Below are 70,470 nucleotides of genomic sequence, written 5' to 3'. Positions count from 1 at the left end.
GCCTTCCAGGGTCGATGCCTTCCAGTTTCACCAGCAGCTTGTCTAGGCCTTCTCTAGGCTTTCCGGCATCAGCATGCACACAGTCCTCTGCAACTTCCCTGTCAAACATCCATAGCAACAGCTGATCTGTAATTAATCATAATGCCAAGTCAGCCCTGAACTTTTTCCACTCTTTCCATGTTAATTTCTTTAATTTATTTCCGTAATATTGCTAGTCTCATGACTTAACTTTTCTCCATGCGACTGTAAAGGGGAAAGATCCGGCAATAATTGCACAGCCATATAAGACAGGAAATCATTTCACGCATCAAGTCCCAAAGCCCACTTTGATCTGGGGCTGCTCATGTAAATGAACACAAATCAATTGGCTGTGGTATTGACACCATAGATGGGCCATACGTGTTCTCCTCCTGTTTCAGGCAACATCAGGACCCACAGCCACAGTTCCTGGAGCCCCAGTACTGGGAAACATGTTCCTTGTCCTCGCTGACTTTGACAGAGGTATGCCAGCTGGCATCAGGAGAAGATTTATCCCTTGTCACACAAACCCATCCTGTGCAGAACTCAGCAGCAGCGCTGGGAACACTAACACCCAGGAGCAGAGTTACCTTAAGTGGATTTAGCAGACCTGGGCTCAGTTCTCAGATTTAATAGCCTCTGGCCTGGGGTGGCCTGGCCCAAAACGTGACACAAGCCAGTCTGACTAGATTTAGTTCAGGGCTCCACACTAGCACCCTCTGCAATGCTGCTTTCTCCCTCTGAGCTCTTCCAGCCAATGTTTGTTAAGCCTTATCACAAACTGTAAACCTCAACCCAGAGTTCCCATCACTGCCTCAAGCACAACACCACAGCGTTTTTACATGCACGACTCAAGCAAATCATTTAATCTCAGTACCTTGTTTCCTCTAAGGGATCGTTCCTCCTCTGTTTCTTCATCTCTGGGATAAAGACTAGCCCCAGGTTTAGATACAGTGTCTAGCACCGAGGGTCCCTGGCTGTGCAGATGGGGTCTAGCTGCAATAGTGCTGCAAATGCTCTCCTTGATCTCAAGCCCAGACAAGCCAAGATGCAACAGCCATCTCCCCACAGGAGCTGAACCAGCAAACAATTCATTCTCAAGTGACTTTTACACAAGATACAGCTTCCAAAGGCTAATGACAGCACACGTGCTCCCGCAGCATGTGGAGCTGACCGAATAGCTTATCGCCTTCCCCTCAGCTTATTACACCTCAGCAGCTTTGTATCTGGGAAAAAGGAGCACTGAGAAACCATTTCCCTCTGAGCTCTCTAGCAGGGCCTGGCATAGCTTTGAAAGCAAAAAAGCAGGCAGATAGACACAGGCATGGTTTCCTCTGGGTCAGGTGGCTGCTTTATCTCCCCTAGAGGTCTGCACAGGCAGCAGCAGTACAGGAGCCCCACACACATCTTGCCAGTGCAGTCACTGGTCCATTCAGTTCAGCTTTTCACGGGGAGAACATGGTGCCTTTGAAAGATTTCCGATTACCAGCAAAAAGGTCAGGCAGCACGTCAATACTCTAAGCAGGCACGATCCAGGGAGCCACGCAGATACTCCCCTGCACACCCTAGGAAAAGAGCCAGTATCCCCACTCACACAGAGTGGATGTGGACAAAGAGTCTGACTTTACCTATCAACTGCTGCTGATTTCCCCAAAGTACCATCACCCGGTTTTGGGGAAGTGTAGGCACAAGGGGAGACTCTTTGCCCTGTGAGGGATAACTGGATGACAAAGCTGGGGCACAGCAGCTTGGCTCAGGACACTGAGCAGGTGAGTCAGAAGCAGGACCAGGTCCCTCCATCACCCACAGGGCACCACGCAGGGAGCAAAGCTTGGCCTGTCGCATCCAGAGCGGCTCCTCTGTGCAGCGGAGCTGTGCTCTCTCAGGCAGAAGAGACTGCAGCTCCCCTCCACACACCGAAACCAGCTCTGTTGCCAGTTCCTTCCAGTACGTAAAACAAAGAGATGTCAGCTCCTGGTGACAATGAAATTACAGTTTAGGGGAGCCTTGTACCTGTCAGGAAACAAAGCCCTGACCCTCCAGGCTGTCTCCAGAGCTCTGCAGATTGTTCAAGCACCATTGTTACAGGTTTTGTTTCTTCTTGCAAATGTGGGAAGAGAGAATCACCGTCAGCCCCCAGCAGCAGTAAATACAGACGTGGTGGAAACAGCCTGTGAAATTAATGGAAATGTCTTCTTTCCTCTGCAAGGAAAAGAGGAGCCTTTGGCAGAAGGGCTGGAAACTCAGAGAGTCTCCTGCCTTCAGCGATAGCACCGTGACCTCCAGCATGTTGGGAGAGGAGACAAAAGGCTCAGCTGACGCAACATCAGCCCCACATCCTGACCTCCAGCTCTGCAGGTCCCCACGGGACGCGGCGCACACCCCAAAGGAAAGAAAGGTGAGAAATGCAGTGCGGTAGCAGGCACGGCCAAGAGCCCTCCCTCATCCAGAGAAACCATCTGGGTCTGGTGCAGCAGCAGGGATGGCCAGGAAAGTGAGCTGGGGAGGAAAAATGACTCAGATTTAACTCAGGTGAGCAGCAAAAGTTCAGCCCTGTTCTGTCCTCAGTGGGGGTGAACTCCAGTTGCCAGCTCAAGTTAAGCCCAGGGTGCCTGGCTTTCCTCTTCTTTTAGCTCAAACTCAGTACAGACTTTTTTTTTTTTTCATCCTCTAGTGCAGATCAATCTATGGAAATGAGCTCCAAGACAGGATTGTGTTGTTTGTGTATGCTTTAGAGATGCAATATAAGGCAACTAACGGCATTCTGGAGCCTCAGGCAAACTCCCTGCAGAGAAAACACCAACGTTTTTGTAAAGCAGCTTATTCATTGTGCAGTGCAGACCCCCGCCCCTCGGGCTGAAGGAAAGCAATGAAGACAGGCTGGGCAGCGGCTGCTGGTGGCACCACACGGGTGGGCTCCGCTGCTCCACGCTAGCAAAATGGCTGCGGCGTCAGCGTGCAGGTAGGCTTCCCTGCACGGACAGCAAGAAGCTGGGCTGCTGTGGAGCACACAGAGGGAGACTTTCTAATTAAAATCCCCCAGGAAACTGCTGGGGAAAAGAAAAAAAAAAAAAAAAAAGTCACAACTGCAAAATTTCTGACTGAACCATTTCATTTTCGTTTTATACTACAATAGGAGGAATGCAAACAATAGCTGAAAGGAAACACTCTGATTGTCATGAAGCAAAGTGCCACATTCGTTTTTCATCAAACATGGATGAACCCTATTAAAAAAAATTTAAAAATCCATTTCCTCACTTCATTATCTTCCCCCCACAGAAAAACTGTCCCCTCAGGAAAGTTCATTGTCGGCTCCATTCCCAGCCGCTCACAGCCCTGTCACCCTTATCTGTGACCCCCAAGGTGCTCTGGCTGCTTTTCTACCCTGAGGAATCTGTGAGGGAAAGGCACAGGAACGGGCAGGTCGCCACCCCGAGGAGCACAACAGGCCGCCATTCCCTCACCTCAGTGCCAGCACCACCACAAAATGGCCGCCTCCCCTCATGAGGCCCACACGGCGCCACAGCTTCTCCCCATCAGGCCCGCCACGTTCAGCTACCAACAAAGTGCTCATCCTCCTCCACAGTGGCGAAGAGGAGGAAAATGAAGAAAATTTGGCTGGCATCACTGCCATGAGGCCTAGGAGGGACTTGCTTCCCACCATGGCACCTGCCTGGGGCAGCCCCTCACCAGGTGACAGGGCCGGTGACACCCGTTCGAGGTGGGATTCACCCGGCCGTGCTCGCTTACACTGTTACCGTGGTAACGTCCGCCCGGTACAGCGCGTGAAACACTCCATTCGCTTATTGATTGAGCCGCCGTCAAATTCAATCACAAGTGAAAATGGATTTTTTAATGCGACTATTAGCTGCTTTTGAAAGGCAAATTGAGTTCAGTTATACCGAGTCAGCCATCAAAAAACAATTTGCCGTCAGCCAGACGGTCCGGTGAGGCACGCAGCCCGGGGAGAGCCGCGGAGGGGAGGAGAGGCCGCTCACCCACGCTTCAGAAGGCCTGAGCCAGGAATGGAGGGGAAAAAAGGCTTATTTTCCTCCTCAATAATGCACTGGGTGAGGAAGATGAGGTGCAAGGTTGGGCTTTGAGGAGCTGGCATGGACACTGTGCCATGTCTCTGCAACGTAACAGGGCTGGAAAGCCATCACCTGCCCTGGGGGGTCAAAGATGGCAATATCAATGATGGGGTTTGTCTTAAAAACCCAAGCTGGGCTTCAGGATGAGCAAGATGGAGGCTGTCCCCAAACATCAGGGTGCACGAGAGAAGCCAAGATCCACAGGATACACAACACAAGCAGTTACGACAGGCTCCTGTCCACATCGAGGAGACCAAAGTGAAGCCAAGCCAGCATCACCCACCTCCATACCACCCCACATCCAACACGACTCAACAAAGCTCATTTCCTTCCAGCAGCTGGAAAATAAGATTTTTCCCCTCTTTGATTAGGGAAGCAGATTCCCATTACTACGTTAAGTGAGGATCAATACTGCAGTCAAGTCTGAAATCAGCCCTGTCTGGCGAGGTGCTGAGCACACCAGTTTGCCCAGTTCAGGGCTGAGCACCATCCCTGGGGGGCACAGACACTGTTGCTCCAAGATGGCTTCAGAGGGGCCAAGATGTGGTGATGGAGGAAGGTGGTAGGACAGGACAGAGCAGCTCTTTTGCTAAAACTTGAAGTTCAGATGAAACTACACTAGAAGTGGCTGGATTTGCCTGTATACACATATCTATATATTAAAAACTCTATCTGTAAAAAACACTTAAAAATACATACTTTTTTTTTTCCCCCTACAGACCTCAAGAACTATAATATAGTTCATTAATTATAAACACAATTTTTCAGAAGCCCCAAGAGCCTGAAGCAGCAGAACTCAAATAAATAAATAAAAATCCAGCTTAATTTCAGGATGCCGGCCTTTCCCATTGTCTTCTCAATCCTGCGAGCATACTTACTCACAGGCATTATTAAAAACTTGCAAAAGCAGTCCAGGAATTTCTGTAGTGGCATAATGCAAAGAGATCTGCTTTCAAAGAGTCTGCGCTTCCTGCAAAGCTCATAGTCTCAGCTAATGAGAGCTTAACCACATGTTTGTGGCAGATGAAATAGTATCATTTAGCAATTATTATCATTCAAACATTATTTATTTAACCTGCAGCTACATTATATTGACTGCAGAATTGCTGTCATTTTTACTTCTGATGGCTCTCTTATCGAGCCAAGGTTGAGAAATTGTGCTCGGTGTTCCCAGCACAGGAGACGTTTTCTCCCTGCACACTCGCCCTCCCGGCAGCCAAACCCAAGTCTCTGCTCCAAGGCTGGTATTTGGTGTTGTCGTTACATACATACCATCTAACACCTTTTCCTCTGCCCCATCTTCCTCTACTAGGAATCTATGTGGGGAATTAATCCTTTCTTACCATCAATACAAAGCACCACGTACCAAAGCGTCCCAGATGCTGAAGGACAAGCGGACTTTATGACAACTTTGCAACCTCCCCAGCTGCTCTAAAAGTTCATATATAAGAGCTGTAGAGGCGTAGCAGCAGCTGAGGGGCTCTGTGCGCCCCAGAAAATCAAAATGTGGAGCCAACAGCCTGCCTTGTGCTGAAAACCCTTCTCCAAGGCAGGCTGCAAGGAAGCAGCAAGGTGGGTCACAGGCACCATCCCTGGTTTTTGCAGCAAAATAAGTACTGAGGGGTGCATTTCTCAAGATCTGAATGCCAGCAGGGTAAAAATCTGTCCTCCATCCCTCTCTTGGTTCCTCTCTCCCACATCCCTCCCCTGAAGCCTAGCGAGATGTATTCACACAACAGGAAATCCAGCATTCTCCTTCGCCTTTTTCTTTTTTCCTCTCTTTTAATTTTCCCCAGATGTAAAGGATGAAGTCATCTCTCCTCCGGTGATGAAACATCTGCCTGGAGAGGCTTGCAGCACAAGACAACATATTTTGATCACCGCTACGTCTAATTACAGAGAAGAGAAGAAAGAAAAAAAAAAATCACAAAGCAGGGTTTGGAATTTTTTTCGCCCCAAAACACAAGGCATCTGAAAAATAATAGAAAAGCAGCAGCACTGACAATCAGACCGGAGGCAACTTCCCCATCAGCCTTGTAAAACAGCACCAGAATAGAGAGCCCACTTGGAAAGAGAGGGATTTCAAAGAGTGAAATCAAGGAAAGATTAATTACTCATGCCAAGGTCACATGGGAACCAAATCAGAACCTCGGTATCCTCAAAGCCAAAGATCACTCCAGTCAGGACACGGCAGTAGTCCTACACATCCATCCTTTTGGGTTCACCAACATTTATTCAAGGTCAAGTTCTATGCTGATCGCTCACACCTAGTCCAATGCACAAGGAAAGGAGGGATGGTGGTGGAGGAAAGACATCTGCAAGAACAGCGTTAACCCTTAATGACTGACTCATGTTCACAAGTTTCAAGACCAATCAAATACTTGATCCTCGGTAGCCAACATGCAGAGGGAGCAAAGGCTTGCTCTCAAAACGGAGAAACACTGCCTTACCCTAGACAAAGCCAGTGACATTGCTCCAAAAAGAAGTCGAGGTTGTTGTAGGGAAGGTTTGAAGGCATTCAGGTACAGCTTAAAGCAGGCAACAGCAGCGGCAGAGCCCTCACATTGGCCTCGGTTCCTGAAGAAAGCATGCTGGCAACTGGAGAGGTCTCAAAGGCACGGCAGGCGTCACCACCCACATCCCCTTGATATTCAGGAGGGGCTGATTGCTTCCCTTGTTTATCTCTTTGAAAATTTCACTGTGAAATATTAGTGGGGTGCAGCCTCCAGCCACTCTAGGATGTTGTTCACCGCAGGAAATAGAGGTTTTAGAAGTTCAAAATAAAGCCCTAATCACAGTTGTTGCCATTTCCCTGTCTTGCTCTTCAAGCTCAAAGGGAGTCCATGGCTAACCAGAAACAAATACCACCTCTAACAAGACCTTGCATGGCAAGGAACCAAACGCAGACACCTGGGGAGCCTACTCAACTGCTTCACTGGAGATGTGATGACAGGCTGTTTATAGCAGCTTACAGAAAGGCAGTGCAAAATAAACAGAAAGCTACCTTCCTTCCACCCCTCTCCCCACTGAATTTCAAGGGAAAACTTGATTTCTTTCTAAATGTTTCAAGTTTCCAGAAGAGGAAAACAAAACACTGTCTGTGATGAATGGAGTTTGGCAGCTGTTTGGGACAGGTATGGCACTTAAAGCCATGGGAAACTGGCTCAAAACCTTCAGATGCTGCAAGGAAACAAACAGTTGATGGGAAAGATGCCTGCAGACAGGCAGGGGGGTCCCAAGTCCCCATTTTCCTTCACAGATATTTGTCGCCAGCGTTCTGCTGGCAAAGCGTCCCCTATCCATTTTGCCAGCAAGCTCTCTTCTAAAACAATTGCTCAAAGGATCACATTCTCCGCTTCTTATCCTGCTTGAGTGTAAAGATACACAAGTGAGCAGCAGGTGCCTGTCTCAAGCAAACAACATACACTGATTTAATCCAAGTCCATCTACACACAAAGAATTGGTTGAAATAGCTGGAGCATACAGACCTCATCACCACCGTGAGAAAAACACTAAGGATACACTTAGAAATCATGCCTGCCATAGATGTTCTGGGCTGTTCCTGAAAGGCCACATCCCTCTATGTTGTAGGTTTCCACCAAGTCGTGTCTGTTCAGGAAAAGCGAAAAATATGACCCTGAGGCTTTTCAAAATGGAATTAGTCCTCCAGATTCTCCCCTTTGAGCATGGAGGGAGGGCGCAGTCATCTCTGCAGAGCACCACGTGCTTCCATTCCTCAAGCAGCCCGGATATAGTGTTGACAAGGTCAAATGCAAGAAGAAAGCTCACCCAGGGCTAATGGGAGGCAGAGATTTGGAAGATTAGTCACCATCCAGATGTCTGCGTTTGCAAGGAAATAGAGAAGTGCTGAAAAAAAACACCAGCTGATGAGGGGTGGAGGACACGAGAGATGCAAGATGGTGTGGGAACTCAGACTCTGGTGCTCAGTCCCTGGCTCTGCCCCCAATCCACACAGCATCTGCTTTCCTCTCTGCATGCCCCCAACTCACCTCTTGGTCTCTGTCTCCTCTCGGGGCACTGGAAGCTCTCTGGGGCTTGCAAGGGCAAGTTCTTCCAAGCACAACCAAAATCCCCAAGCCCCAAGGAAGCAGGGTCAAAGGGAGGACTGGTCCTGACCCTTAGCAGGGCAGCCCTGAGAGTAAGAGAGGTTTCTTCTCAGCTATTTCTGCTGTCTTGCAGGACACAGGAGAGTGTTCCCAAGCTGATCTGCCAGTCTATTTGGAGCATCAATGTTTGCCTAAGCAAATAGCTCGGAAAGCTCCACAAATAGCAGGAGAGTTGGCTAATTGGAAAGAAGTTGGAGAATCACAGAGAAAAAACACATGTGGGCAGCACCAAAGGCAGCAAAGAGTATGGCTGAAGGGGTCTGGATACCCCAAGGGTGCATTTGCCCTCCATAAAGTGTTATTCGTGGTCCCAATGCCTCTGTCAACAACACTTTCTGCATATGCAAATAGGACCATACTCCTGCAATTACATGGCAATCAGAGGCAAATTACATTCTTGCTGTTTACTTTCAGTGTCCTTAATTAATCCGGTTATTAAACGATTAATGAAGCTTGTTTGGTGAAAAACTCATAGCATTTACAGCAAGAGCTCACACATGCACCCGGCTGGCATCTGGCTCCGCAAAACTGGCACGCTGGGCTGGAGGCAACAAGTCCAACCTCAACCCCCGCAGCCAGCAGAGCCGGGGTGACCTGCCCCACAGCTGAGGGGCTCAGGGCTTGGGTTTTCCAGCCAGCCCTCCACTCCACCCCTGCCCCACATCCAGGCAAGGAGCTCGGTCCTCCTGCTCAAGCGAACCACGCAACCTCAGCCTGCTGCCCACCCGAGCAACGCCGCTGCGACCCCAGCGTCTGGACAGCCCTCTCAGAAAGGCTGGCATAGTCTGGAGACACAGACCCACCCTCGCTTGCCGCTCCTCTCCAAAGGCCACCGAAACCGCAGCAGCAGCCCCCACCAGTGCGAAAGCTGCTAGAGTAGATTCCCAGCTCCGTGCAGCCGCTGGCCTCCCTTTTCCCTCCGCTGCCAGCCAGCTCCCAAGACACCCTGCCCTCCCCAAAGGTCACCCCAGCTTGTGTTTGGTTAAGCTGCCGATAATTAAGTGGCATGTTCATCTAATGATCAAGTTGCTGCACCAGGAGCATGAAAGACTGAGGAGAACTAATTAAGAAGCTCATTTGCATACTCCAGCATTTCCGGTGCATGTATGGGGTTCCCATAGCAACCAGTACAAAAGCTGATGATGGTGTGTGGGTTTTATTGGGTTTTAAGTGCTGTTCCTTCCTTTTGTTATCCCTAGCAGATAACAAAGGCTCTGCAAGGAAGGTGGTGTGACACCTGGCTAGGGAGGGGGATTTCTGCACAGTGAGGAGGAGTGCGAACGTGCTGCCAGTGTAGCGGGGGACTGATCCTACTCAGTGCCATTCAATTCACATACCTGGAGAGGTATTTTGGGGGTGGAGGCACAGCCTGAGGACACACGCTTGAACATAAATCCCTGACCTGATACTGCTCTATCAAAGAGACTTGCATGAGTCACTTTGGCCCCAGCTCCATAGAGAAGTTTTGTAGGAGACTCGCACCAAATTTCACAGCATCCCAGCATACAAATACCCTGTGTTAGGGGCTGGCTGTAGGGACCCCAGATTGCTACTTGCAGCATCCAGGATGTGTCCAGCACCATGGGACTGGGCCTGAGCCCCTAAAGACTGCACCCCAGTACAGGCAAGAAGAAAACTGGGCACATGCCAGTGAGCACGTCAGCTCAAGTCACAGCAGGTTCCCAGCACTGGATCGCAGTCCAGCACCATCCTCCTTTCATCACGTCACTTTTCCTAAGCACCACGATTTTTTTCCTGCTTTGTATTTCTGGCAAAAAACCTTTTGCATTTAGATAAGGAATAAAGCCTGGGATCAGATCTGAACTCTGCAGCAGAGAAGATCAACGTTTTAATGAATTAAATATATTCTAAACTAAATGTAACCTCTTAGCGCTCAAAAATTTGAGCGAGACTAACTTAAAGAAAAAGCCAACAATCCAACTCATTTCAGCTCTCTCTGGCTGTGAACTGGCCACAGGCCAATCAATTATCTTGAATTTATTCGTTATTCAACTTCCCTCCAAAAGCCAATTTCCAGGCTGTGAATTGTAGGTGAGCAGTTCCTCTCATTTCAGACCAGTTTGCGGGGGAAGCAGCTTCACTGGGCTGCCCAGAGCAGCACTTGGCCGAGGGCCATGCACAGCGTTACATGGGCTGGAGCGAGGCAGGACACTAGCTGGCACGTTCGGTGTTAGACACTGCCGGGGGGATTTGGAGGGACATAGGTTGTTTGACATCCAGCAGCAGCATTTACAGATGCAAATACAGCCCAAGCTGCAAGGAGCATCCCCCAAAGGCTGCACAGTCCCGCCAGGCCTGGGAAGAGACGTTTAATTCCTCCCTATTAATTTGTTATTGTGCAGGGAGGACATACAGTGTGAGCTACGTAGCCCTGCATCAGCAAAGCATGTTTTGTCACGGACACCAGATGCCTGCGACTGAAACACGAAGACCCAGCGCACACGCAGATGTTTGCTCGGCTTGGCAGGGTGGTCTTGGGGGTGGGAAGCTGCAGGGTGAGACCTCAGCAGTTCTGCTCCAGGCTAAGCCCACCCTGGGCTGCCCCCGAGACTGCAGGTAGGGGTGCAGGCAGAGCAGGGCTCCCCCTCACCTCTCCCAGGGCGGCTGGAAGGAGAACGATGCTGAAGAGGAAGCAGCTTTGGTACTTTCTGCAGCGCGCAAACCCCCTACAGTTACACTGCAGCTAAAAGGCACCATCAGGGCTCATGGACACCCACAGCTCTCACACCTCCACTTGAAACACTGCACCTTGCTGTTACCCACGCTAACACAGAAGGAACCCTTCCTCTGTCTCCAGTCTACCCAGCACCCTGGGAAGATCTCCTAAGCCTTCAAACTGGAAGAAATCCCCCTTGCCCATCCAAAGCTGTCTCCTCCCCTAACATTGTTTTCATTTCCCCCTCCCCCCCCCCTTTTTTTATTCTCAATAAAAACATAATTACAGGCTTTTAAAAAAAGCAAATTATAGTGACATACTTTAATTATCTCCAAGCAATGGAGGACTAAATTACACAGTCAGGGAATCGGAGGTTACCTAAAAATAAAAGCAAGAAGCTTCATTAAATGCTAATTGCAGCTTTCGCCACAGAAGTGAGATTTCAACACAATCTGCCATTGACTCGCTCGGCCATACAAGAGAACACTGGCGCTGGGGAGAGACCCTCTCACACACCACACACACGCCTCCATCCATGGCTGCGGGCTCCAGCCGCAGGGGCTGCTTCACCAAGGGGAAACCAGGCAGCCAGCACGTCCTTCTGCTGGTCCTTCCCCAACTGCAGGGCTGGGGTGCTTCCACCTCCCTCTGCAGCACTCACTGTCCCCCTGAGACCACTCAGAGGCATCGCTCATCTTCTCAGCAGCACTGATGTGCTTATCACAGCTCTCCATCCTCCATGCCGCATTCCCACAGCCCAGGAAAATTAAGTTCAAGATCTCCATTTGTATCTTCAAAGCTCCCAGTGGCCCAACAAGGGCCTGATGCTCCAGGCCAGAGGTTTCGGCTGGCAGCGGGTCTCATTGGGAGAAACGCTTCATAGCGCAGAAATTAGCTTGACTTGCTTGCTGCAGAGCTGGTCCCCCACTGCGTAATGAACCACAACATCTGTCACAGGCTTTGCTGCCTTCTGCTCTAAATGCAAGTCACACCTTGCTCTGAGCAGCACTCAGCTCTCCTGGGGCCAGAATGACACTCTGTGGCTCTCCCTGTGGGAGAGGAGCTGGATGGAGACCTGTCTCAAGACAAAAGGAAAAAAAAAAAACCAAACCAAAACACTTTCTACTCCAGCATACTCTTTCCATCCCCCTCTTCCAGATCTGCTTACTAAGGAGCTTTGCCAGGACTTCAACAGGAGGTCTGCAGAGCCAGGTGGCAGGGGAGTGATTTTTTTCCCAAGTCAATGCTGTGAAGGAGCAAGGGATGAGGTGGCAGGCAGACTGAGAAATTCGCAGAGAAATTATTTTGTTTTTCCATTTCCTATCAAGTTGGCCTAATTGTGCTGCTAAAGTCTGTAATTTGCCTCTCACAGACGAGAGTTAATGACAGGTTCGACGCTGCTGCTGCTCCGCACGGGGCTGGGGAGATGAGCCCACACACAGCTTTCCACAGCCCAGCCAGGGGCTGGAGAGGGAAGGGCAGCAGGACCCCAAAAGTTCCCGCTTGTCCCTGGAAAGGGGAGCTCAGGAGATGAGCTGGGGGTTGGGAACAGCAGCCAAGGCCAACAGAAAGTTCAAGGAGGGAGGAGATACGAACATGCGATGGAGGAGATGGTACCAGCTCTCGTTTCTCCCCCCATTTCTCAGATTCCCAGAAAAAGTTAAAAACACGCAGGTCAACTACTCAGGGAACTCAGGCAATTATTGCTATTTAAATTCAACAACTCTTCACAGAAATAAAGGGAAAATCAGACAAGTGCTTTTAAGCTGTAAAGGAGGCAAGGAGGAGAAACAGCAGCAAAAATTTCAGGACAAGCATCTTATTTTAGAAAAAAAAAAAAAAAAAAACCACACATAAAGTACCAAAAACTAGGAATATAGTATCTAGGAATCAGTATCTACTCTGCTTTTCTTCTTCCCAGCCACAAGCAGCAGAACTTCCCTCAAAAATATTAAGGAAAGCAGAAACCTGTTCCTAACAGAAACCAGTTATCTTCCCCCAACTGCCCCAGCAGCAGCTATCACCTCTCTGCAGATACCAGCACCAGAGTCTGCCTAGATCCACGTCACTCTACATCCATCTCAATTGCTTATAGACTGTTCCCTTTTAATTAGCTTTCATAATCAAATAAGAGTCTAGAATTAAACAGCACTGTATCATGAAATGCTGTATAAAATTAACCAGCCATGTTCAGAGGTCACTGCATCTCCCGCTGAAACTCACCCAGCCCTGGGAGGGATACAGGTCTGTTTAGCAGCACACGGTAACGGTGCCAGTAAGTGTAGGTTTTAGCTGATAAAAAATGGGGCCAATTAAAATCCTGTTTCAAGACCGGCGAGGTTGGATTTGTGCAAATATTTTGCATATCTGTTTAAGAATATCTTTATATCATTTAAGCTAAAATCTGAAAGGAGTAAGGCTGAATCACTACAAAGCACACTTGCACCAAAATAAGTACCCACATGAGGACTCTTTTGATTTAACACCTCACCACATCCATCAAGGAATCGAGGTAGCTATTGTGTTTCAATAGGAGGGGAATATGAATCTACTTGAAACCACATTCAAAGTTCAGCCAAGCGACTTCTTCCCCAGGCACCAAGCAAGCATCAAAACCACCCCCTTTGGGATGTGCTGTCCCAGCCACTGAAGCCCAGAGCCCGCTGCCCAAAGCGACAAACAGCCCCAGGAGCCGCTGTGCATCGCTGGCTGCCAACGCCGTCCCAGAGCTCTCCCTTCTCCACACCTTTCTGCTCCAACACCCCGCAGCAGCACCACCCGAGCAGGGCCGGGGGACACGCTCCAGGGCTGGCTGCGTTTCCTCGAGGAAGCAGTTTGAGGGCAGAAATGTTTGAGAACAAGAAAAGCACAGAGCAACACCTTGAAGAAGTATTTGTACTTTAAAAAAAAGCTTATTCAGCAGAACAGAGCTGTTCGACAGCACAGCTGTTTGCATCTCCCCTGGGTAGAAAGCATCAACCTGGGCAGACCACCTCGCTAGCACAGGTCTCCTCTTTCCCACTGCCTGTCCAGCTCTGCACCGTGCCCCGCAGAGCTCCCCAGACCATGGGGACAGACGAGTCTGGAAGATCTGCTTGGTGGCAGCATGGTCAGTCCCCAGCCACAGCCTCTCCAGAGGACTCAATGCAAGGGAAGGAAAGGAGATGCTGCAACTAGAGTAGAATCAGCCTTTCCAGTCATTATCAGGCAGAATTCAGGGTGGAAAGCTGCTTGTAAAGACAGTAGAGCAGCATCTCAGAGCTGGAAACAGCAGCAGAGACAGCAGCTCGGGTTCTCTGGGAGCCCTCTGAACCGGGCGGCATTTCACATCCCATCCGACAGTGATGGATGCGGAGGGAACGGAGCAGTTGTTTTCTCCTGAGAAGCTCTTTTGACAAGTGTGATCTTATCAAAGTTTCGAGCTTTTCATTACATTTCTTTTTTCTTTTTTTAACTCCTGCCTTCAAGCCACGCTCTGTCCTCTCCATGCCGGCAGGGAACAGTCACGTTTGCCTTCGGGCACTGATCAGTGGCTGAAGCTCCCCGCGGTGCTCAGAGCAGCACCGAGGCCTCCCCTCCCCGGGGCACGCCGCCTGTGTGACCCCCCAGAGCAAGACCTGAGCTATGAGTAACACACAAATAGGCCTAGAGACATGCAAAACGCTGCGGGTAGCTTCACTCAGGCTCAGAGAAGGGAACATATGGGCATCTTTGGGCCAGGAGAAACACACGCACAGGGAGACATCCCAGAACCTTTGTTGCCTCTGCGAGGTCAGGACACCCCTGTCAGCTCCAGGGCTTTTGCTGGGCACCTAAGGCAACAACCTGCCCAAAAGCTGGAGGCAGCCCACCCCTCTGGGGCAGGCAGCAGCACCTTCCTCCGCCTCCTTTCCCCACCTTCCATTTGCTCTCCAGACGGACCACCTTCTCCTCACCCAGCAGCAACCAAGCACAGCCCCCCCCTTTCCAAGGGCCTTTCCCAGAGCACGGGGACAGACACCACCAGCAAATAGAACAAACCTCCCCAGAAGGGGCAAAACCAAAACTCTTTGAGCAGCCACATACCTTGTGCTCCAGGCTGTGCTATCCCAAGGCCAGGCTGGAGCCAGGCTGGGCAGAGCTGCTTTCGTTAGCTGGAAACTCCCTAATTAGCCCAGGTTGGTGCTGATGGGGAGGGTGGACCTGGCCCTGCCTCTGAAGGGGGAGGGGGGTGAAGCCCTGGAAAATCCCTCTGCTCCATCCCTCCAACCTCAGCCTATAATTTAGGGAAGAGCAACAGAGGAGAAATCAGCCCTTTGCGCCCCAGATCCTGCCCCAACCCCTGAGCACTGGTGCAGCACAGGTTACAGCGTGTACCCCAGGGCACTGCGCCAGGGTGCGCTGAGCTCTCCTCTCCCTGTCCCAGCCCCTCTCGCAAGGACCCCGGTCGCAGCAGGATGGCCTGGGGAGGAAGGACACCGAGCCCCATGCTGTCCTGGAGCACTTGGCCACCCAAAACCTTCCCCATCAGCCAAACCCAAGGCACCTCCTGGAGCGAAGAGTCACCAAGAGACAGCAAACGCCGAGTGCAAAACCATGTTTTTTTTATTAGAAATCTCCTTGTATAAAAATGATCATGCTCTACACAGTCATCGAATAATTCATAAACATCCAGGCACTGAACTTCGTTTTTTTTGTGTGTTTTTGTTTTTTGACTGGTCAGTACATAAAGCAGACATATTTCAATCCATATGGTCATCACATACATTAATTAACCACCTATAGAAATCAGCACTTTGAACACAGTCTAGGTTTTATTTTACTTTATTTTGTCGTCTGTTTTTTATTTAAATTTTATGTATTTTTATTTACTTTTCCTTTTTGCAACATATAGAATTTGGTAGGATATGGGAGAGAGAGTGAAAAGGGACAGAGGAAGACAGGAACAAAAGAAAATGGAGGATTAAAAAAAAAAAAAAAAGAGAAAACAGAAAGTTCTGCACAATCACAAACAATCTCACAAATTCCAGAAAAGGGAATATGTTGGGTATCTTTTTTTTTTTTGCCAAGATACAGAAAAAAAATAACCCAAAGATTTGCTGAAGTCCGTCACCTCTTCCCCGTGCTATGTCCCCCCCTGTTCAACTGTTCTTCCTCCATGGGGAGGCATGCATTGTCACGGTGGTCGGTGGTTTATTTTTATTGTTTCTTTATTTTTTTTTTTTTTGCTGCTGTTGATCACCATCTTCCCCAGGAGCTCTGCCCAGCGGACCCACCAGGAGCGTGTGTCCCCCCCCCGCTGCCACCTCCCCGTCCCGTCTGGGTCCCCCTCCAGCGTCCTGCGACGAGTGATGTGACTCAGCTCCCTCCCGCGTCGTGGCATCCACAGCCTCCCTCTACGCCAGGCAGATGCGATCGCTGGAGCTAAATCGCGTGGTTGCTATAGCTGACGTAGGTCTGTTTGGTAGCCAGTGCTGGAAAGAAAGACAAACCTCACATGTATCATTAATGAAGCCCACCCTCCCTTTCTGGCTCCTGTCCCATCACCCTGACCCGACCGTCATGCCAGGAGATGCTGGCGGGGATGCGACGTGGGGTTTGCTCATGGATCCAGCCAGCTCCAGCACTGGGGATCGTTCCCTGTGAGGGCACCGAGCTGTGGCAGAGGGGCTGAGCCCCACGGCAGCCCTTGGGGGGTCCCTAAAGACAGCTCACCCCGAAGAGAGACCCCAGGATGTGACACAGGGGATGTGTGCTCAGGTTCCCATTCACTTCCCTCAGCAACCTCTTACAGACAAACCCGCGGGTGCTCCGCATTCCCAAAAGCTCAGCTTGCCCCAGTCCTGCAAGAGCATGATTTGGGGTCCAAACTGGGCGCCCCACACCCCTGGACGTGGCTCCATGGCAGCTGGGAGCTGAGCAGCAGGGCACTGCCAGTGCCAGCAGCGGGCGGCACGAAGCCAACCAGCCTGGCTGCATCCCTCAGCCAAGGATCCCTGCGCCTGTGCTCGGGTGCTGGAGGAGCAGAGCACATACACAAACCTGCTGCCCCCTTCCAGCTCCCCCAGCCCTCGGGATGGGGTTAAACACCCCAGGAGAGGAGGCAGCAATGGCTACAAAGCCACCACGAGTCCCAGAGGGACACCGGGGGAGCCGCAGCAAGGCCCAGCGCCAGGAAAACACCAGATAGCAATAAATCCTCCTGCTCCCCGCAGGGCTGCACCGCTGCCTTCAGGCTCGGAGGCTGCAGCACGTCGCTTGCTTTTAGCAGCGGCCACAGCTCCAGGAGAGGTGGAAGCAGCAGCTCGCAATGCCCTGGCTTGCCTCAGCACTTCAGCCAGGCACGATGTTCTGTGAGGATCCCACCGTGGGGTCCCCAGGTACCGCGGGGCTCAGCAGACACACCGACACCCTCCAGCCAAGGACAGGGATGAGCGCTGGGACACAGAGCAAAGCTCAAAACACCACAAGCAGCACAAACGTTTCTCCTCTGCAGAGACCGGCACCATGCAGAGGGGACACCCAGCAGCTCTCCCTCCGTCTCGGTGCCTCGCTGACAGATGAACTTTGCTGCAGATTTCAGACTGGTATTCCCAGATAACAATTAGATAGGCCATAAGAAATTAGAGCTGACAGAGCTATTTGTTAGCCGCAATGTTTTCATAGCCAATCTGCCCATATCAAAGCCCTGCGAATTATTTATTCTGTTGTTTAGTTAAGGATACGTGACCTGCCAGTGACAGAGTGAAAAATGGCCCTTCAGCCCTGTGCTGACAACCCCACCGTACCTCCTGCCCCAGCACTGATGCTGTGCCTGGCTCCCCACCTCAGCACACCTCGGGAGCACGCTGCCAGCCCCGCTCACACCGAGCTCCCACATTCCCCATGCGAGACACATCAGAGCCGGAGATGCGGCAGACGGGAGGCTCAGGTCTCCCTGCTCCTGGCACACACAATCCTCAGAGCCTCCTGCTGCGAGTCCCGCGGGGGAGAAGGATGCTCACTGCAACAGGGAGCATATGGGAATGTCTGGGTTCAGGTCCCAGATGAGGTTTCGCTGCATCTGGGCCTCCAAGCCCTGCTGCAAAGTGGGCATTGGCCCTTTGTGCCAGCAGAGCCCCAGCCAGGAGCCAGTTGTGGCTGGAGGGAGACCAGGTCACGCATGCACAGCGTCACAGCCTGTGACACCAATGCCATGGGGAGCCTGGCACCAGGACAGGGCTGACATGGTCCCAGCGAGCCCTTACTGCGGGGAGCCCACAGACACCCCCGGTCTGGCGCGGAGCACAGACGAAATGGGGGCAGATCCCACTGCCACGTTGGTGTAGGACCTCAGATCACACAGATCTGTGACAGCAGCTGACAAAAGCCACCTCCAGCACGGGCAGCGAGGGCGGTCTGACCATGTAGCTGCCCTTCACAATGCAGATAGGTAGATGAAAGAGTCGATTATGCAGAGACATTGCGTACAGAGCCGCCGCCAGTGACAGCCATTACACAGGGCGATGTGGATATGGAGGTTATTCAGAGATGCCAAAGGATATTAAATAGCTCAGGCTGGAAAGAGAGCGAGCATGGGATTACAAAGGCAATCATGGCTTTCCAGGGAAATGTTTGGTCTCCATTCCACTGATGCTGGAATCCAGAAACTCTGCTGGTACATGAGGAACATTTGTATTTCCCTGGGGGTTTCTTCAGATTTAGCCCAAATGGGATTTCCCTTCTCAAAAGACCCCAGCAGCATTAGATCCAACCTTTCCTTCTTCCTGCAAGACTCTGTTTTTGGAAACCCAAACACACAACAGGCATGCACCCACTTTCCCAGGGTTTCCTGAGCCCCTGGTCTCTCTTCCCAGCGGGAGACTGGTGGCTGTTCCTGTGTCAGCCTTAGCTCCAGCCTGGCCCCCCGAAACAGCCCACGGGCAGACCCCTCAGCCACACCAGAGTCTTCCCAGAAGCAGCTCTGGGCACCCAGGGTGGGCTGACATTAGGATCTTCTCCAGGAGTTTGGGCAAATTTCTGTGTGCCCCAGCCAGCAACTCGCCCAGCAGCAGCATGAGCATGCCTCCAGCGTTATTTCCCCTGCCACCCACCCCGCAGCATTTCCCACGGGATAATGCAAACAGGTGGAGGGATGGGAGTGCCAGGAGTGATCCTGATCAGAGGGAGGCAGGACACATCTGCCTCAGCAATGTAGCTGTGGTGATGGAAAACAGTGTTTCTTGGGTGGGAATAAATTAACGAAGGGTAATCTCCCTTGCCTACAGTCAGATGACGCTGTCCCCTCGCCAAAAGCCTGGAATCAGAGCGCAGATAACCACAGCACACCTCCCTCCTGGGCACGGCGGGGAATAGAGTGGCCCCCAGCCCACGAGACGCATCCCTGCCCAGGCTGCCCTCGCTCCTGGGGGATGGCAGGAGGGAGCTGAGATGTCCCTTTGCCAAGGAGCAGCGCTGCCAGCACTGCTTGCGCCCATGGAGGACAGCACGGCCACAGCCCGCCGGCGAGCCAAGGCTTTGGGCTTTCTGGCATCACACCAACCTCCAGCAAGGCCAGCTCCCCAACCCTGCGGGGAACCACGTTACCTTGTGTTTCCAGATTTTCGCAGAGCTCTGATTTGGCCTCTCCGTTGGGGCGGAAACCTCCTTTCTGAGAGAACTTGTTGGACATGGTGGCTGCTGTCACCACTGCCTTGAGGCTCCGCTTGCGCTTGGGGACGTTCTGCTCCGGGTGGAAGAGGATGATGTACACCTTGGGCATGTAGAGCATGCCCAGGGACACCGAGGCACTCAGACTCACCGAGATGGTGAGCGTCGTGGTCTGGATGTACATCTGCAAGACACAAGGGCACATGCTGAGACCCACCACGACTCTGTAGGATCCAGAAAGGGTCAGCTGGGAAAGGACAGGAAACAGGGGAAGTGAAAATGTTGTGGCTAAATAAATAAAGGGGTGGGGAGCCAGGGTTGGAAATGTTGGCAGTTTTGGACCTTAAACATCAGTCTCAACTTGCTGCATGGATCAAGCTGCACCTGGAGAGGCCTCCAGCTCACTTTTGCTGTCTCCTCACCTGCAAGCACGGGGTGGCTGTGCCGGCGCCCTGACCCATGTTTTGGGGCCCCGGCACAGCCTCCCTGCACTGAGACCCCTCAGCACCCATGCACGCTCCCACAGCAACCTGCCAGCACCCCAACTCAAAAACATCAACCGAGACAGAGCCCCTGCGCCCTCTTCACCCTCCTCTCCTTCCCAGCACTCACAGCACCCCCCACCAGCCGCAGGGTGGGCGCTCCAGCGCTGCAGTGATGGGCACAGCAAGGACACCCACTCCCAGGGCCCAGCATGGGGCACCCCCTGCTCCCCCATCGCCCTTCGACAGGTAATTCCCATTCCCCAGCTGGCTCCCTGGGCCGTTGTCATGTAAGTCACATATTACACACCGACGTTGCCTTTCTGCAGTCAAAACTAATTTCACGCTCACTGTCCAGGACTAACAGTGACAGATGTTTTGCAAAATGAAAGCCCATTAATCTGACTGTAGAATAATCCATTTTTCTATGGAAAGCATTTGGCAGGCTCCTCACAAGCCGGGGGCATCTGAAGCAGGCGGCAACAGGAGGGAAAGAGACCCCCCCTCCCTCCACCCATCCCCACCTCTTGCCCTGAGCAACACAGGAGGCTGGGCCAAGCCCCTCCATGAGCATCCCTGCTCCCAGCACAGGGCTCCATCCTCTCCAGCGTCCTCTCCTCCACCACGTAGCTCACAGGCCAGGTCTCTCCAGGCCAAGCAGCGAGAGGGCTCTGGGTCTTTGGGTGCCTTTGCACACACCTTTTTTTTCTTTTCCAGCTGCGCTTGGACACTGGGGCTGTTTTGCAGGCTGCTAACAAGGTTTTAGAAGGAGGCTGAAGGCAGTTTCTGAACTTTATCCCATGGCTCAGTCACAGCGTGGTGTCTGGGGTTTCTTCTGCAGTTGTTTCACGCGGGGGATTTAGGTGGTGCAAGGTGGCAGGACCTGAAGGAGCCAGGGGAAGCCTGGGGGCTGCAGCATCAGTGAGGCCATGGGGTCCCCATCTCCCCAGCTGCACACATTTAACCTGGGGGCTCATTTTCTGGAGGCAGTAGAGTGAAAAGATGATTGAGGACAGAAGCTGAGCACAGAGGCTCTACACAGCTCCCCGGAGAGAAGGCGCGTGGAGGTAGCTCCATCCCATGAGGCACCAGCTCCCGGCCGGGGCCATCATCCCACCCCAGGAGCTGCGGGTCCCAGCTGTGACTGTGCAAAGAAAACAAACACACGGGCCCAAAGCATTCCAATTCAACCCAAAGAAAACAAGTAACAAAGCTTCTTCTGAGTCAACTGCAAAGTTTCATTTGTCCCCAGAATAAAACCTCTTGCTGTCACATGTGCTGGTTTGTTTATTCCACCTTCTCTGTATATGCACGCAGAGTCAATCTAGGCAGTTTTTGGAAATAAAAATGTCATTTCATCAAGGAAAGTCAAAACATATCTCTGTGCCAGAATATCTGCTATTTTTTCCTTTTTTGTTTTTTTCCTTTTTTTTCCCCTTACATTTTTTTTTTTTCCCCCATCAAAACTCTCCAGACATTGCCACAACTGTCCTGGACCAGAAGGACCAGACTTGCTGGGAATGAGGGCAGCACTGGGACACCAACTCCAGGCACCCCAATCCCTGTCCCAGGGACCGGCACAACTCTGCTCGGCACCAGAGTGACACGCTGTGGGACAAGACTGAGACTCCACAGCCCTTCACCTCCCCGGCTCCCCCGCCTGCCCGCCCTCCTGCTCCTCAGCAGATGCCTTTCGGAGAAGCCTCACTTTTTAATCCAGTAATTTCCATATTTCCTGCCTCTGCAGTGACTCCCACCTGTGCCTCGGGACTCGGAGGCGTTTCAGTGAAGAAGGAGAGAGCAGATGAGCTTGAGCTCAGACAAGACGTCTCCGTGCACGCTTCCCCCCTACGTGCCTGGGTCAGGGCTCCATCTCCCAGTGCCACCGGGGACTCCCCTCTGCCAAGACCTGCAGTGTCACCAACTCCAGCCTCCCCATGCTCCCCACCCCATCTCTTAGCGCTCCTCAAACCCCTGCAGCACTTTTGGGGTCTCACAGGGCCACCGTGGCTACCTTCACCCTCATGACGCATTTGCCAGAAACAGCCCCATTTTCTGCAGCCCGCGATAACCTCACACCGCAGCAAGTCCCTTTTCAGCTCAGAGAAATATTTTTAGCCTGGAGTCTAAACACAGCCATGAAACACTGCACAGTTAACCTTTTGCCACATCAAAAAATGACCATTTCTCACCATTTTGGTTCCTACTCTCTTAATTGGTTTCCAACCTAGGACCCCACTTTGCCCCTCTGTTAACACTTGCGCTTCCTCCAAAGCCCTTTGAGGTGTGCGCTGCAGTTATCAAAGTCACAGCTCCTGGTTCAGCAGCATCCGCTGCTTCGTGGATAGGATCAAAGAACGCAGCCCATCTCTGACTCAGGATGATGACGCTGTGTCGAGGGACCACGACAACCCTAAATGACCCAGCACAAGTTCCCAAGCCCAGCACTGTGCTCAGCCGTTGCCCCAGGGATGGATGAGCCCATCCTGCCCCCGGGGGAGCAGCGAAGGCTCAAGGCACAGCCCGGCACAGTTTGTGTTTGTCCCAAAGAAAATCTCTGCCATTAATTGGCAACCCACGCCTCTAAATCCAGGCCTGACCCAGCTACGAGAGATTTTGCACCGCTGCGAGTGCCATGGAAGGGAAAACCCACTCAATCCTCATCCAGCACTGCTAACTAAACAAACCGCTGGACAGTTCTTCTCATTCCTTCTTCTCTTCCTCTTTTCCCCTGCTGAAAGCAAATGTGATAAACAGAGAACCAGACAATGACACCACTGTTCAGCTGCTGCCTTATCAGCGCAGGAAATTGTCTCTTTCTTTAGATCCTCTGTTATTGCTATTTCTGTAATCCGCTGGGATCGGCAGGGATAAGAGGTTCTTTTGAGAAAAGGCTTGGGGGACTTGTTATAATAATATGCCACCTCCATGCAAAGTTGTAGGCACAAAGTAAAGCAAAATAAAATAAAAATGGAGATTTTTATCCAGTTCCTCCAGACTGTGAGGCAGCCTGGGCTTCAAGCTCAGAGGGGTGGGGGCAGAGGTGCCGGGCGGCGTTTGGAGGTGTGGGTCTGCCCCGTGGCATCCTCAGGACTTGAGCAAAACTCCAGCTGTGCTCTATGGGGAGAACAGCCTGGCTGATGCTCCTGGCTCTTCTTTTACCAGGTGTGTTGACCCTTCATGGAGCCCAGCGGGGCCCCAGTCACGAAAGCAACAGGGCGAAGGCGAGGGGATCCCTCCCCACGGTGGCCTGTGGGTGCCCCCCCCAGCACCACCCCGGGGTGATGCCAATGTCAACACCCCCAGTTTTCATCCCAAGGACATGCTCAGAGCCAGATCCTCTGTGCAGGCTGCGAAATCTTTTTGACCTTTTTCTCCCCAAGACTGTAAACCAGCAGCTAAAGCATGGAGGCAGTACAAGCACCCAGTTCCTCTGAGCATCCCTTTGAGCACGTGCATCACCCTTCAGCCACGGCCTGGAGACACGCCGAGCTCGCAAAGCTCACATCCCCCGGCGGCACGGCCGAGCGCCAGGCTGAAGCACCACAAACCCCTCCTGGGACTGCTCAGCAGATGCCGTGGCAGCAGCAGGCTTTGAGAAAGAGAACTGCATCCAAGGGGAGTTGGGAACATCACTTTTTCCGCCTCTAATCAGCTTGTTAGCAGCCTAATAACAGAGAAGCCCTGCACATTACAAGCCCCCGAAGTGAAGCACAGCCTGTTGTCGAATTGCTGCTTGACAGCCAGCTTTCGGCAGCCCTAAATTATCCCATGACAAGCTGCAGTGAAGAGGTGAGCAACCTTGCGCATAATCTACAATCATTATCATTTCCATCTTTATTACCCACAGTATGCCGAGCACATTAAGGAGGCTTTAAGGGAGCTTTTGTTTTGCAATAATTTCTTAAAAAACCTGCTTTCTTGTTAGTATCTCCCCTGCCATCTCATCAAAATGGAAATGCTGCAAAAGGCTCCATTTATTTCCTTTAATCCTTCACACTTTTAGCCAGCATGGGCTGGCTTGGTAGACACTTTTTGGCCAAGCCAAGGTTAAAGATGCTGCTACAGACCTGGCCTCCTCGAGGGGTTTGATGTTCTGAGAAGAGACAGCACTCCGGGACGTGCGTGAAACTCTGGTGTCCACAGCAAAAACTGTCTCAGCAAACCACCCCTGGCCCTTTTGCAATAGGTGTTGCCAAAAGTTGTGGTGTTAGCACCTCAGCATCACAGGGGAACACGCTCAGGGAGAATTATCCCAGTCGTGATGGGTCCAGAGAGGGAATCCAGGCAGTAGGTCACTCCGGGGATTTCCAGGGAATAGAAACATCGAGGTTTATTTGTCAGAGGCAGCTCTGGGCTGGCAGGCGTGAGCTGTTTGCGTTTAACATAAATGCGATTCTTGTTTTGGCTGGCAGGCAAAGGGGATTTGGGTCTCATTCATGAGATTTTTCTTCTTTGTTCTCGTTCGCTCTCACATAAGCACAGAGCTTCATCCAGGCTGGCCTCAGTCCCATGGGTACTAGCACCAGGATCACCCTCCAGGAGCCAAGGACGGGGAGGAGGACAGACAGACAGCTGTTTCACTGCACAAATCCACCTCTGGGATTATCTGGCCTGGCCTCGTCTACAGTGTGTGCAAAGTCACGTCTGGAGGCGCAGGGGATCCTCACACCCCAAGCCCCTCAGCTCAGCAAGACGGAGCTTCTCCACCCCCCCTCAGCTCTGTGCCACCCCGCCCACCGCAGCCCAGCCAAGCGATTTGTTGTCGGTGCCATGTTACCAAACACACAGGTGTTAATTAAAATCACAGCAAAATGGTAATCGAGTGAGAAGTCACAATCTGCCCTGTGCCCCGGCAAGTGAGGGGACGCACTGAGGGGTTGCTCTGCTCCCTCTCCCCTTGCCCTCCACTGCTTCCAGCTCTCAGGGATTTCAGAGAGCAGCTCCATCTCTCCAGCCTCCATCACTGACTCAGCACCAGGAAAAGGTGCCAGCTGGGCAGTGCTCGGTCCCTTTTCCATGCAGAAATGGTGCTCATGACACTGGGGACCTGGTTCTGCCCTGGGGACTCATCCTCCCCAAGCCCACACAGCAACAGCACTGCTCACCCTGTCCAGAGCAGGGCAACGGGGTCAACAGGGCACAGAAATACAAAGGGAGACGGATGAAATGAATCAGGAAGGTCTCTGCTCCCCAGTAGAGCAAGAGATTTGCCAACCAACTCTTCCCACCATGATTCCCAAGCCAGCAGGACCGCAGAGAAGCACCCCTCCTTGCTTAGGACATGTCAGCCTCTCTCAGCCCCCGTCCTTGCAGCCCACAGGGCCACCAGCCAGACCGCTCCTCTCCTCCCTTACCTTTTCCGCTGACTGCGACGTCCCAAAAAATATAGGGATGAAGGCTAACCACACAATGCAAGTAGTGTACATGGTGAACCCGATGGGTTTGGCTTCATTAAAGGTCTCTGGGACCCCGCGGGTCTTAATAGCGTACACAGTGCAGGTGACCATGAGAAGCATGCTGTACCCAAGCAAACAGATGAGGGAAAGGTCCGAAATGTCACATTTGAGGATGCCCCGGGCAAAGTGGGGGTTTGTAGTCCGCTGGTCCTCGTAGTCAATGACAGAGTGGGACGGGTCCACGATGAACCAGATGCAGACGCCCACAAGCTGCAGCGAGATGAGGCTGAAGGTGATGACCAGCTGGGAAGCGGGGCTGATGAACCGGGGGGCACTCACCGACTTCTTGCCCTGCTCAAAGATGCGGTAGATGCGGTTGGTCTTGGTGAGCAGGGCGGCGTAGCTGATGCTCATGCCCAGCCCAAGGAAGATGCGTCGCAAGGAGCACGTGCTCAAGTCGGGCTCAGCGATCATGAGGAAGGTGGTGGCGTAGCAGAGGAAAATGCCCGTCAGCAGGACGTAGCTCAGCTCCCGCCCCGACGCCTTGACGATGGGCGTATCGTTGTAGCGCACAAAGGTGACCACCACAAAGAGGGTGGCGATGATGCCCACGATGGCGATGAAGACGGGCACCACGGCCCAGGGCGAGCTCCACTCCAGCTTGATGATGGGGATGGGGGTGCAGCTGGTGTGGTTCTCGTTGGGCCGCTCGTTGAAGTGGCACCGCTTGCAGTGGAACTCGTCCAGCTGGTACTGGTAGCCATCGCAGCGCTCGCAGTGCCAGCAGCAGGGAATGCCCTTCACCAGCTTCTTCCTCTCACCTGGCTTGCAGGGCAGACTGCAGATGGAGCTGGGGAGTTGGCTCCCACCCCCCGGCCACAGCATGTTCTCCACCTGCGGGGAGAGATGGCACCAGCCCCACTGACGCCCAAGCTGGGCATCTGTCAGGCATCCCTGAGGCACGGGGGATGCCCTGCCTCTGCTCGTGGCAGTGTTGCCCGGATCCAGCCCCTCACACCCTCAGTACAACCCATGAAGGACCCCAGCCCTACCCAGCATGGGGACAGGGAGGTGGTGAAACTCTCCATCAGCCTTTTGGGTAGATTCAACACCAGAAACCCAAAACAAAGTTCCTCCTTCCCTGGGAAAATACCCTCTGCTCTGATCTGGCTGCTTCTTCCCTTAACAGAGATGCAAAGTTGGATGCCCAGAGCCTGTGGGATGCGGTCACACGCACTGATGGTGGGCCACCGTGGCTGAACCACAAGTGTGTACTCAGGGGACACCCTCACCCCAGGTGTGGCTTCCTAACTTTGCACCCATGGGCTCCCTGGCTCCCAGCTGGGTTTGTTACACCCTACGTGGCCTTGATGGGTGCAGAAGAAATCTGCAGGACCTTCCCCTTGGCACAGACCGTGCACGGCCACACCACAGGCACCAGGCAGCCCCCAACCTTACTTTTAGGTGGAGGCTGTCAGTCCATTGCCCGATGACTTTGTACTCAGGAGTGGAGTTCCTGATCTGGTACTGGTAGATGTCATAACGCCCCGGCGCATCTCCATTCTCATTGAATGTCACGGGAGTCCCAGCAATGCCTGCAAGAGAGGGAGGGCTCAGCACCCACAGCACCCGCCACAGCACCCTGGGTGATGAAGTTGAAGGGGGCTCTGATTTGATGCTTCCCCCTTGGTGTGAGGTCTCTCACTGCTGGGAGTGCCACAAGCTGCCAGGACAATGCCAGCATGGGCACAGGGTGGAGGGAGCAATTGGGGAAAAGAAAACCAACCCCAAACCCAAGCTGGTGCAGGGACCTTAAGGTATCAACCCACTGGCCCCCCCAGGAGCCAGAGCTCACTGAGCGATGCCAGGCACCGAGCATTGTTGCACCAGCTGGTTTACTGCTTCTTTTAAGAAAGGGGGGAAATGCAGCTTTAAACTTAAATCAAGTGAACTGTGCAGATAAACACTAATGAAAGGAAGGAAGAGAAAAATCAAGCAAGAGGGGAAAATAAATAAAAGAGACACTGCAGAGGAGATCACAGAGTGGAGATAAATAGAAGTAATAAGGAGGACAAGACAGAAAATGTTTATTAAGGAGACAGAGCAGAGAAAAAGATGCATTTCCAGAGATCTGAAGACAGACAAGGACATGGCAGCATGATTCAGCGGGACCTCTGCCAGCCGTGATGCAGGGGGGAGTGGGCACAGGGAGAGGCCAGGCAGGCAGGACGGCGGGGCGAGGGCAGGATTGCTGCCAGGTTACTCTCCAAAGGCAGATCCAAAGGAGATGTGGAAGCTCAGACCTCCTCCTTTGCTGATCTGCTGCAAAACCACCTCACCTCTGCCTCCAGCATTTGCAGTGTGGCGGGTGCCAAATGGGAACACGAATACATTGTGGGTGCTGCTGTGTGACCCATAACGGGGGACAACCTGGGACACCCCAGCCCCACGGGGCCGTTCCTCCCCGCCGCCCCAGGGACGGACAGACCTGAGAAGTTGACGCTGCGGATGTACTTGAGCAGCTCCACGCCGTCCACGGGGTCCATCCTGGGGCACAGTCCCACCTTGCCAGGGCACAGGTTCTTGTGCATGTTGTGCAGAGCATGTCCCATGGCGTAGACGGCGTCGATGACAAACTGAACCTTGCCCTCCTGCTCGTACGAGGAGTCCTGGCCGATGCGCTCTCGGTCTGCGGGTACACGTAAAGCAGGGCTGCCGTACCCCTGCCATCCCAGGCATTCCCCGCAGGGATATTTTTGCTGCAGCCAAACCCTTGCAAACAAGCCCACTCTGGACTGAAGCAGCTGGAATTTCCAACTCCATTCCCAAAATTACAAACCCATCAGCCAGCCAAGGCACCTCTTTCCCCGTGGGAAGCTTACGCTCCCTAGGCATGCCCCAGGAAGGAGCAGCAGGGCACAAATACACCTCAAACACCACCGGACTGCTCCCAAAACAACACCCTCATTGCAGATATGTTTCATAGTGTCAGCCCAAGGCACTGGCTGTGTCTGCACTGCCAGGGCTCAGGGCTCGAGCTGAAAGTCCTCCTGTCACCTGTGTGAAGAGGGACAGCTGGGGGGACGCTGTGGCTCTCACCTCAGCCCCTCTGAACACCACACCGGGAAGGTTTGGGGTATGTGAGCTGGCCTCTGAAGGCAGGAGGAGGGTGACGTGCAGCCAAAAAACACATTCACTGAAGAAACACCCAACCAACCTCTCTGTAATGTCGTTCTGAAAATGTGGGTGCTGGCACCCAGCTGTACTTCCCTGTCTCAGTGCCATGGGACATCCCCGTACTCCCAGGTCCCCAAGTCCCCCCCAGTGGGATACAGGCTGGGCTGCGATCGATGTCCCATCCTCACCCCCGGGGGCTGACCTCCTTCATCCTGCCAGGAGCTCTCATGGGCTCCGACTCTTATCAGTGGCATCAAGGCACTGCCAGGCAATATCCACCACTGGCTGCATGTCCTTCATCTCAGTCCTGAAGCCTCCTGTCACCCTTCTCCCCTCGTCACCCCCTGCCACCCTCCCACGCCGCTGACCCCGCAGCCCTTTGCAGCCTCCCTGGCCATCCCAGCTTGCAGGATCCTGCAAGGATCCAGTAATTACCAGCGACAGCTGCCTGCCTCTCCTGTCATAAGTGCCCTTAATGGGACTAGAAACATGTTAATCATTAAGCAAAAGACACCGATTAATGTAGCACGGCTGTTAATTACAGCTAAGAAAGCATCTCCCATGGGGCAATGCCGCAATGGAGAGCCACGGCCTCTGCACCTCCATCATCGCCTCTGCGGCACGGCCAGGCACCCCGCCAGGCCACAGCTCCTTCAGCAACAGCGAAAGGGAAGGAGGGTTCCTCGGGGAGGCAAAGGCACAGCCTTCATCCTCCGGAGAGGCAGAGGCATCCTAGAAAGCCATCCAAGGGTGTCCAAAATTAATTCCGGCTTCACTGTGCACAGAGGCTCCCTGATGCAAGGAGGGGATTTATGGTGACTGCAGGGACCAGGGCACAGAGCTGGAGCGGCCAGAGACAGAAAAGGCGCAAGCAAGCAGCGGTTGCTGATTCCCTCCCTCCCCGCTGCAGGAAGGTGGGATGAAACCAGCGCTGGATGTGGAGCAAATCTCCACCGAGCAGGGACGGCCCCGGGAGCCGCGCGCCCGGAGGTCCCTGCACCGGGACAGAGAGTGAAATGTGCCACTGACAAGACACTAAAGCAAATTGATAGTGAACTGACCAACAAGAAAACATGATATCAGGGAGGTGAATTTATAGCCCATCCTTCAAAGTTATAAAAATGCTTTTGGACTACGTGGAGATTACTCATGTGAAACCCGTCAAGTTATCCTTTCTTCCACATTATTGACAAGAGCTATTAATCTTCTCCCTCAACTTTGGGCCTTTCCCTGCATTCATCTCTCAAGGCGCAGACAAGCCACTCTATCTTGTCAAGATAATTACCCATTAAAAAAAGGGTGTAATAGACTATCTAGGGGACCTGAGCCTGTGGGGATGTCCCAGCCCCGCTGCCACCCTCGGCACCGTCCTGCTGCCCCACAGAGGCTGCCAAGCCCAGGGGACACACGGGAGACAGGACTTGTCCCTTCCCAGCTCCTCAGCTTCCTAGCAGACACCTCAAATCCCATCCAGGTCCCAGCAAGTAAAATACAACCCGCTGTGATAACACAGGCTGTGGAGGCTGAATTTTCTTTCCAAACATCCCTCTGGCTTGCAGCGAGCAGCGTCAGCCCGGCGCAGTGGGAGAAGCTGGCTCCAGTGCCAAAACTGAGCCGCTGCAGATAAGCAGACGTCTCCAGGGCTGTCTGTCGGGCACCTTGCCCCAGGCCCCAGCTGCTTTTTGCAGACAGGAATTAGGCTGGTGCACAGAGAGGGCAACACGGAGCAGAAAGCTGAGGCTCATTTCTGACATGGAGACAATAAATCTGCGCCAAACTCGCAGTAGATTAGGGCCACAAAAGGGATGTGACCCCACTGATTATAATAGTAGGGTCGTGTATCGTTCTACAGGGCTGATAATTAATTTTCAAGTGTGTGATGAGCCTCCCCAGGCACCCCTCCGAGGACGGATGCAACTATCTTCTCAAGCGGTGGATGAGACGGGATTAGCATCAATTCCCATCACATCGCCGGCGCCGGCTTTCAGCAGGAATTAATCAAAATCGCTCACAGTGCTGCTCCGGAGAGCTGGAAGACGGTGTTGCCTCTGCATCTCTGAATCTCATGGGTGCAGGCAGCAGCACCCAGCACCCATTGCTGCGTTTTCAGGCTGGGTGAGCCCATCGGAGGCGCAGAGACTGTCCCCCCCATGAGGGATGCTCACTGCAAACATCTCTGCAACAAGGGCTGGAGCTGCTCTCGCAGCGAGGTTGGCAGCACCCGTTTGGGCAGCTGGTGGGTCTGAAGGGAAGTCGAGCAGAGGCATTGCCGGGACACCTCTGCACACTCAGACCCAGCCTTGGTCAACAGGAATCTTTTATCATCTTAACTACCAGGTGAAAAGCACAAATAATCCTCCCCTGTTGGCCTGGCTGGGGCATGCTGTGCTGGAATACAGCCAGTGCCACAAAAATAACAACCCCATATTAAGAAGAGACTGGAGAGAAGCAAAACAGAAAGGGAAAAGAATACGAGGAATCACAAATAAAGAAGGAAAATCAAATAAAAGCTTCTTCCCCCCCAGCCATGTTGCTGCTCTGCGTCTATCCGCAGCCTGGTCAGGCAGAGGTGAGTGCATGGAGAAATCCCCAGCCCTGCTTCAAAGCAGAGTTACCATCCAGCCCTGCTAAACAAAGGCTATTAATTAGCTCTTCTGGAAAAAGATTACCCGGTAGGGCCTGGGAGCATCCTGCAGTTCCTCTGCAGGTGGGATGTGGGGAGATGCAGCCCTGAGCCGTGCCCCATCCTCCTGCCCTTGCCACCCCATCAACCCAGCAAACCCAGGGCTTCCATCGGCTCCTCCATCCCCACCCGCAGCATCCCAGCACCTCCCAGTCTGCATCCCCACGTGTGTGAATTATTAACAAACCAGAGGCTGGCAGGATCCTTTCCAGCCCAGCCAGCTGGGCACGAGCAGGGCCCAACCCGGGGGATCGGGGACACAGCCCAGTGGAGGGAGGTTGGAGGTGGGGGGGATGCTGAGGAGATCCTACTGCAAAAGCAGCTGGGAGGTGGGTCCTGGCCTGACCCGGTCCCAGCAGGACAGCCTGGGGATGGAGCACACAGGTCCTCATGGGTGCTGGGGTTGGTCTCGGGTGTCCAGCAGGAATCACCCAAAAACCTGGTGCCCACCCCAGCCCTCGCCCCTCCCTTCCTCCCAGCTCTCCCATACATGAAAGAGTGCCGTGAGCTCTCCTGTTCAGTGGTGGGACCCTTCGGTTTGTTTTTTGGGATACAAAAGCAAGCAAAGCCAGAATTCCTCTGTGCATGTTGGGCTCTACCCAAACTTGAGGCTCATGGGGAAAGTCAGTACAATTCCCTCTAGAAAACAGTCCCAAACAGGACATTTGCGTAAGCCACGCAAAGCAGGAGCACGTAGAACCACACAAGCTGGTTATTGCTTCATCGTGCATTATTTCCCCTCTCCGTTTATCTGCCAAGCAAATGTTCAGGAGATAATTTATTTACTGACAAATTCAGATAATTTAAAGACAGCTCCTAGGACATTTGCCATATCGTGGTTTCAGCTGCCTCCACTAATACCTTGGCCCTGAAATATTGCTTGTTTAAATGCTACATTACTATGAAGATGAAGAGATCAGCAGTTTGCAGGACCTGCTCATGCATTTCCTGGTGTCGGGGATTTCTTGATGAAATCAGGAAAGATGAGGAGCTCTCAACTACCCAAGGCCATGGCCACAGGCAAGTTGTCTTGCATGCCCTTGCTGCTTACCAAGCTCACACCTATGCATTAGCCACAAGTCTACTTGGGGAAGCTGCAGCACTGGAAATCCCTTGAGGGGACAGAGATGTGTCCCCAAATCATCAGCTGAATATTTAGGGAATACCTGCAAGGCAGGGGAGGTGGAAGCACCATCCCGCTCATCCTCATCAGTGGAAGAGGGGGAAAAAAACCCCAAACCTTAATGATCAAACTTTCCAGGCACGGCCAGGCCCATGCACCTGCTGGCATGGCACAGCTCCCACAGACATCCCTCCCATGGGAACAGGGGGAACGTGCAAATGTCCCCAGGTCCTGCCACATCACAGCCTGTGAGCCACTGTTATCTGTCTTCAGCCAGTGCCAGGCAGGCAGTAAATCTCTCCCATCTCTCAGTAAACATGTCACCTCCTTGAGCCTCCAACCATCACCTCGACAGCAGCGCTGTCAGCAAGACAGATCCCCTGGTCGCCTTGTTTACTGTGTTAATCCCTACAAGCCTATTTTAGCTGGAAATAGCTAAAAACGCACAGTGGGGGTTAGGAAGAGGCTCAGGGGTCCTGGGATCAGGCTCTGCCAGGACAAGGGTCCCTACCTGGAACAGCACAGGGGCACATCCACAAAGCAGTTTGCAAGGAGACACGGGCAAAGGCCACTCCAGCACGTGCCCTGGGGTTATCACCCCCTCTCCGGGCACCCCTGCACCCTCCCTGCGGGCATGGGCACGCAGCGGCCGCAGCCTCAGTGCTGGCTAAGCCAGAGCCATATCCTGACCCTTCACTGGCCTCATTTCTCTGCAGCCACCACAGCTTTTTGACTGCTCAGGTGAGAGAGGAGCTGCCTGTAAGGCAGAGGAGCACCTGCGGCTTCAGCCTTACATGGGTCAATGGTGCTTCTGCCAAGCACACGATGGGAAAGAGGCAGTTGTCCAAATGCTGCAAAACAATGCAACAGAATTCAGCCCCAAATCCCCCAAATCTGCATCATTTTGTACCCACAGAAGACAGGGGCAAGGGAAGGAAGAAGTGTGTGCTAGCAGCCCTGGGAGCTTCGCACAGGAACCGTGCCTCCACACACACACACACACACCAAGCACATGCTCCCTGGATCACGCACAGCACACAGGGATGCACAAAAACATTTTTGCGCAACACTCCTGTCGACTTTTAAGCGAGGCACTGCCATCACAAGGCCAGCAGACACAGGAGTACCCACACAGATGAGCAGCTCTGCCTCGCCCACATTCCCCACACTGCAAAAGTGCCGGCGTTTCTCCAGCTCTCCCCAAATTCCCAACTGGCTTTTTGCTTAGACCAAAAAACCACGCTCATAACTGAGACCACCACACACAGAGCATTAATTGCCACGTAGCTGCCTTGAGCTGGGCTGGCAGCTCCGGAGCAATAAGGATGTGGCTGAACTGAAAGGCCATAAGGGAAAAGTAAGCGAAACTTTTTTAACACCTGCCCTGGGCTCTTCTGCCATTGCCTTCACGTCCCCGTGCACCCCGTGTGATACAGCACCACGTGCCCATGAGCCTCCGCTCGCCCAGACACCCCCATGGCTCTTACTGGTGCACTTCTTGATGTTGCTGCCCTTCTTCAGGGCGTGCCGGCTCAGCTTGCAGTGGAAATTTTCCTCCCAAAACTCAGCAAACCAGATGTTTCGGCGGTTGTTGTCCAGCGTCCTGCTGGAGAAGTAGCGGTCGAAACCTGCCCGGGGAAGAGGGGACGGAGGGGATAAATCTCTGGGATGGCAGAGAAATGCTTAACGTGGCCCAAGAGTCCCCAGACAGAGAGGAAGGAGGGTCTTGTGGGTGATGGGGACTAGGGACTTGTAAGAACATGTTGGGTTTGTGTCCGAGCTGCCACTCAGGCAAAGCTGCAGGCTGGAAAACCCACTCGGGGAAGACCCACTGCAAAACACAGAGTCTTTCACAGCCAAACCCTTGCAGTTAAGGGGATGCCACTGCGGGGGTAACTGCTGACCCAGGGGAAGCTGAGGGAACCCACCAAGCGCAGCCCCTTACCTCTGACAGAGACCCGCTTGGGCAGGATGGTGACAGAGCCCTCGGCCACCTCCTCCAGGTGCAGGACTGGGGAGATTTTAGAGCCCCAGCTGTCTGAGCCCATCCAGATGAAGTGTCCTGTCTGATTTGCCCTCTTGGCCGCCTCCAGAACCCTTCTGTGGAGAGAAGCAACAGGCGCTGGCACTCGCTGGCACCACAGGGCCAGGCACTGGCTTCGTGTCCAGCCCTAGAAAAGCAGGGACGCTGGCAAGGGGCAGGGCTCAGCCCCGTCAGCACCTCCCACACTCGGTCGGCACCAGGCACCACGCATGACCTGGTGAATATGGATACACGAGAGCAAACCATGCTGCTCAGCTCCTGCACCCTCCGTCCTCCCCAGCCCAGGCACACAGGTGGCTTCTCCCACCTCATTTGCATATTTGCTGACTGGTAATTGAATTTCCCCCTTAATTACCCAACATTAGGAAAAAAAAAAATCAGGTTATGCCGCAGCAGGCAGGAAAAGCAGCAGCGCTGGAGAATGTGCGTGTGCTCTCAGGTCTCATCGGCATTGCAAGCCATGAGAGAGAGCCAGTGCAGCCAGTGCCCAGGCTAGAGCTCAACTGGGCTCTGCTGGGCTCAACTGGGCAGCTGAGCAGCAGTGGGGAGCTGGACATACCATCCATCCTGCTGAGCATCCCTCATCGTGGCCAGACACTCAGGCCCACACGCTTGCATGTTCCACCAGTGCCAGCCAGTCCAGAAAATCTCAGTAGGTGGATGGGAGCTTCCCTGGATCTGACTCTCCCGGCTCTTTTTCCCCAGGGCTTGCTGTTCCCTCAGGGGCTTGTGTGGGTCCCCAGCCCCATGGGAGCAGGGCCCAGGGCAGCTTTGTCTCCCCATCTCCCCATGCAGCAAGGAGGCAGGGTTGTACCTCAGCCCTCACCATCAGGAGCTGATCATTTCAAGTCCAGATGGTGTCTGAAATGTGTAATAAGGGGGAAAAAAAAAAAAAAAAAAAAAACCCAAGATACAAATTGAGCCGAAAGTGGAGACAAGACAGGAAGACGTGGACGTGCTCTGGGAGCCGCAGGGCCAGCAGGCAGCGGGGGGGCCGTGCCGGCTGCTCTGTGCTCAGCCCAGGTTGCCCTGAGCTCCGGGTGCATCCCGCCGCAGGGAGATCAGCAAAGCCACGTCCTGCTCCCAGCACAAGCAGCATCCCCAGCTGCCCGGTGGCAGCATCTCCCCGGGACACATTCCTGTGAGATCCATCGGAGCCAGGCAGAAATTTGAGCAACATCTATCCACGGAGTGTCTTGCTCAGCTGCACGGCCCCACACATTTTGGGAGAGGCCACACATCATCTTCCAGGTTCCGCAGCCCAGGCTGACATGAGGGTTGGGATCACGGCAGTCTCCATGCCCTGGCTAAACCCACGCTTACCCAGCGTGAGGTGGGTGTGCGTAAAGCACCGTTCATGGGATGTAATCCTATTTGGATGGGTAAATGTTTACAAACCCGTTAATGGGGCTTGCCATTTACACAGCGAGGTAAATCCCCCGTTTCTCACCACACACCCGCGTAAATGTCAGGTTTGCAGACATTTCTATTAAGGAAGGAAAAAAGAAACTCAGAACGTTTGCACATCTGATGTAAACTGATTTAAAATCGCAGTTTACCCACATTTACATAATGTTTGCTGATTAATAAATTAGATACTTAGGAAATCAGGGGTAGTTCCATGTGAATCATTCTGCTCCATAAACAACAGGAGCTGCACGACATGGCTTCGCCTGCAGAGCAGCTCATCACCTCGAGGCATGGCTGTGTCCCCAGCCCCGCCCGGCAGGCAAGGCAGCAATGGGGGGGTCCCCAAAAGGCCCCCCTGGACCCATCCCTCTTCCACGCTGGGGGCTGAGGCTGCACAGCAAAGAGCAAAGCAGAAACGGTGCCTGGATCCTGCCACGGCCGGTGCTCAGCGAGGCCCCACGCCAGGGCTGAGCCAGCCCGTGAGCGGCGTGAAACAGCCGGCCTCGTGACAGCAGGGGTTTCCAAAGCCAGCAGAAAACGGAATTTTCCTCCTTTGAGCTCTGTCTTGCTGTGGTTTGATGGCAGCAATGTGCCAGGCGGCCACTCTGAAGTCAGCTCTGGTGGGTCCCTGCTGCAGACACGTCCGTCCCACGCTGCAAGGTGCATCCTCTCCCCATGCCAGACACATCTGTGCCATGCTGCAAAGGCAGCTACACAAGCACATCTGCTCCACGTTGCAGACGCATCTACACCACGTTGCAGACGCATCTACACACTGCAGGCACGGTCAGCTCCTGTTGCAGTACCCAGCTCCTGCCACGAGCACCCTGCATCCCACAGCCCGGCAGCAGCACGAGTAGAGCACATGTTGGGCTCGGTGTGGGTGCCCTGAAGTACATTCCCCCACCAGCCTCCCCTCCCAGCCAGGCTGGCCCCTCCGCACCTGATATCGTCTTCATTAGCGAAGATGATGACGGCCCGCGCATGGGAGGTCTCCAGGAGGCGGCGGATGATCTTGTCGAACTCTCCCGGCTTGGGCTCCCGCGGGATCTTGACAGACTGGGCCACGCACACCCCACCTGCGGCAGAGAGAGCCCCAGCACTGAGACACCCCTGCCAGTCTCCATCCCCTGGGGGCAGCCCCTCAACCCCACAACAGGGTCTCCCCAGCTCACCTGCACCCCAGCCACAGCGAGGGGGCTCAGCGCCGTGCCATCTCCGTAGCCCACTGCCCCCAGACCCCCCTTCCCACCACCCAGCTCCCCAGGACAGACACTCAAGCTCTCCCTTTACGCCTCCACTCCCAGGTCGCTGCCTTCACCTCTCCTCTCCCTCACAGCTCAGTCCTCCTGCACCACCTTCCCTCCCACCCTGCAGCTCCTCTCCACCTTCCACCCACTCCTCTTAGTACCTGTCATTCCACATCACACCCCAGGCCCCTGACAGACACACGGTCCCACCCCAGAGGCTTGGAGAGGGTTTTCCAGCCAGCTCCAAGCACCAGCCCCTCACCAGCCCAGGATGGGGTTTTTCAAAGGGCTCTGCTTGTGCAGTGGTCAAATACTGGCAAAAAAGGCCCATGGGAAGAGATGATGGGCTGCAGCCCCAGAAAGAGCCCTTCACCCCTGAGACAGCAGCCTGGCCCTGCAAAGGGTTTTATTCCCATCCCTGCGGCACCAGCTGAGCTCCCAACTCAGTCTTCCACGGGGCGATTGAAAAAGCAGCTAATTAAAATTAAAAGCAACAAGGGGAAGCTGGCAATTGGAAGAGTCCCCACACATGGCTGCTGGGCTCCCAGCCTCCAGCTCTGAAAAGCCAGAGCTCTCCTGCTCCTGCATTTTTGCACATGCCAATAAAAAGAGAGATGGGAGAGAAAATTAAACATTTCGGGACCTTCTGGATGTAATTGATGGTCTCAATTTGCATAGTAAATGACACGGCTGATACCTCGTCTGCCACTAAAAGATCCCAGCTTAAGCAAAGGTCAGAGTAATTAGCACATGGTGGCAGGAAGAGATTTCCCAGCTTAGGCCTCTGGAGAGGAGCAGGGGGAGGATGGGATGGGGACAGACATCGAGGCAGATGCCTCGGGGATGGGATGGTTTGCTCCTTCCCTCAGGGCTGGAGGAAAAGATGGAGTAATTTGGCCCTTGCAGCCAAACAACAGGGGGGGGGTGGGTGGCTGAAGGGTCCTGAGCAAGGGAGGTTTCAGGGATGGGGATGACAGCATCCCCCAGTGAATACCCAAGGGCCAGGGTAGCATCGCCTGCCCCTGGCCCCATGCAGCCCAGGGTTTGGGTTGGGTTTTTTTTCCCCTATGGTAAGAAATTGGGCCAATTTGCTGTTTGTTTCCCATATGGGGAGCCAGATGGATGGAGAGGAGGGAGTTGGATAAACAGACTCCCGGACAGACAGATCAGCCAGGCGAGACGGGCAGCAGCAGGCAGCGCCGGCAGGGTGGGCACGTCCCTGCCTGGGGGGCATTTGGCCCCAGTCACTGCCGAGCCCCTGGCCAGGCCAGGGTGGCACCGGCTGTGCCACCAGAGACTACGGCTCCGGCTAAGGAGCTGGTGCAGCTTAATTACAGTTTCCATGGCAATAAAAGGAGAAAAATCCAACAAAAGCAGCAGTTTGCAAACACGAGAACCTTCCAAAAGCCCCAGTGCAGAGTCGGGCAGGTGTGTGCACACGGGAGTGACAGCTCAGGGCTGGCAGAAGTGCACTTCCCAGCACGGCCAGAGCAAACCCAGCTTCCAGACTTCCCTGGGACAGCATCAAGGCTTTACACTGGGGTCCTCCATGAGTATTTTATTCCTCTCACCCCAAGCAGCAGCTTTGAGCATCCCATGGCACTTGCAGAGGCAGCAAGTGGCTCTGGGGGAACTTATGGCAGGGACAATCTTCTTGTATCCATAGGAAGGGGTGGGGGGGCAGAGGAGATGGGCCCATAAATAAATCAGAAAAGAGACTAAATCGATGGCAATTCAGAAATGACCAAGTTACTCGGCAGCTCCATTAAATCAAACTAATGAGGAATGTAACAAAGAAAGGATCTGGGCAATTAGGACATAATGAGGACCTTATTAATGCAGTGGCTGGAGAGCATGGAGCATGTGAGGGGGAACGTGGCCAGGCCAATGGGGTGGGAAAGCGGGGATGGGGAACCCCAAAAAGTGGCTGGATGCTGGGAGAAAACTGTCCCAAGGATGGACACGGATGTCTGAAACCCCTGGCTGCACCGCCTGGGCCCTGCAGTTTACTAAAGCTCATCAGAGCTCTCCAAGCTTAAACCCAGCCCAGGTAAAAGGCCCCGGAGGGTCTGGGAGCCCCACGTTCCCGCAGCGCCCTCCTCCAGCCCACGCACTGATGCAAACACCACTTAATGTTTTTAATCTTCTTAATTAATGAAATCTGCTTAATAATGAAAAAAAGAGGTCAAGAGGGTCAGGGGGAGGTGGCTGGGGTGGGCAGAGCTGTGCGTTTCGGGGCAGCCCTGCTCACCTCCAGCAGCCCAGGCTCTCAGCGCCTGCATTATTCATGGCCCCTGGGCGCCGCAGCGGGAAGGGGAATTTGCCAAGCGATGCTCCTGCTGTCTTCGCACAAAAATCTATTTAGTCAAAACACTCCTTTAAAGCAAGAAATCAAAGCGAGAAGGCGGCAGCGATGGGGAAGAGGCGGCTGCTCTCCCTCCTTTGGTGGGACAGTGCAGCATCGATCCCAGACTTGGGCCAGGGTCCGGCTCTGGGAGAGGGTAGGTGAGGAATGGGGATGTCTTTCCCCCTCCAGCTTTGGGAAAGGACCGAAGAGGAGCAGGGATAGTGGAGAAAGCCTCCAGGAGCAGCATCCCACAGCTGGAGACAGGCGGATGATTTAAGGATGCTCAGACACAAGATCCCATGTGTGCCATCCCTATGGATAGCAGCGCAGGATTCAGGGCTTTTACAGAAAGAAACAGCCTCAAAAACCCCAATTTGGACCCATTCCCAAACCTCCCACAGGCTCAGGCAGCAACCAGGTACCCGGAACTGCAGCCCCAGGGTCCAGGAGCACCCAAAGCTGCTTTTGGCTCCTGGCCTGAGCCCCCGCAGCAGTGGCAGCCTGGTCCCATGGTGGCAGAGCCAACAGCTTTGCAAGGAGGCTGCTGGGAAGAGCCAAGGATGAAATATTCAGCAGCCCACAGCCGGGGAAGCAGAGAGTGACAGGGAGAGTCAAATGGTGGGGACACAATTACAGGAGGTGGCCAGGTGTGCCCGGTGCTGCCACTTGCAGCCCTTCCTCTGCCGCCTGCCAGAGCTCACCACAACGAGCCCACTCCGGTTAATAAGCAGCGGTTGTCCCATCCCACCCAGGCGGGTCACAACGCAGACGCTGGTCAGGCCAAGAGGGAAAATCTCCTGTGCAAAACCAGGATGTGCAGTGAGAGCGGCTCTGCAAAGGGAAGGGTTTGCTGTGGGGCTCATCCTCCAGCCAACAACCCACCCCCCTGCCAGCAGAGCCAGGGCAGCGGGGACGTGTCTGCACCCGAGTTCCACCTTGGCCCCGGGGGCAACACTGCAGCGGTCTGCACCCAGTGTCACCCAACAGCCCCATGCACCCATCCCAGCTGTGTTAAGCTTGCCTGTGGCTGTATCACCCCCACTTGGGGCAGGGCAAAGCCCTCCAGGAGCAGACCACTGCCTGCACCATCCTCAAGCCCTTGGCCCTGTCCCTCCTGCCAGCGTCACCCCCAGCCCGGGGGGGCTCTCAGCCTCCGCCGGCATCCCCGCAGCTCCGCCAGCTGCTCGCCGGGAGCCTCGGGGACTCTCCTCATTATGGTGGGGTTAACGTGTGTTGTCAAACACGGGTCAGGGTTTAATCTCCACCATTATGGACTCGGTGGGAGCGCAGCTGCTCCGGGAAGCACGACGCTGAAGTGCCCTCTTGATTGCAGGTAGATAATAAGCTTTTGCTGTCGCTAACATACACCATCAATCAGGGAACGCTCTGCAGGGGCTCCCCACAGAGCCGGCGGCTGCCAAGAGCTGGGCGAGCGTGGGCCTGGCTCAACCACGCTTCAAACAGCAAAGTGAACGTCCCCCCCACCGTGACGTGCTCCCTGGGCACCCCGAGGAGGGGATGGGGCTCTGCACAGCGGCCTTTGGCGAGCAGCACCTGCGCAGCTCCCCTGCATGCTCCTGGCCTCCCCTTCCTAACCCCAGCCATTTAAATGAGATTCCCAAGTCGAGGCTTAATTGGCAAGTGGCAGGCTGCTCCCCTGCCCCGGGATTCATTATTCACATCACTTCAAAGCCTCCAGGAATCGACTCATTAGAGGAGAAGCCAGCAGGGACAGGGCTCTGTGCCCTGGTGGAGGCAAAGCTCCTGCGCCATCATGGGACTGGTCCGCTTTGGTCTAACTACAGAGCACAAGATACCCTGCACAGGGCAAGGACTTGCATCATCCATCCATCCATCCATCCATGCACCCATCCATCCATCCATCCACCCTCAACACTGCAGCAACAAGTGGTTTTGCAATCTGAGGAAGGCTGCCTACATCCCATGGGTACCCGCACACAAGCTGGGCTGGGGAGAGCAGTGTGATGGGGAAACGGCCCCGCACCACGGCACGAGCCAAGGTAAAATGCCAGCACCAGTGAGTACTCTGGGTCCCAACACACGCGGCTGAAATCTCTCCTTCACTGTGGTGGAGCCCTAATGACAGCAACACCTAAATTATCTGGCATGGAGGCTGCTCCGCTACCAGCTTGGGTGTGCCTGGGGACACCAACCTGTCTTTGTCACCCAAAACCAGCCCCAACGTGTCCCCCGGTGCAGCCAGATCTCAGCTCGTAACCTCCTGTGCTTCACTGCAAGGTGGGCATCTTATCCCTTCCCTCCTGGGAACGCAAAGTCCCCCAGACCCCCACATTTTTGCAGTCTGGTCCCACTTCGGGGGTGGCAGGTCCCTCCTCGTGTGTCCTGGACCCTGCATCACACATCCCCATCACTGGAGGCTCCTGGCACTCGCCGCCTGCCTCGTCCCTGAAACCGGCTCAAATGCTGCTCTTCAGCGTTTTAAAATCTCATCAGACATTATGAATCTGAGCAATTTGAGCCTGCTTTTCAACTGCCTGCATTGCTGGGATAAATCAATAATTAATGAATTTGCAATGGGGAAAAGAAGGGGAAAAAGCAAGTCTTCAGCTCAAAACTAGGGCCCTGGCCAGGACACTAGGGAGCAGAAAATTCAGGTTTTTCATGTAAGTAAAACCATCACTGTCTGTGTCCGCGGGAAGGATCTTCTGTTACAGACCTAATCAGGGACTTGGGTGAATCAAGCCCCCCAGCACCTGTAGCCCCCCTCCAGGTGAGGGCTACGTCTTCTTCCCCCTCACCCTGCTCCAGCCTGGAGCCGGGAGGAGCCAGGAGATGCTGGGATTTCTGGGGAGGTTTATAGCAAGATGTTGCAGTCTTTCCCCCACCTGCTGCTCTGCAAAAGGAGCATCACACTGCAGTCAGAGGCTAAAGTTTATTCTCTGCAGCAGAGATCCCCACCCATCACATTACTCCAGGAGCCAGGGCTTGAATTGATAGACAAGTCCTGAAAGCAAAGACAGTTTTTCCCTTCATTTATCATAATAATTTATCTCATCCCTCTTAACCCAAGCCCACATCGTGGAAAACACCCCCACGCTGCTTTCACCGATCCCCCAGGGCTGCGTCTCCCATCTCACTCCATCTCAGACTGGACCTCACTGGGAGCTCCCTGGAGCCACCAGCATCTGCCTGGCACGACCCAGCCCAGGTTGCCAGCCCTCGGGCAGCCTCCAACACACACTGAAAATATTAAAGAGCAAGATATTAACTCGGGCTGCCTCCAAAGCCCAGGTTTGGGCTGCGAGCCAGAGCCCGCATGCCAGCCCCGACCACAACTAATAGCTGCTCTTTGCCCGGCCCTGCTCGCTTCCCTCCCCGCTTCCACCACACAAAGGGAGCTCTGCGAGACCTGAAAAAAAGGAGTGGAGTTAAGAGGTGAGGGCAGTGATCCCAGTAGCCCCAGGCAGCTCTAGCTCTCCCCAGTCCCAGCCTGACAGACACTTGGCACCCACCAGCCAACAGCTGGAGGGCAGGGAAGGTTGCAGTAACTTCAGGCTGTATTGGGGTACATGGTGTTGACTAGCAAAAAGAAAAGAAGCAGCAGGGGAAAGGAAATAGGAAAATCACCCAGAAAATGTGGTTTCTTCCCCTGAGGATCCTGCAAGAGTTTCAGGACCCAAAGTGGTGACAGCAGCAGAGCCTGGGTGGCCAGACCTGTCCCTCCGGCTGCTCCATCCAACACAAGGAGTTGCTGCATCCAGTAAGAGCTGGGGCTAATTTTTGATGATAAGATGATAGAGACCAGCACAGAAACTCAGGTGATGGGTATAACCATGATTTTGGCTTGTAGGTGACAGGGATCCTTCCTGAGCCACCCTCAGGAAAAGGAAAGGACCTCTCAGAGATGCCCCAAAGGGGACAGAGATGCCACCATCCTTGGTGTTATCAGCCAGAAAACACCTGCAGGAAAATTCACCCAAAACCCAGCCTTCCCGCAGAGCAGGGACCCTTCAGGCTCTCAGCATTGTGCCACAAAAAAAAAACCCGTCCAGCTTTTTGCTGGCTGCTGAATGGAAGGATTTGGCTGGGAAGCTGAGACACCGGCAGCAAATAACAGCCCTCGGGTGAGCCACGGTAATTGAGTGCTGACTGCACAAGAACAGCCGTCCTGGGGGATGAAAGGGAGCTGGATGGCCAGCCCACTCTGCACCACCGCTCATCACACCTCGCGGTCACGGGGCTGAAGGTCACTCACCTGAACTCCTGCATGCTTTGCTGGGGGGTGCAACTCAGGGGCAGGTACCCACCAGCATCACCCTCCCGGCATCCACGGGACCCAGAACAACAGCACTCCCCAAGGCCAGCAAATAACCAGGATTAGAGGATTGCATATACAGATCTGCCATAAAGTCATATTCTGTGTTTGCTTATGCCTTAAGACTTGGGAAGCAGCTTTTTGGGGGTGACATTCTGATGCATCAACCAAAAGTAATGAACCCGGCTAAAACCAGAAAGAGACAGCTATGAATGTCACATGGGGATGAAAAAATGCATCACAAATATATATCAGCCTCTTAACTAAAAATACAGAAAACTCAGCGAAGGATAAAACAATAGAGGGGGGAAATGACAGTGTAAAATTGATCCAGACACATGACTAAGGAGTCTTGCGTTTGGCTGGAAATATTACCCTCTTCACAAAACCGAGCACTGCACATTACGACGCATGGCATAACATGCTGCGCTCACCAGCTAAATTACATAAACATAAATCTAATACTTCATCTCCAAGAGCTCGGTGACAGCGGAGATGTCAAGGAACGCAGAGCCGAAGGGCTGCGGATGCGTCTGTCCCTCCGCTGAAACGATGTCACAAATCAGGGTCAGGGGGAGATGGGGACACTGGGGACACCCCGCTGCTGGCCCTGCTTGCACCTTGGTGCCAAGGTGTGAATGCAGCCGACACCCACTGCAATTGTGAGATGCTTTGGGGGAGCAGGGTGTTTTGGGGGAGCACTTAAAAACGGCCAGAGAAAATTCATCCTTTGCAGATATAACATCTCTGCAACGCTAGCACTCAAAAAATCACCACTCGAGTGAATAAGGACTATCCAGCCATTGGTGCAACCACCAGCAATCGCCAGGGGCCAACTGCATAATTGCCAGAGTAATTGCAATGTATAAGATATAATGGCCCACCCAGGTCAGTCTGTCTCAGTAGCCCAGGGCCAGCCCCGGCTGAAAAAATAACCTGTCCCCAGAGTGAGTTTCTTCTCCCCTCCACAGCAGAGGGGGTCGGTTTGTGCCTTGAGCAGAAATGCTTTCCATTGCGATGGCAAAGGCTTTAACACGAGGCTTTGCTAAAAATTGAAACTGAAGGTCAAGTTGATAATGCATCAGAAAGCAAACAGCTTGAATGCTAACTGCTAACTACAGCAATGAGCATTATTGCCTGATGGAAATAAAAACTGACTCTGAAGACTCAGGCTTGGCATGAAAAATGAAGCGGAGAGCTCTTCGGGAGAGGAGCAGGGAGACGCTCACCCTGATCCCGGGGTCGGGTGAGAAACCCGCCCTGGGCAGAGCCAGCGCTGCCACTCTCTGACCCATGTGGGCAGGGGCTGGCCCTTTCCCCCGGCATAAATACCCCAGCAGGGGTAAACTCCACCACTTGACAGACTGCTGGAAAACCCTCGGCAGAGGCCAGATCCTCAACCGAGAGCCCGTTGACATCACTTCGACAGGCTGGAGGCACCTTGAAGCAGCAATAAATCGCAGGCCCCTTTATGCTGCCAGAGGAGCGCAAATGAGAGTCAGGCATATACAAACAGGCTATAAAAGAGGAGACGGATCCTTCACCCATTCCCAGTGGCTCTGCACTGGCGTAAAGATATTTAGTGTCAGCAGAGCCGTTTTTATTGGGGGAAGACAAAAAGGTGAAGCAGGCACAGCCCTGGCTCTTCGTCCCATCTTGCAGTCACCACCACAGGGGGCAAGGCTGGGGTATTTTCTAATTTAAATAAAAAAAAAAATAATTAAAAAAAAAAAGCAGCATGTTCTTGGTCCAACCATACCGTTATTCCTGGCTGCAGAGCTATCTTCCAAGGGCAAAGCAGCGTGGCCGACCCCTGGCGCTCCCTCCCCAGGGAGATGCTTTAGGGAGCAGCTCAGAACCCACCCAGGCACCCAGGTGAGAGCCACTGCCCCGGGGCTCTGTGCTCGAGCTGATATACAGTGGCTCTTATAAATAAACGTATTCCTGCAGCACAAGCAGGGAAGCAGCGTTACTGCTGATAACGCACGGGCTGCACTTATGCCGCTGTTATACCGCAATTACAGTGGAATTATGCTTTTTGATAACTAAATTATCACTAATGCACATAATCGTTGGGTTATGTGGATACACAAATTACAGGACTGCCTCAGCCCCAGATTAATACGCGTGCATTTCTACTCCATGTACACTCGTTTACTCTGCAATTACGCTGTCATATCATTAACCATCTGGTTACAGGAATTCGCAGGAACCACAGGTATCTCAAAAGAAGTGCTCGTGCTGCAGTGGGACCACCAGTCATGACAACTGTTCCTTACTGGTGCTTAATGGAGGAGGAACGTGGGTTCAAACCGTGCCTGTGCACCAACCCATTTCTCCTGGCCACGTGCAACCGGCACCCGGAACCTCCCCCCCGGAGCAGTGGCCACAAAAAGGGCAGCAGAGCATCCTCCGGCTGTGCTTGCTGCAGGGGAAGGGCACAACAGGGCCAGGCATGGGCTAACAAAGCTGCTTAACCCAGTACTGCTGCCACCTCCCCGTGTCACCCAGCGGTGCCATCAGCCCTGCTCTGGGCACCCTGTGGGGCAGGACCCGACAGCCCAAGGCAGGCAAGAAAACTCTTTTATTTTTAGGGTGGAAAAATGCTGAAGATAATGCAAAAATCCCCCCCCCCGCCCCCAAAGGCTGTTTTTCCTTATTCCTCTCATAGTCAGATGAGCATCTCATTATCATCGCTAGCCAGATGGGGCTGCTGTTCGCATTTACAAACCCGGGTAGGGCTAGTGGCAAAGCTGGTGACAGAGCCACAAACCCAGCCCTTTGCCCACAGCCCTGCAGCCCTTTCACAGGGCACCCCATCCCACGGGGTACCCCCTCCAGCACCCCCCTAACCTGCCGGGCACCACACACACCCGACAGCACCTCTGCCTCTGCAGATGGATGGATCCCCCTCAGCCACTCGTCGTCACACGCAGCTGCGTGCAGACACAACCCCAGCTCAGCACAGGCACCCCAGCACCGCTCCCACCCATGTCCCATCACAGGGCACCCAGGCAGCACGCCCCACGCCCAAGCCGTACAACAGGCATCGCACCCGCCTCCTCCAAAGCATCCCTACACGCTTCTCCTTGCAAAACTGCAGCCCCGTGAAAATATTTTGCTTTTCAAGTTAAAATCCTGAAGAGCAGTTTCCAGGTTGAATCCCCAGATGGGTTTCTCTGCATATTAAAAGCACAGCCGGTTCCCAGTGCCAGGGCGCGCGCGCGAGACAGAATTAACGCTGTTCCTATTTATAGGGCTTTGATTAGGAGCTCGTCACCTAGAAGTTTTTATTCCCTTTATCCATTTATAAGGCCATAACACAGTTTGACTAGCTCCAGATAGGCTGGTGTCCCACCGATTTTGCCAGAACTTAATGTGCCATTCAGATACAGTTAAGCCAGTAATAGGCAGCAGTCTGTGCTCTGCGGGGTTTTAACTGCCTTGGAAAACACTCTTTAGCTCCCGTCTCACCCCATGCACGCTTTGCTGCAGAGGTGAAGCGATGCCGGAGCCAGGAGGGACCCCAGTGCTGTGTCAGTCCCACCATGGGGTCTCAGGGTGGCTCTGGGCTCGTGGTAATAGCACCCACAACAGCCCCACCCGGCGTCCTCACCATCCCAGCCAGTGTCGGGATTGATGCTCGGCCACCAGCGGGTACCCAGGAGCTCCTCTGCCGCTCCCGAGGCTTCTAATCCCTGCTAAGCATCCCAGCGCTCCCATCAGCAAAATGCTTTCTGGCTCCAGACAAATCCTCCCAAAGAGTTTTGCTGAGCATGGACTTTCCGCTTGTCCAAAGCCTATAGACAAGTTAAAGCACCTGCCCTCGGGGATAATTCCACTAAAATTGGGCAAAGCGCATGTTAGTGCCAACTTTATTTTCTGTTAAAACCTGGGAGTATTTGTAAAAGCCTTTTCTTCTGGAACATGCCCAGCACCATGGCTCAGCTGCAGAGGGAGGAGGTTAGCCCAGCTCAGCGGATCTGGGGTCTCCCGGTGAGCGGGGAATGGGATCTCGAGATGCTTTCCAAAAGGAGGCGGCAGCAATAAACCCACCTGCCCTGCGGAGCGGAGGCAGCTTGGGATTGCTGGTCCCGATCCTGGCTGGAGACTTTGGATCCTTACCGGCCACCACGTTGCCCCTGCAATCAGCAGGGCTGCCCCAAAACCCACCCCACTCTGGGGTTGTCCCCCAAACTGTGCCACCCATCCCTGCTCATGCACCACTGAGACATCCCAGCTCAGGCCAAGAAGCCCAACCAGACGCATCCCTTCGTGCCCATCCATCGCCTTTTCTCCTCCGGCCCCAGCTGCTCCAAAGCCCACACCGAGCTCCCATCCCAGGAGAAACCCACTCACCATCCTCCCTGGACTTCTGGATGAAGGCCTCCACACCGCTTTCACCATAGCTGCCCTCAGAGGCCAAGGTGGAGACATAATTCCACTTGAGGGCTTTGACAATGTCCACCATGGCTTGGGCCTGGTAGGTGTCGGACGGGACGACGCGGGAGAAGAAGTCGTAGCGGCTGTTGTCGCTCAGGTCTGGCGCGGTGGAGGCGTAGCTTATCTGGGGGATCTGGGATGGAGAAAGACAAAGCGTCAGGAGAAAGAGGTTATCTCCACCCCACCACGATGCCCTCGCCTTGCCCATGCCCCCAAAGCCCTGCTCTGGAGGAGACGGAGGAGGACATCAAGGAAGACCATGGGTCAGGTGGGAGGATGTGGCACCAGACAGACGTGGGATGTGTCACAGCACCCGGGACCAGCACCTTATGGAGGAAGACCATGAAGCGGAGGGTGATCAGCTCTACTGGGACTTGGTGGGAACACAAAGGCTTTGATCTGGTGACTTCCATCCATCACCGGGCACAGGAGACACAAAACCACCCCAACCCATGCCAAGACCCACATCTCTGCACCCTCCAGTCTGGTCTGAACCCCCACACACCAGTGCCTGGGAAGGGGGAAATAAAAACAAGCAGAAAGTGAAAACTGCTGCTTTACACTGCACAGAAGCACCACAGAAGTGCCTGGCTGGGCAGAGCCCAGCAGGTCAGGGCTCCAGGATCTCCTGAGGAAGAACAGAAACCAGTCCCAGGGCAGAGCAACCACCAGTAAGTCCCTCTGAGGTCCACCAAGGAGCTGGGCAGCCCCAGGCTTTGCAGGGAGAGGTTCAGAGCACCCCAGGCTTTCATTTCTACATGTAACACTCCTGCCTTCTTTGATCTCCCCTCCATGCTCCCTGGGTGCCAGCCAGCACGAGAGCTGTGGGAGTCTCTGGGTGCTGCCTGGGTGAAGGGGACCAGCACCCCCCAGGGAAAGCAGGAACCAAGCCTTGGCCACGCAGGCTGGCTCAGCCCTTGGAGACACCGGGGTTTGGGGACCACAGGAGGCTCAGGTACACCCAGCAGGACCCCAGAAGGGTTTCCTGAGAATAGATGTGCCCAGCATGGGAGACACCAAAGAGAAAACCTTACTTCTGCCCTGGACAGCACTGCTAAGGTCTCCCTTTGGTTTCCTGCCCCAGGAAGGACAGATCCAACCCCACCCTGCCAGGTCCTGTCCATCCAAGCCATAAATAAGCCCTTTAAATTAACCAGAGCCGCCACACCTCACACAGTACATTAGAATGATTTAGCACCGAAGGATCATGCGATGCTTAACACTTGCACAGCACTTTACATCTCCAAAACACACCACAGATATTAATCTATCTTAAAGATGGAAAAGGCTTATTGAATTATCAAGCCCAGGCTCTCCCCACTAGCATGAAGCTCCCTACCAAAGATGTACCGAACACCCAGACAGCCCCATCCATCATCCCCCTGTCTCACACCCAGGCTGGTACCACAAACCTCTCCCGGGCACAGCCCAACACCTCCCTGGCACATGGTGAGGGCTGGCAGAGCCCTGCCCAAAGCCCAGACAAGATTTTAAATTTATATAGTCGCAAGGGCTAGAGCTCAGCCTCACCGTGGCCACAGGGCTACAGAGGTGGTGACAGTCCTACCTGGAGCCAGCACAGCCTGGGGAAGGATCTGGCCACCCACCACCCTCTCATTTCCCCCAGATGCTACTTTACTGCCAGGACAGAGCACAAGGAGGAAGAACAAGAAAGCAGCACGATCCCAAACCACCCCATGGCCTGGGGGCAAGCACGTGCAGAGCAGCAACCCCCGGCTCTTGCGGGTCCTTCCCCCTCTCCTGCTGCCTCTCATCCAGTTTAGGAATAATTCAGTAACCACAGTTTGTAGGAGCACAAACACTTGCCAGAGCCTCGGGGAACTGCAACAAATCCCAGTAGTCCTTCGGGCTCAGCAGGCACCTGCAACGTGCCGGATGGCCAGTTCAGCTCAGGCCTCTGCCATCACCACTCCCCATTAAGCAATTAGCCAATTCCCCGCAGCAGAGACACCTTATCTGGGCTTGGTGAGTGGGGACAGGGAGATTTTGGGGTCTGTGGGGATCCTAGTTCACGTCAGAAGATCAAACCACTTTGCTGGGAGCCCGCCTGGGTAGCAGCATCCCAAGGATGGGGAGACTTGTGCTGGAGCCACCCCACGGTCCCTCCTTCCAACCCCCACAGCCCACTCCATCCTCCGCCGCTCCTGCTCCCAGGCTGCATCTCACAGTTTTTCCTTTGTTTCTCTGTTATTTTCCCTTCTTCCACTCCCCTCTTTCTCTCTCTCTCTCTCTCTCTATTAAATGCAATACTGGTGTTATAACCCACAACTCCACCTGAATGCTAAAAGGCCGCTGGAAAGAAACAGCCACCCTTCTACCTACCTGCAAAATATAAGATGAAAAAAGGGAGAGATGCAGAAGGAGTGGGAGAGGGAAAGGAAAGAATCTTTATCAAGGCACAAATAGGATTACTCCCTGTGACAATCTTTGTGCTCCTTTCCGAAGGGCTGTGATCTGCTCGTTGGGTATCTGTGACCGGGAGCCAGGGCATGAGACTCGATTAAAATTCTGCTCAGCAGGCGAGGCGCTCGTCTGGCAATCGTTCATCCTGGGGGGGAAGGGGGGAACGGGATGGGGGGGGCTGCTCCATGTCTTCTCTCCTTGCCTCCTCCCTGCCTGGCCAAAGGAGGGCCACAGGGGCTCGGGATGGAGGCGATGCACGCCGCCGTGCCCACGTCAAAGGAGATCTGGGGGCAGGGACACAGCCCTGCCTTTCCCCGGGATCCTTTCCCAGTGATTTTTTTTTCTTCACGTGGTGTTTTACTTTAACCAGATCCCTGCCTCTTCAGCAGGGCACTGGTGATGGAGAATTCCCAGCTATTCCCGGTGCCACCGCACATCTAGACCAAGCTCAGTCAGCAGGGGCACGTCTGGGTTTAACCCCTGGGATGCCCGTCCTGCCCAAACCCCTGCGGGGAAATGAAGCCTAGAAAATACCTGTTGATCTACAGGCTACAAACTGGAAGTTGGATTTTAATAAACAAATGGAAAAGAGCTCTTCTCCCTCACTCCTCTGCTTTGGATAGAAGTGAAAAGACCAGTTCCCACCTGACTGTTTCATAGACTTCTGCCTTTTTACCTCTCTGCCTTTTTGATCTCCTGGTCTACAATAACCCAACTCCTGGCACCAGCTATTTTCTCAGATAAAAGACAAAAGTCCTTTTAGGTCCATAAAAGCAAAATGCAGGCAGGGAATTCAAGGTTCTTAGAAAAGCAGAAGGATGCGGTGGGGAGGGGGAGCTGGAAATGTATCTCAGCTGCATATTTGGGTACTGGTGATACCTTGCCTGGCTCATCTCCAGCCTGGGATAAACACCACAGTGGTGAGGCGGGGGGGAGAGAATCAGTGGGACCAGCTCTCCTGCACCCCAAGGCTCCCTTGTCCCATCGAGAGTGGTGAGTAACCCCAGGGCAGGGGGCAAAATCTCCTTCTTCCTTTTTTTTTTTGAACCAAAACCCAGAGTCATCCAGAAGCACTCCTAACCTGGAAAAATGGCCCTCAGGGACAGAGCAGGTGGGATCTGGGACCGGGGGTGTCATCCTGGTCCCCCCAGCTCCCTGGGTCAATGGACTGGTGTGCTCAACCTCAAATGCACTGCAAAACGCCGGCTTACGAGCTGGTGCGGTGTTTTCTCTACCAGCAGCGGACAGAATTCCTCCAGACTGGGGAGAATTAGGCAAAGGCAGTGATTTTGGTGCGGCCCCAACCAAGGCTTAAACCATCAATTTGAACATCAGCCTGAGGTGCCAGGATGGAAGGAGCCGAAAAATAAACAGTCCATTGCACAGCCAGAGCCACACACACCGGTCAGGAGCATCCTCATGAGACGGGGCTCCCGCCCCAGCCCTGCTGCTCCTCCAGCAGCCCCCCCATGCCAGGAACAGGGTCTGGAGCAGCTAATTCCCTAACCATAATTATCAATTTCATGCATATCTTATGCAAACCGCTGGTTCACTGACAAGATGGAATTGATTTAATTAGAATTTCCATCATTGAGCCATTTGGACGGCAGCTTTTAATTAGGGAGAGCGTCAGGCACCGCAGGGGCTGGAGGAGGGAGGGGAGGGCTGAGGGGGGGATGGTCAGACCTTGTCACGGGAACAGAGCGAGCTGCAGCCCCCGTCCCGCTGTCCCTTCCCCAGGGTTGCAGGATCAGGCCCAGTGCCAAGACAGGATCCAGCCCTCAGCATCTCCTTGGAGAGCGATAAAGATCCTGCACCCACAGACCCTGGGCTGTTTACCAGGTCTCCGTGCCTCAGTTTCCCCCAGCTGAAAATGGGGGGAACTGCTCCTACCGCACAGGACAGGCAAATCGCTTGGGCATCGTGACGCACCGACACGGCATGGAGCTGATAAATTCCTCTGTTTCCCAGCTCCGGGTGCCACCGAAAGGCAGCTGCTCCGGGGTGACACGTGGCAGCCACTCCGGGGTGACACACAGCAGCGGCTCCGGGGTGACAAAGCCTGGGGCAGGGAGCAACAGATTCCTGACCTGCCCGCTCCTTTGCTGGGACTTGTTAAACCGAGCGTGTAAATCGGGCAGCTCCGACGCCGGGGCTGAGGCCGGCGGGGCACAGGCTGCTCAGTCCCCTTCAATAAATCTGCCTCCTGTCAAGAAATAAAGCACCGGGGAGTGCAGCAGCTGGGGGAGGATCTCCCGGCCAGCCCTGGAATGGGCTTACGCCAAAACAGCTCATCTGGGGGTGCCGGCAGCCGATGTAAAACCAGCGATGAGAAAGAAAACTTTTTCTTAATTGCCCGTGGACCTGGCTTCCCATGCCAGGGAGGCAGCTCCAGCAGAAAACCCTTGCACTGCCAGAGGCTGGTTAAATTCCTTTTTCCAAAAAATCAGCTCCCATCCCAGCCGAGAGCAAAGCACGGGCTGCAGAGCCGCGGATGCCGCCCTTCGGCGTGCTCCTCGCCCACCCTGCCATCCCCCCTGCCTTCGGCCTCACACTCCTCCTCACCAAGCAGTGCCCTGCCCAGGGACCCAAGGAGGGGGCTGCAGGGCTGGGGCAGCCCAGGGGAGCCAGACAGCTGCAATTTGATTTAATAAACCCAGTGAAGAACTAGGAAACGAAGTGGCAGAAGCGGGTGATTAATCAGAGCGTCCCCGGCCGATTTCCACCTTCCCGGCTTCATGAAGGTTATTTACCCACTAAGTGGGGAAGCGTGGTGCTGAATGCAGCAGCCCTCCCATCCCACGTCTCCAAAGCCTCAGAGCATCCCCGGTGGCGGGGAGCAGACACAAGCCTGAGGGGCTCAGCACCGGGGGCCTGATCCAGCTCTGCACCCCCACCCCGGCTGCAGCAACCCGGCCCCAGGCAGCAAAACCTCGTGTGTCTGCAGGTGTGGAGCACCACACTTGATGGGCATCGTCCTCCGTTATGTGAATTATTCATGACGTACAACACCCCTGCACTAAAAAGAGCTGCTGCACTCCCTGCCACAGAGAAAACAAGCACCTCAAAGTGTCCAGCGTGTGTCAAATCCATCCGCTGGCTGGGGATGCTCCTCACCTGGCTGAGCACTCGGGCTTCATGTCCCAGCTCGTTCTGGATGGGGTTAAAAAATGCAGCCCTAGACCCTGACACAGCTTTTTGGGGGGATCACATTTGCAGGTGATGGACGTGGTTCCTTTTACATCACCATCGCTGTCATGGTTCAGGAGAAAGTGGGTAGAGCTGGGGCTGGAAAGCTATAACAGAAAGGGGTGGGAAGGAGCTGGAGCGTGCCAGAAAGCTCTCGCAGTGACGCCAGAGAGATGCTATCGCAAGGAGCCGAGACGGGGGATTTGGGGGAAGGCTTTTCTGCAAGCAGAGCTACAAGGAGTGACGAAACCAGCTTGGACAGAGGATGCCGCATCTGCAAGTTGTTCCACTGATGTACAGCTTTAATTAGGCAGTGGCATCTAACGAAGGACACGTTATTTATTTATGAGCGACAAAACCCCTGGCAGGGAGGGGCAAGGCTCACCGCAGGTGGGGGAAGGCTGGTGGGGGTGCGGGAGGGGAGCAGGGCTGGGGCAGGGTGGGATGCTCAGGAGGGGAGTGTGGGATGGGGCGAGGGACCGTGGAGGGGGACAGCATCATCCCAGGGCAGGAACAGCCACCTCCACCACACGCGTGGTCAGAGGTAGAGAAGGGGGCTGCTCCAAGCTCCCAGGGATAAACTAGGGGGGCTACTGTGACCCCCTCCCAGCAAGGGCTCTGCTGGGACCCATCTACTGTGGCTGGAGGGGGCAAGGAGCCGTCACTGAAACGCGGGTGGACACAGGGAGGGGAGAGGGAGGGGAGGGCTCCTGCCCGTGCGCCGATGGGCGCAGGGGGAGCTACGGAAGATGTTTACTCCTCGCCTTGTTGGACTTGTGAATTGATTTTGTGCCTGTGCAGCTCGCTGGATGTGCTACAACCCTCCCAGAGAACTACTTCAGCAATTTAAATATCAAAGTAGTTAGAGGGCAATTGAAATGCCCCCACACTTCCCCCCACCTCCAGCTGCCCACGGGGAGGGGGCAGCCCCGGTGCTCCCCCAGCATCGGGAGTGGGGGCCCCTGTTCCAGCTCCCAGCACTTTACCCCAGCACCTCCTCGCTGGGGGAACACCAAGGGGGACGTCAGCAGCACTCACCTCGTGCCCCGATGCCATGGCAGGAGCCAGAGCTCCGGCAAACGTCATTCCCAAGGGAACGGGCAAAGGCAACCGCCTGCGCCGCGGCGCCCGGGAAGGCGAAGGCTTTGCTGAACCTCAGAGTGGAGTCCCCCTCGCTTAAAGGTCAGCTGCAGCGTGAAATGGAAGTTGCCTTATTTTCATTTTAAGCATGTCCCTGCCATAAACCCACTATTTGAATAACAAAGAGCGGCAGCAGCTCTCAGGTCACGGCAGGGGTGAAGAGCCCCCTGAGCCCCCAGCTGCTGCAGGAGCAAGGCTGTGCCCTGTGAGGCAGGGTGAGACCCCCGTCCCATGGGAATGATGTCGCTGTGCTGGGGACCATCGGGGAGTGCTGGGTGCACCCACACAGACTCACTGCTGACTGGGAAGGGTTGAGCTCTGCATCCTCCCCTCCCGGGGGGTTTTGAGGTCTCCATCCTCTACCCACCTCCTCCCTGTCACGTTGGGCTGAGAACAACTCTGGATTTTAAAGCTGCTGGGGACACCCAGGGCTTCAGACATGTCCTTACTGGGCCACCAGCAGCACCAGTGCCCAGGTGCAGGGGCTGGGGCATGGGCACATCTGAGCACCCATGCACAGGTCACAGCTGCTTTGCCCAAGGATCGGAATTGGATGAGAAGGGGTAAAAAAAAAAAAAAAAAAAAAGAAAGGAGGTAGGTACCCCCCACTCCTCTGACTGTCACTCCCCTGCCTTCTTTCCTGCTGCCTGCCTGCCTCCCTCCTCCTCTCCGAGGCAAGCATTCAATCTTTTTTGTCTCAGCAAATAGCTTTTAAGTTCCTCCCGCTCCCTCTAATTTATATTATTTTAATTATTGAATAGCTCTCTCACTCATCGCCTGGAACATTAACACGTTTTAAAAAGAGGGACCCAGAAAAATCAAACTCCATCAGCGATCTGTTTTTTCTGTCTTCACTAACAGCTTCCAGCCCTCCCAGGAGGGCACCTGGCGCTCTCAGCACACCAGGACGGCAGAGGAAGAGGAGGGGGGGGAAGAGAAAAAGGAAAACGGCATCAGCCCTCCAGAACCGAGGGGTTTTGGGGTGCTGGGAGGGGAGACAGAGCTGAGACCCAGTTCCAGGGGTAGCGCAGGGCTCCCAGTCCCGCTGGGTGTGCAGAGTATTTACATTTCTCCCTGCCATTTGCTGCGGAGGGGGCTCTTGTTCAAACACTCTCTCTAGCCCAGGGACGTTGTTGTGGATAAATAAATGCACAGCGAGGGGAAAAGTAATTATAAACTCCTCAGCTTTCCTGTGGCTGGCACGGAGAGCAGGAGGGAGTGCCAGCCCTCGTCCCACCACAGCCCTGAGCACTGGGAACCCCCCCCCCCGCACACGCGGGACCAGTGACACAGGACAAGTGTCCCCAGGCTGGCTGATGGCCCCTGGGCTGGAGGAGAGCGGTCACAGCCGCCCTCACACCCCGTCAGCAGTAGCTGCCTCCATCCCAACAGCAAACACAGCGACCCTGCAGGCATTTGGGTACAGTGTGACCTTACATTTCGGGGGTGTAACCCACACCCCCTTATCGAGCCAGCTCCCATAACCAGCGCCAGGGTGGTCTATACTGAAATGCTCCCAGCTACCAGCTGCCTGCAGGCAAGTCGAGAGAGTTAGTCCAGCGGTGACAGCCACAGGCAGGGAGGTGCCCGGCATGTCTTACATGATGACAAAGGGCGTCTTACACCCAGGGTGCTGAGCAGGACAGCCAGGGCCCCCCCAGGCTGACCCCTGGGTGACACCACTCCCACAGACCAGCCAAGCCCCCTCAAGTAACAGCCAGGGAGGGGGGGTGAGGGCTGCACCCCAGAAACCCTCAGGGAGCTCCCAGGGAGGCTGGCCCCTCTCCAGCCTCGGAGGTTTTCAACATCCACCACAACCAAGCCCTGAGCAACCCGGTCTGACCCCAGAGATGGGTGCTGAGCTCCCCACAGTCGCTTCCAGCCGAAGTTATCCCACCCCCCACCCATTCTCAGCCCACCTCCTCACCCATCCCCTGCAAGGTGACCTCCCTCCCACAGCCCCGCTGACACCAGGGGCATCAGCATCCCCCCTCTTGCCACAAAGCCAGGGGAAAAGAGACAAAAATCCTCCTGCTAAAAATATCATCAGTGGAGGGGGATGGAGGCAGGGATCTCCAGGGACCTGAGGGAGGCAGGTTTTAAGGGCACTGGCTCCTGCCTACCCCCAGCCATGGAGGAAAAGGCACACGTGGAGAAACATTGTAAAAACACCCACGGTGGCTTCACCGAGGGGTTATTTTCACCCTACCTTGAAGAGCCGCAGGATGTTGGCCACCATGATGGAGACGGAGCTGCCCGAGGCGCCGATGACGCCGACCACCCGCTCCGGTTTGGTGATGATGGGGGGGCCGCCGTTGACGCAGCGCACCTCGGTGCTGTCCTTTTCGATGAGCGCTTGCACGAAGGTCAGCGACTGCTCCAGGGCGTGAGTGTCCCGCGAGCACGTGTCCAGGATGCGGGCGCCCAGGGTGATGTTGGGGAGCAGGTCGGGGTCGTTGTTGATGCGGTCCAGGGCGAAGAGCATGGCCTCCAGGCGATGGATGCCCTTCTCCTTCTTCAGCTCCCCGCAGGCTTTGCCCTCCGCGCCCCGGCTGTGCACGGGGAAGAGCCCCCCGAGCGTGATGTCCCCGTCGATGCGGATGGAGTTCATGTGCGGGTAGCCCTGGCCCTTGGGTTTGGCGGCACCCCCGGGCGCCCACCCCCAGCTCCAGACACTCAGGAGGAGGCAGAAGGAAAGACGCTCCATGCAAAAATAACCCCCACTCATCGCCAAAGCCGTGCTGGGGCAGAGCTCGCAGCCCGAAACGCGGCGGCGGTCAGGGAGCGAGGCTGGCGCGGGCGGGCGACATGGCTCCCGGCGGGCTCCCGCTCGTGGCACCGTCAGCGGCTCCCGCCGGTGATGCCGGGCCCCGGGGAGCAGCGGGGGGCCAGGCTGCAGGGGGAGGGCAGGGTCTGCATGGCTGCGCTGGGGAGAAGAGGCGGCGATGAAGACACGAGCCCAAACAAAGCTTCGGGTCCTTCCTCCGGAGCCCTTGGGGGTGGGAGACAGGAGGGAGGGGGAGAGAGAGAGAAAATTAAGCAGAAGCATGAAGACATCAGCTATTCCAAGCTTTCACCGGGGAGCCCAGCAGAAGTTAGTGCTGGGAGTTATTGAAAAAAAAAAGATTTGGGATTCACTTGATTTTGGATCCACACCGACAGCTTTGGCTCAGCCCAAACTGCACCCGGGCAGAGGGGCTGGTGCAGGGGCCCCCAGCTCACTCTGCCCGAAGGAGCAGGACCAGGTTGGTAGCCAGCTCAGGGCTGGAGGGAGGCCCTGGGATCCCGTTCCATCCCATCCCCTCTTCAGGAAGCTGTCAGGGTGGGACAGGCCCCAAGACAGAGCTCAGAGCGGGGCAAACCCCACATGCACCCACAGCCCTGGTCCCTGCCTGCCCTAGAGCATCCACCCTGCCCCAGGGCATGGGAGCCAGGCTGACACCTTAAAGCTGAGCTTAATTTAGACCCTGAGCTGATCTGGGGAGAAACCTGCTCTTTAAACAGCCCCTCTATCAAGTGGTGAGTCCCCTCCTCTCCTGCTGCACCCACCTGCCCTTTCCTTGTCCCCATCAACGGCCCAGCCAGACACGAGCTCCTGTCCCCAGCAAAGTAGGCTGAGGCTGAATATCCTCCAAAGCCTCATCCCACGTCTGCCAGGCACATGCCCTCGGTGAGGATCAGAGGCACGATTCACCCCCCACCCCCTGCACCACCCAGCTCAAACAAGGGAGGTGCCGAAGGAGCCGGGGGCTGTTTTCCAACAGGCTTTTCAATCGCCTGCCACGAGCCCCCATGTCGTGAGCACCACGCTGCAAACCGAGCAGGCTGGGAGCTGATCTGTGTCTTAAGCGAGAGCCAACACGGCCAGACACCACCAAAACCCGGCGTTACAGATCTGAATCACCACCCGAAGCACTGCTGCTCCTGCTGCTCTTCCTTCAGGCCACCAATTTCCGAACCAGCAGCTGCTTCCTTGCAAGCATCCGTTATCGACAGCTTCCAGCAGCAAATATCGACAGCACCGAGGGCTCGTCCGAGCTGTGGGGGCAGTCTGGTGTTCTGGCTGCCCCAGGCAAGAACCCGAAGGTCCATTCAAATTAAAAGTGGCAAGGATAGATGGTCAGCTGTGTGCCAAGAGCAGCGGGCTGAAAAAGCCATCGGACCCCAAGCTGGGTGCCCAGGGTGGGGTGGAAGGAAGGAGTGAAGGCTCCCTTGGGAAACTGAGGACAAAACTGCTGGTGAAGGCACTGGGAGTGGTGCCTGGGCGATGCCCACGGACACACGCTGCATCCTGACCCACATCCCAACACCTCCCGGAGAGCCAGGGGGCATCGGTATCCCCAGCACCAAGCACGGCCTGTGGGGAGCATTTCAGCATCACCAGCTGCTCTCCCCGGAGAAGCAGCAATCAAAGAGCAGCCCTGCCCTGCAGCGCAGCATCCTGATTAACCATCAGACAGCACGGGGTGAGATTTGGTCCTTTCTCCAGGTGGAAAAAAAAACACTCGCTCTTGTTAACCGCCATCTCACCCCGCTGCCCCAGCACTCCGCTGCCCGCACCATATCTCGGAAGTGCCGGCTCCTCCAGAGGCAGAGCTGGAGCTGGCAGAGAGGGCTCAGCCCATCCCAGCCCCTCCGTTCTGGCCCCACACCCTCACAGGAGCCTCCTGCTCGGAGCTGGGGGGAGCCCCAGGGGCTCTTACCTCTCTCCATCCTACAGCACCCCCCTGTGCCCTCACCTCATCTCTTGCTATCACCACAGAGCCCCTCGAGTGGGCACAGGCTGCTGTCACAGTCTTGGCCCCGAGATCACTGCAGAACAGCCCTTCGTCCCCCTCCCCACGCCCTGGAGCTGCCCCTGCCCAAGCAGTACAGCCTTCTGCCTCAGTTTCCCTTCTGAGCGAAGGCTCTGCCTTGCAGCCTGTCCCTGCTGTCTCCAAGCAGCCACTGATGGATGCTGCGAGAGCAGCACATGATTAATGCAAGGCACCAAAAAAAAAGCAGAGGAAAGCCGAGCAGGCAAATGCATTCCCCAAGCAGGATGGGCTGCAACAGCGAGACCAAAGAAACAGCTTAAATTAATCTCAGCTCAAGTGCAGATCCCGGCATCCGAGCCCGCGCCTGCTGGGCCGGATCCTCAGCTGGCCCAAGGGGTGCTGCCCGCCGGAGACGGCCCTGCCGAGCCCTTTACACCACGGAGGAGGTTCCCATCTCCTCAGCTGCCCCAGCCGGGATGGCCCCTGCCTCAACTCACCTCCATAAATTATGCACATCCCTGCCCGTCGGAGCCAGTTGAAGGCCCATCTCCAAAGCGTTTCTGACAGCCGGGGCTTTTAAGCAACTGGAATTATCCAGTGCCAAGCTCTTTGCTTCAAAAGGCAGGAGCTTGGGAGTGCTGCAGCGCAACACCCGCCCGCCCGCTGCCAGCAGAGCCCCCGCGAGCACAGCCCCGCTCAAGTGGGGATCAAGGACAGGGACCAACCCTCCGCACGGCCCCGTCTCCTCTGCAAGAATCATCCCACGCGTCGGCAGTGGGAGCGGAGCCGCGGAAAGCTCCTGCTACAGCCTGGAAGCGGGTCAGGCTCTGCCCGTGGCGAGGAGGCAGAGGATGGGGAGACCCAGAGATGTTCAAACACTGCAGCCCCCCAGGCAGTCCCGCACCAGCTGAAATCGGATCATTTCTCACACCCTCGCCCCTGGAGCTGTGACATTTCTGCCCATCGGAGAAGGTGTGATGGTCACCGTGTGGACACAGTCCCAGGAAAATCCTCTGAGCCCACGGCAGCTCCCGCAGAGCTGGCAGTGCCCCCCGAGCCCACAGCCTCTCCCTTTCTTCTTTTAAGCTTTTTCCTCTCTGTTGTCTCCCCTTTGATCATATAATCTGAACGAACTGAAGGTAAAAATATCACGGCAGGCAAGAAGAAAGCACAAATAATGGGGAGGGGAGGGGGGGAGCTGGTTTGAATCCCTCGCTGAATCATTAGGGGAGATGCAGCCTGAATTACCTGATGAGCCTGTGCTGCAAACGGCCTGGGCGCTCGTCGGGAAGGGGCAGGAGTCGACAACCCCCTTCCCTCCATCACTCTCCACCTGCCCTGAGCATCCCCACAGCCACACACCAGTCGCTGCTCCCCACACAACCCAAACCTTGGTCCCACCCGTGCCGGGGACGCGGCCAGCCCTGCGTGGGGCTGGGCGAGCAGGAGCCCAGCACTTACAGCTCAAGGGCAAGAAGGAGGGAAACCCATCCTTCCTCTGAGGTGTGGGACCGGGCTCTGCATCCACAGGGAGCCCAGCTCCTGCATCTCCCCAAAGCAGCTCTCCCACCATGAGGCTGATCCCGCACATCTGGAGGGAGACGCACATCTGGAGGGAGACACCTGCCTACAGCAGGTGCTCGTGGAGCGGGGAACAGCCCTCCCCATGCGCTACGAGCCGCCCTCCTGTCCCATCTGCTCCGCTCCACAGGGCCAGCACTGCCCCGGGGGAAGAAATATTTGCAGATTTGCCAGGTCAGGTGCAGGTACGCACCCCCGCGGGTGGCCATAAATGGGGTGGGATAAATGCCCAGTGCCAAAGGAAGGAGCAGCGCTGCTTCCTCCCGCTGCCCACCGGCACACTGTCAGTGAGGAACGAGCTCTTCCATCACCCTCACCCCAGCCAGTGCAACAGCCGGATCCACGATCTGGAAAGCAACGCGAGGACAAATCAAACCGAGTGGATCTCCGGGCACAGGCCATTGAGCCAGACTGACCTCACGAGAGTCAGGAGCTCTAGAAGTGGGTGCTGGGGAGAGCCAAGGGGGTCAAGGACAGCGCTTGGCTCCTGGGCTCTGCCACTGCCCTGCGGGTCCCCAGCACCCCAGGACACGGGGCTGGCCCTGCAAGGTGGCATCCTGCCCCCCTCTAGTGGTGGCCGTGCCACCAAGCCACCGGCCAGCACCGGCATCGCCACCCAGCACGGCACCTGGATGGGGCAGAGCGAGGGGCTCAGCTGGGCAGGAGAAATCAAACACTGATTAAAAATTCCCCTGCGCCGTGCAGAGCTCCTGCTGCAAAACCATCGCCAGTGCCCGGAGCAGAGACTGTGTCTCGGCGACAAAGACTGGCCATCCCAGGCTTCACCTCTGCAGCTCCTTCCCGCAGCTCCTTCCGTGCATCCCTGCAAGCACCGCACCGCCCGGGGCCGCAGCGAGACACAACCCGGGCTCGCCACGTCCCGCAGAGCCCAGAGATGCTCACAGGTGCTGGGATGTATCCCCAGCCGCATCGCCAACGGCTGCTGCCGGACACACGGCCCGGACACACGCAGGGATCTGCACCTCGGGGCTTTGGAGCCAAGGCCAGTGCTCCCAGTCGCTCCCCAGTTGCTCCCTGGGGCTGGTGCATCTCCAGGAGAGGCAGCTGGAGCCCCCCCTCCACATATTGCATGGGTTTTGTTTGCAGAATTTCCGTTCCCCAGCCTGGTGTTGCTGCAGTCCCAGGAACAGACAGCCCAGAGGGATCCCCAAATCTCAGCGACCGACCCCGAATGAGCCGTCTCCCAGCCTGACCCCCAGCCCCGGGGCCCATCGCAGCTGCGCAAGCACAGAGGGGCTCTTTGCTGGAGCCCCCCAGATCTGTCCCTCGACACAGGGATTTTGCAGCAATGAAAAAGCTCCTTCAGGGAGGGAAATAAATAAATACAGACGGAAACGGCCCATTTCTCTCCCTCGTTCCACTCCCTGCAAGAATCCCAGTCAAAACCAAGTCATTTTACTGCCATTAGCTCCGTGGAGCCCGTGCCGCTGCAGGCAGGCGAGTTCACATCTCGTGCCATCAACCCGAGCGCCAGCTAAGCGCTAATCACCGCAGCTTTATCGCAGCTTTATCACCGCTGGCAGTGGGCAAAGGCGAGTTATTTAGATCCCAGTCTGAGCTTATCTCAGGGTGGACCGAGCATCCCACCCCTCTCCAAGCAGACCCTGCTCCCACGGACTGCAGAGCTCTGCTGTCGGCTGTGCAGGACCTGTTGGCTCCCAGTTCAGAACCAGGACACTCACTGGTTTTGCGCTGAGCCCACCCAGTTGTATCCGGGCTTGTTAAACCAGGCTGAGCCAGTGACGTGGACCACGAGGTGAAGAAATAAGGAGCCCGCGCCCAGCACTCACCTGCACCTGCCCATCCCTGGCTGCCAAGGAGCCGACTGCCCACCAGCCCACCACCAAGGAGACCTCCCCAGCCCAGCCGCGGCACTGGGAGGGCTGTGCCAGCTTCTGCCACACCGGCTGCCGTGAGCTGGCTGGCATCTTTTTGAAAATCAAGGCCGTTTCTTTCCCCACCTGCTATTCCTTCGGCAAGCGGGGCCAGCCGGCACGCAGCACAATATCCCAATTAGCGCACGCTCGCTCTTCCCCACTTGCAAGCGATTACAGGGAACTTCGCTTTGGCTCCTGGTTTTTTTAATTGCAAAAGCTCCGTGAAGTACAGCAGAATTTAGACGCGGAGGGAGGGGACGCCAGGTTATCTCTCGACAGGCAAAACCTTAAGTATTCAGGTCAAGTACCCCAGCGTTCACTAAGAGGAAAAGCAAGGCCACGGCTCAGCAGGCAGCGGTGAGCAGAGACCCCAGATTTTACCATCAAAACCCACCCGATGCGCTCCAAGACACAGACCCCTGCCCCAGCAATCCCTCGATCAATGCACAAACTGATACCATGACGCTTGCATAAGCCCAAGCCAGGTTGCCAACTCGAGCTCTCTGCAACCGGGTCCTGCCAGCACCTGGCTCAGAGCCCCACGGGGGGTTAAGCCGGGTACCACCACCCTCCTCACCGCCCCGGAGCATCCCCAGAAGGATGCTGAACCTCAAAGAAAAATGCTCCCACTGGGCACAGATCAGGGAATGTTTATCATGCGCTATATATATATAAATATATCTCCTTAACTGCAAGCTCTGTCCTTCCCCTCCCTGCCGGCTGCCAAGCAGGCCAGGGCTAATCCCTGACTTCGAAGGATCGGACGGTGCGGCGAGGGGAAGGCGAGCAGGATCTGGCCGCGGAGCAAGCGGCGATGGCAGCGGCTCCACTTGCGGGAGGCGACACGGGGTCTCTGCCGGCAGCCAACACGCACCGAGCTCCAGCCAGGAGAGGCCAGAGAGAGAGAGGGGGAAGGAGGGAGGGAGCCGAGCTCATCCCCGCTCCTGCCACGTGCAGCAAAATCCCACAATTAATTTTTGATCACCTTCTGCAAATTGGGATGGCGCTGGCTCGGAGAGAGAGCACAGCCGGTCCCCAGCAGTGCCCACGATACTGCCCAGCTCCCCATCACACCTACACCCCGAAATCATGGTCTGGCAGCACCAGCCCCTGCCTGTACCCAGCCTGGGAAAGCACCAGTAGGGGTAGAGACCCCCGTCCTGAGCCGGGCTTTGCCCAGGGCCACCCACAGCACAGGGGCCCAGGGAACGGGACCATCCCGCAGAGGAAACCCTTCCATTAGCCGCGAAGCTCGAGAGGAAGAGTCGGTGCCCGCAGCGGGCGTGAAGCCGGGGAGGGCGGCGGGAGCGGGTTCGCGTACGTTATAATTAGGACCTGCCACATCTTCAAGCCGTTGCCTTTCTGGGAAGAGCTGGAAGGGGGTGGCTGAGCTGACAAATCCATCCTCCTCCTGCTTGATGCCAAAGTTGAGGCACGTGACGCTCTTTTTTGGGGAGCCGGCAGGCTCCTCCGCAAGGCGATGCTGGCCCTCGGGATGCAGGGACAGGCCGCGGCTGCACCCGAGCTTCGGATTTCACTGTAAAATCCCCTTGAAGCTCCCCCTCTGCTGCCCAAACACCCTGGGGTGCTGCTCAGCACCACCAACTCCGCGCCTGCTGCCCTCCCCAAAAGGGGTTTGCCTGGACCATCCCAGCCTGCTGGGGGGGGCCCGCAGGGACCCACCACCCTCGCCACGGCCCCCGGCCCTGCAGCCCCCCAGCCTGGCCGAAAGCCGCCGGGATTTCTGCACATCCCATCGGAGCGCGGCTCTCGGCGGCAGGACACAGGGAGGAGGGTCTCCCCCCGGCTCTTCCCCCCAGCCACAGCCGTGCCCAGCACGTCCCCCCGCACCCCCCACCCGCTGCCCTGGTATGGATAAAGCCCTGCTTATGGCGAGCAAAGGGAAAGAAGGAAATGAGCTGCTTTTTTTTTTTTTTTTTTTTCCCCCTTTCTTTTGGCACTTCTCTTGGCATTTTCCCGAGCTCCTTGCTGCATTCAACAGATCAGCTCAGTCCTCTCCCTCCCCGAGCCCTGCCTCGGTGAGCGCGGTGCCGGTGAGCTCCCCCGGTCACCCCAGCCCCGCTTCGTGCCATCCCCCCGTCAAGCCCCAAGCCAGAGGTCACCGGCGATGGCAGCGACTCACTCCACAGCCTCTCCGTCGCAGCTGAAGGCAGCGGGCATCCCCCCCCCCCCCAAAGCCCGAGGAAAACCACAGAAAAATAACCCGGCTGGCAGAGCACGGCCAACTCATCACACCAGGAGGAGGAGGAGGAGGGTGGTGGGGCTGTGCCCGGGCAGGTGGTGGGAGAGTTCTCCGTTTTTTTCCCACGGCTGCCAACTTCCCCGGCAGCTCCCGGAGCCACACGGACCCGCGGCTTCCCCAAACCACCGAGAAGCGGGAGAACGCTCCGGAGAGGAAAACAAACCTGGGAGCGGGTGTCTGCACCCAGAGCCGGGCTCCCTGCCCCAACCCGGGGGTGCCTCCGCGGGGTCACTCACGCTCCGGGGAAGGGTCTTACCCCCCAAAACCCCTCCAAGGGGGGAAGGGGCAGCCCCTTCCCCGCTGACCTGGGCAAAGCCCCGGCTCTGCCCCCCCTGCCCTGCCCTGCGGAGGGCTCTGCGGGCCCTGCCCGCTGCGGCGACGTGAGGGCACCCACCCGCCTGCGGCTCGGCCCCAGCCCCTGCCCCGAATCCCTTTTCGCAGCCCCCCCCCCCCAGCTGGATGAGCCCCCCCCCTCACCCCCAGCTCCCTTCTCGTAGCCCACTCCGGGGTGATGGGCACCTCTGGGGACAAAGGTGACAGGCTTGGGGAATGATGGGGAAGGGGGTGTCCTCCCCCCACACACACCAGTGCACCCCACGGCGGGATGCGTTGGGGTGCGGACGGTGCTGCGGGGGGGCGAGGGGCAGCGCTCCGCAGCCCCACAACTATGAATAATGCCATGAGTGGGAGAGAGGGGAGCCGCCGGAGAAGGGGGGGGGGGACGGGCTCTAGGAGGGGGGCTCCCTGCTGCAGCTCCCGCTGTCGCAGCCCCCCGCCCTCCCCAAACAAAAATAATAAGGAAAGGCGGAAAATTTGCTGGAGCGTTGCGGGTATGGGGAAGGGGGGTGTAGGAGGTGGAGGGGGGGGGGAGGAAGGAGCCGGGCTGCAGGGAGGAGGAGGAGAGACACCCCAGCCCCTCGGGGAAGGTTTTGGGGAGACCGGGCGTCCCGGGGATGCTCCGCGCCCCTCCCGCGCCGCCCCGCACTTACCCGCGGGCAGCGCAAAGTTGGCGGCGCCGCCGACCCCGTCTCCGCCCGCGGCCGCTGCCCGGTGCCGCGATCCGGCTCCGGCCCCGGCGGGGCGGGGGCACCCCGGGGGGGCCCTGCGGCATGCGGCGGGGGCAGCCCCCGGCCCCCCCCCAGCCCCAGCCCCGGCCCCGGCCCGGGAGCCGAGCGAGCCGCAGCCGGGCGGGACCCGCCGCGCTCCGCAGCCGCGACGAGGAGGAGGAGGAGGAGGAGAAGGAGGAGGAGGAGGAGGAGGAGGAGGAGGAGGAAGAGGAGGAGGAGGAGGGCCGGGGCCGGGGAAGTTTTGCATGAAGAGGCGCTGGGAAGCCCGCCGCCGGCGTTGCCAGCCTTTTAAAGCACTAGCGCACCGCGGCGGGGGGGCGGCGGGGGACCCCTCCGGCTGCTCCCCCGGCTCCCGGTTTGGGGGAAAGGGCTGCAGCCCCGCAAGCCCCCTCGGCCCAGCAGCGCCGGGCTGCAGAAGCCCTGGGGAGGGGGATGGAGCCGGCCCCTCTCATGCCCTGCTGCCCCCCAGCACCTCTCCCCGCCCGGGCTTTGCATCCAGACGTTATTTTGCTTGTGCTTGTCCTTCCCTCCCTGCCCATCCCCTCCAGCCCTCACCGCGGCCAGCGACACGGCAGCAGGACTGAGGGTGCCTGGGCCTCCAGACCCCGCCGGGCTAAAGACCTTTCCGCAGGTCACATCCTCCGCTTTCAGCATTTGCAGAAGCCAAGGGCCCGCGACAGCTCCCACGGGTGCAAACGCCTTCGCCGAGCCCTGCAAGGAGCAGGGGGCACAGTGGGGGCACAGCGTGGGTGCCCCACACATCACTGCGAGGCTCCGGCTCCCACTGCATCAACTAAGAACCAGCCCTAAATTTCCCCTCCCCATGGTGGGAGCAGCTCCCCAGGGCAGTGACGAGGGAGGAGGCTCATCACCCCAAACCGTTGCCCTTCTCTTAAAATGATGCCAACACCCCACTTCGCACACGTGCCCGCGGCCCACGGCTCGTGCGTCGCCTCTTTGCGCTATCAAACCACCCCCCCCAGGCCCCAGAAAGCTCCGAGGAGCCGATCGTGGTGTGTCAATTCATTAATCCAGAGAAAACACAGCCCCCTAGTAATGGCCATTGACACATTAACTGCTCCGATCCATCATGGTAATGACTGCGAGATAATCGGTCACCGGAGCGATTAGGGAATACACCTGCCAGCACACGGGGCTGCGAGAGCACCCGGACTGGGGTCCCTGCACACAAAACGGGGGTCTGGCTGTGGGGAGGGCTTTCAGCACCTCCACCTGCCTCTCCAAGCACCAAAAAGCAAAGCCCAGCCCTTCCGACACCCATTTCCAGCCTCGGCTTCCCTAAGGGTTGATTTGTGTTGCTTGCTTGGAACAGGGAAACGCCAGCCCCTGCGCGGGGTCAGCCAGGCCCTGGGCAGGGAGGGAGCTGCTGCGAAGGGCCCGGGCCCTGCCCCTCGCCCAGACCCTGGTTAGGAGCCTGGAGATGAGTTGGATTTCCAGGAGCACTCAGGACCATCCAGCTCCCAGCACAACGCCCTGGTCAGGCCTTTGAAGGAGCTATGTGCTCTCCAGAGAGATGCACTTGCCTGAAAAGCTGGCCAGCTGCCCTCCTGCCATTAAAATAAGTGGTGGTATTCCCAGGGATTCAGATACTCACGGGATCATGCCCGAAGCGCTGTCTCCTGCGGAGAGACCAGGCTGTTGCAGTGATTTCATTTACAGCGAGAGAGCCAGGGCGGTTCTCCTTGTTATTCTGCTCCGGTGCAGGGGAGGGCAGCGCCAGGAGGGGGACAGCCCCGTCCAGCCCCCCCATGAGTGCACACACAGGGGGTACAACCCTCATCCACGCCAGGAATGGAAGCAAAAGGACCTCTGCGCTGTGGCTGATGGAGAGGGGACGTGAGGATGGATGGTGGTGACAACCCAGCTCTTAGTTGCCATCTGCCCCACCAGAAGCCACCTCCTGTCCCCAAGCAGGGCTCCAAGGCAGCAGCTTTTTGAGGGGGGGTCTATGACTTATTTCCAAAAGGCTCTTGGAGGGGTGAGGTCTCGCCCAGGCCCTTCTGCAGGGGGAGCAGAGCAGCCGGTGGGAGATCCAAACACTGAGGACCCACGTTGTCCCCACCACTGGCAGCAGCTGAAACACTGCAACAGAGCTGGGAGAGCCCTGGGGACCCAATCAAGGACCCACATTTGGGGTTACCGGGTGATCTGAGGGGGCTATTTGGACTGGCATGATGTAGGGCAGAAAGTCCTGGGCAGGAAGGGGTCTGCTCCCATCGGTGCCCAGGGCGACCAAGTCTCTGGGAGGAGAGGACCCCCCACCCACCCCGAGCCCCAGATTGCCTCAGGGCACACCAGAGGCACCAGCCAGCGCCCCAAACTTATGGGTCACCCACAAGCCAGGACTGCGGGGGCTCCAGCCACCACGGGATAAGCCCAGCACAAATCCCTTCACCAAAAGCAGCTCTTGGAGGCATCCTGAGGTCAAGCTCTCTGCTCCGGGTCTGGTGAAGCCCTCAGCTCCCAGGGGATTTCTAAGACACGTGCTCTGCCTTCAAGGAGAAACAAGGGCACCCCGCTCACAGCCTGGGGTCCCGCAGCACTGGGGCAGGGCTCTGCGCCCAGGCCAGCCTGCTCTGCTTTGCCCAGGTCCCAAAGAATCGCTGGGGGAAGGTGCCTGGGCTAAATTACACAGAAGTTTGGGCTGAAGCATCACTTGAATTGCCCCAGCAGCCTGCTCCCCTGGCTCGGGTGGAAAATAATCCTCATCCAACCCCCCACCAGCCCCCAGTCTTGGGGACCTGAGTCCCAGGGATTTGGGGGATACTCCTGCCACCAGGACTTGCTGGCAGTGTTTCTCTCCTTTTCTCCAAGCCTCATGGACCAAACAACTCCCCTTCTCACACCCCATCAGCCAGAAGTCAAAACATCATCAGCAGTCGTGTCACCACGGAGAACATCAAAACACAATTAACATTTGGAAACCCAGCTCAAGCCGATGCCATTGAGCTTCCCCTGGCACAATGGGAAAGTCCACGCTGTGGCAGCTGAGCGGGACAGCTGGGGGGGCTCAGGGGGGGATGGGAGATGCCCCAGTAATACCGGTGAAGCAGCCCGGTTACCCCAAAAGTGGTTCAGCAAATCCCACAAAGGTCGCTGCTGCTGCTGCGGGCAGCACTCCTCCTCGGCACATGGGTCAAAAGATGATCAAATACTCCAGGAGAGTTGGATACTGTCAGCAAAAGGATGCAGTACCGTTGTCCAGAGGATCAATACGGCCTCATCAGGTTCAAAGCAAGAGGAACTGACCAACTCACGGCCTCTCCCATCCCAGGGGCAGGGCTGGAGGGGTCCACCCCAAGCCAATTCCCAGCTCCGTGTTCATGGCCATCCAGGAACTGCAGGGTGCTCCAGCATCTCCAGGGCCACCAGTAGCCTTTCCCTGAGCCTCCAGGGTTTGCAGACCCCCGGGCAGGAGGCTCTGGCATGCCCCGAGCCCACTCAGCCCATGGCTGACTCCCAGCCAGGCACAGCTCCAGCCACAAAGCATCCAGCATCCCACTGCCCTGGCACCCATCCAGAGAGGAAGGTCACCGTGTCCACTGCTAAAGCCACTGAGCACCATCAGGGAGACGTGCTGCTTGCAAATTTTTTTTTTTTTTTTAATATAGGAAAACATGAAACCGCATCTTATAGACTGGACTTTCCGGCTCAGCTCTGCAAAAGGGCTTTGAATAATTGATGGCCAAGCCACTGCCTTCTCCTTCCTCTTCACGGGTCACTCGCGTCAAAGAGACAGGGGCTCAGGAATCACACACGGTCCTTTTTATCTGTGGGTTATGCTGTCAGTGCCTGCCATTGCCTTGGGTGTGGATTTAATTCCCTCTGGATAGAAGGGTGGGGAAAATAGATCTTTAATTCAAAGTGAATATTAATAGAACTGTAATTAGCTGTAATATCTACACAATTAAAAAGCAGGAGTCCCAGTAAGAGC

The 70,470-nt window shown here is 55.7% G+C and overlaps 1 protein-coding gene across 1 annotated transcript; it reads right to left on the bottom strand.

Annotated features, from left to right (window-relative positions):
* Positions 1-15,485: 15,485 nt before the first annotated feature.
* On the bottom strand, positions 15,486-66,656 carry GRM4 (glutamate metabotropic receptor 4). The gene is made up of 11 exons (XM_074925768.1): positions 66,438-66,656; positions 57,159-57,941; positions 48,113-48,329; positions 36,803-36,938; positions 34,351-34,505; positions 33,893-34,033; positions 27,911-28,111; positions 26,881-27,017; positions 25,381-26,316; positions 19,479-19,725; positions 15,486-16,366 (listed from the first exon to the last, which is right to left on the bottom strand). The coding sequence occupies exons 2-11, from the start codon at positions 57,675-57,677 to the stop codon at positions 16,317-16,319; spliced, it is 2,739 nt and encodes a 912-aa protein (XP_074781869.1). The 5' UTR covers positions 57,678-57,941; positions 66,438-66,656; the 3' UTR covers positions 15,486-16,316.
* Positions 66,657-70,470: the final 3,814 nt, after the last annotated feature.

This window comes from Athene noctua, chromosome 23 (genome assembly GCF_965140245.1).
Source record: "Athene noctua chromosome 23, bAthNoc1.hap1.1, whole genome shotgun sequence".
NCBI lineage: Eukaryota > Metazoa > Chordata > Aves > Strigiformes > Strigidae > Athene > Athene noctua.
This window is presented reverse-complemented; position numbering and strand designations above follow the sequence as displayed.

Coding starts and splice junctions, on each gene's coding strand:
- GRM4 (XM_074925768.1), bottom strand. CDS start 57,677: ATGAGTGGGGGTTATTTTTGCATGGAGCGTCTTTCCTTCTGCCTCCTC. Junction 36,939..48,112: donor CCAGAAGTCCAGGGAGGATG/GTGAGTGGGTTT, acceptor TCTCTGCCGCAG/GTGGGGTGTGCGTGGCCCAG. Junction 19,726..25,380: donor CGTCGCAGTCAGCGGAAAAG/GTAAGGGAGGAG, acceptor TGTGTCTTGCAG/ATGTACATCCAGACCACGAC.